This window comes from Pteronotus mesoamericanus, unplaced genomic scaffold (assembly GCF_021234165.1).
Source record: "Pteronotus mesoamericanus isolate MK-2021 breed Mesoamerican mustached bat unplaced genomic scaffold, CSHL_Meso_final contig_20, whole genome shotgun sequence".
Taxonomy (NCBI): domain Eukaryota; kingdom Metazoa; phylum Chordata; class Mammalia; order Chiroptera; family Mormoopidae; genus Pteronotus; species Pteronotus mesoamericanus.
The window spans coordinates 71627273-71699361 of NW_026555085.1; positions in this window are offsets into that span (position 1 = coordinate 71627273).

Here is a 72089-nt window from a genome sequence, read left to right on the forward strand (position 1 = left end):
GTCATGCTAGACTATCCTTGTTTTATGCACCAACATATATCTCAAAATAGATTTCTCTCTTACCTTTACTAGTGCCATGGTTTTCCATTTAGGTCACTACCATAGTATCCTATTTGATCCTGCTATGTTTTCCTTCATATTATTTTATTGGGCTGGCCAAAAAGTTCATTTAGTTTTTTCCATAAAAGATTTTTTTTTTCATTTTCACCAATAATTTTATTGATTTTGAAATTTTGAGTTTGTCAACTCTCTCCTGCTCTTGTCTTCTAGTGGCTAGAGGCCAGGGTGCTGCTAAACATCTTCCAATACGTAAGACAGTCCCACAGCAAAGAATTATTTGGCCAAAATGTCCATAGTACCAAGAAACTTTGCAAACCACTTTTGACACATTTGAGCAATCACAGCACCTTCTCTTTTCACTGCACAAACCTTTTTTTTTTTGCATTTTAGCTGCATTTTTACCTTTTTTGAAATAATAGAGGATAATACACCAAAAAGATTGAGTATTTTCTCCCATCTTCAATATTAAAATGGTTGCACAAAAATTTAATAATTTTGATAAGTTTTTTAAAATGCAAACTGATATGACAGCTGTCACAATACAATCTAACAAAATTGTTTCAAATGAAATTAAAGACAACTAAGCACTACCAGAGCCACCATATAGAAAAAACAAAACGAACTTTGTGGCCAACAAATAGAAGCAATTGTCAACATGATCTTTTAAAAATACAAATTGCAGCATGCTGTTTCCTTGATTAAATGTTTTAATTGACTTAAAAACACTGTATAAACTCCTGTATTATCTGGTCCTGGTCTATATTTCAGACATCATCTTGGCCGCTCTTCTCCTGCTGATTTATTTCCAAGTTCCTTCTTATTTTCAGCCTTCTCTCCTCTTTGCCTAATCTATTTGCTCCCTTTCAGCTTGCCTGAATAACTTCTTTTTCTTCAGGTGTAAGCCCACAAATCACTTCCTCTGAGGGTCATTTCCTGTGCAACACCTCTTCCTGTCCATAGACTTCTCTGGTACAGAACAGTGATAGTGCTCTTCATAGCATTTATTACAATCTCTGGTTAATGTAAACAGTAAAGATTTTTAGTTTTTTGTTTGTATATCTTTCATTGCTGTGTAAGATCTGTAAGGATAGGAATATTATCTTATTCACCTTCTAATTTTTACCTCCTAGAAACATCTAGGACAGCCGCTCATTGAATGTTTATTACATTAAATATGTATTGAGGAAATATATGACACAGTGAGATAACACAAAGTATTATTGTATTTATTTTAAGATTTAGGTTTAGTGAAGTTAGGTCACTTGCCCAAGGATATACAGGGTCCAGCAGAAGTAGCACCTGCTTGAGTGTGGTTGGTAAGATAATAATATGAGTGTAATAAGTTATAGTTTTAATTTGAACATTTCACCTGAAATGTTATATGGTGTGCTTGAGTGTGATATTTTTATGTAACAGAAGTATATGCTTATGATTTTTTAATGAAAGATTTTGTAATAAAAAATTTTGTAATTAAAAAGGGGCATTATTTGTGCCAGACCCTGTATGACAGGGCCATGATTTACCCAGATTTCTGGGAGTCAAAGACTATTTCTGTTGGGTTATGGTGGATGACACAATTTCCAGAATAGTTTGGGGAAATCAGTTAGACTTTGTGGAACCATTCACTATTGATTTGCACAGAAAGGTGTTTAGGGCAAAGATCAGAAAAATTGTTCAATTGGATACATGGCATCATGGAGAAAAATGTAACACCTATTTTTGCTGAGGCATGAAAGATTATGCATGATACTGACAAAAGAGCAGGTCTATTTCAGGCAGAGGATCTCCCAGCAGTGGCAAGCTCTGTAAGAGATAATCAGTGGAGGGATTGATGGCATGGTGGATAGCTAGATAACTGCATTAAAGTAAGTGACAGTTGGCTATGGAACGACGTTGGGTGGATAGAAATAGGGAAGACAAGGCCATTTGGGGCCAGTCAAGTGAACTGAAGAGCACCTGGCAGGTACTCATGGACAGAAAATTAGTTATTATATGCAGGAATCATCCAGAAACTTGTAAATACAAGCAATAAATCAGTTTGAAATCAAGGTTTTTTTGAAGCTCTGAAGAAAGGAATTCTCCCATGATAGCTGATTTAGAAAATTAAATGAATTAAATAATTTTAAATATCAACTGAAACAATGTAAATTAAGAGAATATAATAGAATTGACAATGAAAAATAAAACCATGACCTCATATCTTTTCATAGAGGTATTTTCCCTGTTTTGAGAACTGTGGTTTGCATTAAAAGACAGACAGAACCCCTGATGCCAAGAGATCCTGGTAGATTACAATGAGAACACACAATTATTCATTTCACTCACAGCTATTAAAAGCACAAGTGGTCTTGTAAATCTCAGTATACTGATTCTTACTTTAAATGAATAGCATCTTTATAGCAAGTCTTTTATATCTCACATATATTCTCTTCTCTAAGAGAATATGTCTCACATATTATGCTGTATTTAGAATTTGCTTTTGTGTAGTGAAAACAAAATTGATTGGGAGTCATTGATCCTAGACTTATCCTTAGACCAATCAGTGTTTTAAAATAACTTGCTATCAGATAGACTTTAGCAGTTTCCTAAAATTACAGGTATGAAGTTTTGCAAAATCACAGTGAAACTGACACAAAATTACATATCACTTTATCATTCCAAAATTTCTCTTTCCCTGTTATTTATCTTCATAAAATAGGTCTTTTACTATTTGTGCTGCTTGTGGTGGTTACTTTTATGTGTCAATTTGGCTAGGATGTCTTGCCCAGTTATTTAGTCAAATACTAATCTAGATGTTGCTGTGAAGGTGTTTTGAAGATGTGATTAACATTTACAATCAGTTGACTAAATTTAAGTAAAGATTGTTTTCCAAAATGTGGGTTGGCTTCATCCCATCATTCTAAGAACTTAAGAACAAAAACTGAGGTTCCAAGAGAAGAAGGAATTCTGCCTTAAGACAGTAACATAGAAATCCTGCCCCAAATCATCTCCTTCTGTCACCATTTATCACCCCCCTTTACCCTTAACTACCTCTCCCACTGCCTTTTCTTCTGATAATCACCAAACTATTATCTGTGTTAACGAGGTTTTTTTTCCTTAATCCCTTCACATTTTTCACTCATTCTTCCAATCCCCCGCTCCTCTGACAGCTGTCCATCTATGCTCTATATCTATGAGTCTGTTTTTATTTTGCTTGTTAGTTTAGTTTGTTCATTAGATTACACAGATAAGTGAAGTCTATGGTATTTCTCTTTCTCTCACTGGCTTATTTCCCTTAGCATAATACCCTTTAGGTCCAGCCTTTCTGTTACAAAAGGTAAGATTTGACTTTGGGTGGTGAACACACAATACAATACATAGATGATGTATTATAGAATTGTATACTTGAAACCTATATAATTTTATTAATCATTGTCACCCAATAAATTCAGTAAAAAAATGAAATTCTGCTGAGTTTTCACCCTTTCAGACATGCTAGTCTCTACAATCGTGTGAGCTGATTTCTTAAATTAATTGTGTGTGTGTGTGTGTGTGTGTGTGTGTGTATTTTATTGTCTCTATTTCTCTGTAGAACTCTACTATATCAACTTTGTGTGGTTCACACCATCACCTGTGTCAGCTTGGACTTTTGTTTCAGATTTCTATTAGTATAAATGTTTTCTTTTTTTGTTTTTAATAACTTTCTTGAGAATAACTTGCATTTTTTGACTGTTTGGTGGTAACACTACATTGGATCATTCTCTTTGGGAAAAAGTCTATAGTGAATTTTTGGTAGCTTTCTAGAAGCATAATTGACTACATTGTCTAAGCTTTGCTCAAGAGTTTGTGCTTTTTCTTTCTTCAGACTAGTTGTCTTCAGTGGTCCACATTGAATTATTTTAAAGAACAATAAAGTCCTTTAAGAGTCCTGATACAGATAATAAAACAAATCATGCATCTAATTAGCACTAGATCATAATGGACCACTCTGAAACTTTCACTATTTGAGGTTTACATGATTTTTGCTTATATTGAAACTCATTTACCACTTTATTTAGTTTACACACAGCAAAAATACTTTTGTAAGATTTTCCCAGTGGGCTAGCATTTTACTCTTCAATACTGTGTATTGTTTCATCCTGGTTACTTATGAAATTCTGATCCTTGTGGATCCAGTAATTTGTACTTCATTCTCTGAAAGAGCCACTGTTTTCTTCCACATCGCTGTCTCTTTAAAACTCAGTTCTTTGTCTATGACAAAAACAACCATCTCTAAATTTCTCGTGTGTTTCTATTCCATTTTTATTGGTGTGGTCCATTCAACTTTAATTTTTTTTATTTATTGATTGATTTCTAGAGAGAGAGAAAGGGAGAGAGAGATATTATTTTGTTGTTCCACTTATTTATTCATTCATTGGTTGCTTCTTATATGTACCCTGACCAGAGATTGAACCTACAACCTTGGAATATAAGGATGACATTCTAACCACTGACCTACTGGACAGGGCGCGGTCCATTCAACTTTAAAGCCATCTTTTAAACACTCAACAAATGTTAACTAGTGAGATAACCATGGAGAATACAAAGATAAACAGAAGCACACAAGATCAAAATCTAGTGGCAGAGACAAATGTATTTGAAAAAATAAATAAATTAAAAAAGAAAAAGAAGAGCTCTCAAGGGTTGAGATTTATATATGCATATTATTGTTATATGTAAGTTTATATTATTGATAATATTATATAATGTATATTGGTATGTATTTGTTATTGATAAGTATTGAGCAAAAATCAAAATTAAAATTTTGAAAAGTGTCAAAAAAAGATTTTTGGAACTAAATAAATCATACTGTTTATTTTCAACATTTTATATTCCAAAGTAGTCAGACCTCATTTTTTGCCTTGTTTCTTTTCCTTACCCAATTATGCTTGCTTCAGCATACACTGAATTTGTATTTATTATGAATCCAACCAGCTTTCCTAGTATGAAAGTAAGATTCATTGGTCTGTACTTTCTCAGTATTTTCTGAAATTCTTATAGATAGAAGTATGATTAGTGTTTCAATGAGCTTCCTGCATAACAAATTGATTTAGGAAGCAAATAAACTGACAATTTTTCAAACACATAAAGAAGATACTTTATTTTCCAAACCTGGAAACGTTATTTATTAGTTCAGACAAACATTTGTTGCTAGTGTTAATATTATAAACGTCAAATAGAACACATTATAAGGGGTTTTTAAATATTAAAGAACACTTTTAAAGGAAGAATTAACACTAAAATATTATATTATATAATGTAATATACTACCTTAAGTACAATAATTGCATATATGTATGATTACATATATGTAATACACATATAATTTATTTATAAAATAGAATTCACCAATTCTGGCTGGTGGTTTTTGCCCTAAAATTAAAATAATTTTTTAAGGCAGGAAAATGATCTATCTTGAACAAGGTTTTATATACTAATAAAAAGAAAGTTAGTAACATAAGCATGGGAGAGTAATGGAGAAAATACATTGTACTTTAATGCACATAATTGAAATGTAGTAGGATGATTCTTATAATGAATGTCAAAATTAATAGGTACAGTTCTGCGTGGGAGAGAATAAAAGAAAAGAAGGGTGCCAAAAACATTTACCAGGCTATCAAGAGTTCTTTTGAAATATGCAAAAGGAGAAAACAGTTTGAATAAGCTCTTTAAGAAAAAAAAAGGTAAGCCCTACCAATATATTCTTGAATTGAGTTTCATTATACTTGTATAGGATTTGTGGGCTGTTTTTCCCCAAGAGATATATATATTTTTTTCTTCTTTCCTGCTCTTGGAGCTTTGGAAGAAACTGTGTGGAGTAGTAACAGATCATCTATTATTTTCACCATTTGAGGAGAGGCCTATGCAAAAATAGGATTTTGAGACAATTTTGCTGTCTTGTATAGCTTCCAGTCTGTGCCTACCTTTGGCTATATTAATTAGGGTGGAAGTGACCTGCTCCAGGACTTCATTATTCTTCTCTCAGATGCTCAAATATATCCCTCCAGTAGATTGGTCTCTCCAAATCATTTAACTTGCCTCACTGATCTGACTGTTTGCCTGCCTGAGCTCAGCATTCCTGTATGTCTGAGATATCTTTCACTATTAATTTCATCTTTTAAATTTTTATTTACTCTGTAAACATCCACTACTATATCTTCCCTAGGGAAACTCCCTGTAGTTCCATATACTTCTCCTGTCCCCAGGCCGATTCCTCTCTCTTGTTCTCTGATGTCATAGAATGTATCATCTGGATTACTCCTCAGTTGTTAATCTGGGTCTTAGAAAGCAGCAGGCTAAGGGAGCAGTTGGGGTCCAAGGTCAGAACTGAATATACATAAAATATGGAGGTAAGACTGAAAAAGCAAACAAAAATAACACACACACACACATGCACACACACACACACACACGCACACACACAAGAGGAAAGGCAAGGCAGTTAAATTCAAAGTATATGTAAACAACCAAAGGTCAGCAGGATCTGAAGGGGGATGTCAGTGTGACTGTTAAAAGTCCAAGGAGAGATTGTCAAGGACAACCTCAGCTTTTCATATTGCTTTCTAAAGCTAATTTTAGTGAATTTCAGGATATATATATATGTGTTTTTTGCTTCCACAGAACACTCAGAACCAGTAGCTTACTTAGTAAGTATTCAGTAAATCTTTTTTGAATGAATGACTATATAAATTAAATAATTCTTCCCATATGCTTACAAAAGAATGCTTATCATTCAGGACAACTGAATGCAGGTTCAATTCATTTCTCTTAGGACTCTAAGGCTTCTGATTGGCTCAACTGAGGGGACATTTTTATAGACTCGAATATTAGATCTTCAGGAAAATCAGATTTTCTCATTGAACATTTTCATTACAAGTAAAGAAACTTACATGCTAGTGATGAGGGACACATAAAAATGGACATAACAAACTCCAACTTTACGTACATTCTTAATGGAAAAATCTTTTATTGATATATTAATCTTAACAGGAAAAGATTCTTATTTTTTAATACAAATCAACAAATAGTCATTAATATATAATGTGTATATAAAAAGGGTCTGTGTTAGATGCTGAGATATGAATAAAATAAACAAGAAACTTAGCATCAATAGGTTATATTCTAATTCCTAAACAAGAAAACTGTGGTACTTTATGTTTATTTTCATTGAATTTTTGTTGTGTTATTATTTTTCATCCATATTAGTACCCTCAATAGGGGCAGTGAACTAAATTTTGGATGACTTTACAACTTTACAAGGGAGTCTTTTAACTTATATCACAGTGAACTTGAACGAAGAAAGGATCAGGAGCTTAATTCTGTCCCTGTGAATATCATTCTGTATTTAGACATATGCTTCTCCTATTTTGTTGTTAAACAAAGTGCACCTGAGCTTCTATTTGTTTTATTTAAATGTATGTGTCTCGTGTGTCTGCATATCTTCTGCATGGCTTCATGTACCCAGTACCATGAAAGAAGTAATTTTTACTCCTTGGAATTTTGTTTTATTATCACATGATATTTTTTAAATTATGAAATATTTCAAATATCCAAAATGTTTAAAATGATATAATAATCAGCTGCTAACTTAAAAATTAAAGTACTGAAAATACATTAGAATCTTCCTGTGTTTGCTACAAAAGCCTAATTGACAAAACAACAAAACAAGCACAAAAATTCAATACACTGCTAAAAGCCATTGCAGTAAAATACATCAACAATTACTATGGCCTAACTTGTCCTTGGAACTGGGAATAAAAAAAAAACATTGATATATACCTTTTGGCCTCTTCTAATTTATTTGAATGAGATATACCTATGGAAGGTCTATTAAAAATTCAAAGAAAGGAAATAGGATTTATACCATGTTTAACCAATGATTGGTTCACAATAGTTGTCTGTAGAGCTGTCTGTGTTGAAAGACTTTACCCAATGGCTTTGTCAGTAGGAGTACCAAGAATGACTAACAATGTCTGTCATGGGCACAACAGGAAGGAGAGAAGCTTTGCTACTCTGTAGTGTCTGTCATTGTCTCAGAGCCTAATAAGTGGGTTAGGCACTGAAGTACAAAGTGACAACTCAAAAGACTAGTCAACATGTAAAAGGAGACATTTGAGCTACTCCTTGAAAAAAGAGGATGCCCTAAAACTAATTAAGAGTTGATTTTCAGTGAACAGAGGTGAGAAGATGGCAATACATGTGACATTTTAGGAGTTTTAAGTAGGTTTATTATGCTAGGGCAGGAAATACCATATAGTGAACTGTTTAAAAATAGAAGGTGAAATACTTTTTCATTTGAATTTCTGCTTAGGCCCAGAGGCTGAGAACAAACAATTATATGGTGAGTATCCCCATACTCCAAATTAAGGGGTTAGACCACCTAAGTAAGACTTGTGAATAAAGCATCTGGTATCTGGATTTGAGAACTTCAGCTTTCCTTATATGCAGACCTTAAAAGAGGTTAGGGAGGATGATGGAGTTTAGAGTTAGAGTTGTTGAGGTGTTCACAGTTTTGCCTCTGCCTTTGTAGTGATGAGGATGAGTGAAGAGAGGCTGCTTGCTTTCTTTTCTTCGGCTTACAGGGGTTTCTGTCAACCAGAGAACTTGCTATGAGATGAGGCGTATCAACTGGATGCTATTGTCCAAGCTGCATAGCATTCAGACATGATCCTCTGTCCCTCTCAGAGATACTGTAAGTTGTTTGGGGACCAGACAGGATAGGCATTATAAACACTTGAGAAATATAAAGATAGGGAGTGAAGGCTGGAGTTTCTCTGAGGGTAGAAAAATTTTGATGACTGTATTTGTTTAACCTTTACTCCCACAATTTGATGTGTATAAATGTTGTGTAAATGTTTGCTAAAGACCTAAAATGGCTTGGGTGAGAGATTTGCAGCCTGGCATTGCCTTGGATCTAGGAAGCCCATGAAGATAAGTGACGAAACCTGGGCAGGGAGAGGTGGGCAGTGCCTGACAAATTTCCAGGAGCTAAGGGAAAATAGAAATAGCCATTCTAAAGAGCTACTTTCACCTCATAAACAGAAATGTAGGAATGAAACTCCCAGGGATGATGCTTCTTCAATTCATGGTTAAGAAAACAGGAATTTATTACAGGGTATGTCTCTCTTTTGGATTAATTGTGCATTTTTTAAATATTTCATTTTATCTTCACTATTGACTTATAGCTATTGCTTTTTGTTTTCTTTATATTGTTATAGGTATTGCTTTATAGTTTATAATATGCATTCAAATTATCGCAATGAGTTTCAAATAATATTATGCCACTTACATCTAATGGAAGAATCTTACAACAATCCAGGTCCATTTCTTGCCCCTATCCTTTATTCTACTATCAAATAATTTATTTTTATATGTTATAAACCCCAAAATATATTGTCTTTTTTGCTTTTAAGTCTAAAACTATCTTATTAACTTTTTATTTTAAACTAATTTTAGATTTATAAAAATGTTGCAAAAAAATAAGGAAACTTCTGATCCCTCCCTCAGTTGCACATGTTAACATTTTACATGATATAACATTTTTTCAAGACCAGAAAACTTAATATTGCCAAGATATTATTAACTTAACTACATGTATTTTTAGAATTTTGCCAGTTTTAGAAAACTTTAAAACCAAAAAAAAAACTAATATTTTCTCACATACTGATCATTTTTTTAGCATTATTTATTCCTTTTCATAAATGCAAATTTCTACTTGATCATTTCCTTCTGCCTGCAGAACTTTACCATTTCTTATGGTGCAAATCTGTTGGTGATAAATTCGCTTAGCTTTTGTTCATCGGAAGAATTTTTAGTTTTTTTGTACCTTTATTAATAAAGAATATTTTCATTTTATATTGAATCCTAGGTTGACATATTTTTCTTCTGGTGTTTTAAAGGGGTCATTCTACCACCTTCTGGCTTTTATGATTTTTGTTTGGCATAAAGTATGTGATCTCTCTTTCTTTGTTTATGTTCTTTTTATTTAATATCTTTTTTCTCTGGCTGCTTTAAGAGTTCCTCTTTATCCCTGTTTCTCAGCTATTTGGTTATGATGTGTCTTGTAGTTTTCTTTGTATTCATCCTATTTGGTTTTTAATCTCTTTAATATAAGCATATGTGTGTGGTGCTTGATGGGTACTAGACTTCAGGATTATCACTTCATAAGGTATATTAATGTCTAATCAATGTGTTGCACACTGGAAACTAATATAACATTGTATGTTAACTATAATTGAAAAATAAATGTTAAAACAAGAAAGAGAAAAAATCTAAGAGTATATAGTTTTCATGAAATTTGGAATATTTCAGTCATTAATTCTTCAAGTCCCCCCCCCCCTTTTTTTTTCTTGGCCTCCTCTCCCTCTTATCTTCTGAGACTAAAATATCAATTGACAAAATCTCCCATAGGTCATTGAGGTTCTGTTTCTTTTTTTAGTATTTATTTTCTGCTTTATTTTGGAAATTTTTCTTCACTAGATCTTCAAGTTCACTGATATTTGTCTCTGCAATGTCTAATTGACTATTAATCCCATTCAGTGAGTTTTCATTTCTGATATTACATTTTCATATCTAGAAAATCTATGTGATTACTTATATATCTAATATTTCTCTTTTTATTTTATTCTTGACTTCTTTTAAATTCTAATATATAATTTTATCATCTCTCCTATTTCTGGGTCTGGTTTTATTGACTCCTAGTTATGGATCTCATCTTTCCAAACTTTCTTTCCTTTTTCAAAACTAGCAATTTTCTTAAATGTACCTTGTGAATTTTACATTGTTGATTGCTGAATTTTGTCGTTTCCTTTTAAAGAGTATTGCTCTGACGGGCAATTACATTGTATGCATGTGGGATTTATCCACTAGGTTTATTTTAAATATTTTAGGCCATATTTAGACTGGCACTTGGTTTAGGGATAGTTTAGTTGTGCTGCTAAGGTGTGGGGGCCTTCTGTATCCCTACTTCGTATCTCGGGAATTAACACATTCTCCGTTTTGGCAATTGAGAGCTTGAATGTCTCCCAGCCCTGTGTGAGCTCTGGGAACTGTTCAGGCTACAGCTTCAAGTTATTTCTTTAGTCTTGTTAAATTTCATCCTGTGTATGCACAAATTAATATTCACAGTAGAGTTAAGGGCAAGATTCCTTTTTCTGCACATATATCCCTCTGTTCTAGAAACTTGCTGTACAATTCAAATCTCCTCTATTTCCCTAAATCGAGATCTTTGTTTTATCAACACAGTATGGCTGCTTCCTCTGCTTGTTCAGAAGCTATTGTCAGAGAGACAGCATGCTTATGTTACTCTTTTGTATTAGTCCCAATTTTTAATTCCCTGTGCAAACATCATCTAATGTCTAAAAGTGGGTGTTTTACCTTTTTTGATCACTTTTATATCTGTTTATGGTGGGAAATTTACCCTGTGTCCAGTAACTCTGTGATGGACAGAAGCAGAAGTCCACTGGATGTTTTAACAAAGGGAAGTAACATGATGTGTTTTGTATTTTTAAAAGTGTGATTCCTGTTTATTTATGCAGGAGGATCAGAGTGGATGTAGAGAGATCTTTTATAAGACTCTTAGCATTGTACAAATAATTATTTGGGTTAGCATGTTTTCAGTATATTTTGTATAAAGTGATTGGTTGGTGTTTGGTTGTATTCATGAGATGGGACTAACAGTTTGCTGATGGCTTAGATTTGGAGGGAGGAGTAGGAAAGAAAACAATATAAAATAATCTCTAAGTTCTGAGCAATTGGGAGACTGGGGATGGATGAAGAGAATCAGGTTTAAAAGAAGTAGGAGATTCAAGGTTTTTTTGTTTTTTTGTTTTTTGTCTTGTTTTGTTTTTAATGGATTTGTATTAGTGAGTCTATCAAAAATCCAAATTAGATATGCAAGTTGGAGGTCTTATATAAAGGTGGATACTGAGGTCAACTTTTTTTGGAAAGTAAGAAATTAACACCTCTGGCGGTTTTGTTATATCGACTTTTATTGTGAATTTTCAAGGAGAAGATGATGAGTATGCTGTAGTTTCCAATACATTCATGGGACCTTCTTCCAAAGGAGCATTTTGTGGGATGAATATTCTATGGAATATATTTTGACAATTTTGCTCTGGGCAAAAGGAAACCAGTGAATGTTTTTAGGAGGGTTACATGGTCAAAATATTTGACAAGGGTTATTTTTGTCAGAACTTTGATTTGATGAGAAAGAGGCTTGAGGCCTGTAGAACAGATGCGGGCTTGTTCACATCAGCATTTAGACAATTGGGGATGAGGGTCCAGATAAGGGATGACAGTGGGAGTCAAAATGAATGTGTAGATGCAAGTGAGCTTGAGAAAGACAAACATTCAGATAGCGGTGCTTTATTTTTAATACGTAGGTTATATCATAGTAAATTCAAAGGAAAAATTTAATTGATACTCTTAGGTACCCATTTTAGGAGCACTTGTTATAATGACTAATATTCTATCTATCTATTTACCTATATTTACATTTGATAGGCTAAGAGAAGTAAAGTAATTTATGTTTTACCATATTTTGCCACTTATAATGTGCTTCCATGTTTTGGCCCTAACTTCCAGGAAAAATCTTTCGTTTTAATTTTTTAATTCAATTTTTATTTATTTATTTATATTCAGATACCTGTTTCTTGTATTATAAAGGGATTTTAGCATTTGCTCTTGAACATATTAAGGGACAAGAAATTTTATGTACCAGTAACAAGTTTATGATATTTGCACATCATAGAAGACCAAGAACTCTTCGTCATTGTTAATATCAGAAGTATCATCTTCAATTTCTACATTACTAGTGCCTTTTGAAGAGTCACTTTCCTCATCCCAGTAAATTTCATCATCCTCAGTTCCATCCATAGCATTTTTGATGCTGTATTTTTAAAACAATTTTACAACCATTTCCTTCTTGACATTGTTCAATGATCTTAGGATCCAATCATAATCCTGGGCGACATATGCTTTCTCGGTCCTGCCTGTAGGAGTTAAATCATTACCAGCTGACTGCATCCACGACTCCACTGTTTCTTCATCAGAGCCTTAAAAGGCTTTTTACTGACACACCAAGAGGTTGCAATTGGCTGGTTAGCCCATCAGATATCACAGCAAGATGGGTTTTCAAGTCCATTGCCATTGCTTTTGCACTTTGTGTAACATGGGCTTTGAAGTGATCGAAAACAAGCAAGTCTGATTTTTGTAAGTAATCCTCCATGCCTTCATGACCAGACTTTGTTAAATCAGATTTTTATGTCCTCTTCAATCATCCATCCTTTTTCATGCACATGGACAATAACTCCACTTGGAACCTTTTCTTTCAAAAACATTTTTCTTTTAAAGATGATCATAGGTGGTAGCTTTGTCCTGTCTGCACAACAGGCTAGACAACAGTGAAATGTGTTTTCTCATGACCACTAGTTTTAACAGCCATGGTCTTTGCTCCTTTGACATCCACAGTTGTGTTGGATGGCACATCAAACGTGAGTGGGACCTCATGCGTATGGGTGATTTGGGACAGCGCAAAGTTGTAAGTCTTTGATAACACTGATAGCATAAGGATGAAATTCCAAAGCTTGATTCTCATAGGCTGCTGGAAGTTTGCGGGCAAGTTTTGTTCATGTCCTCATGCTCAAAACTTCTCTCTTCATAAAGTTAAAGCGCCATTTTGTTGTCCTTGAGAAATCAATTTTTTTTTCTCGTGCAATCCTTCTTGTATCTTCTTTGTGGAAACAGAGATCCCATTTGATGCTGCTCTTGAATCCAGGCCTTCACACCTACTCCACCTCTGGCCACTTTGGAGGCTTCCCTCGCATCACCGTCTTTGGTCTCGGAGGCTGAAGAAGCTTTCCTTCCTGTTGCCTCCACAATCTGATGGCACTCTCTGTGGGAAGAGGTCCAAGGTATCTCTCGGCAGCACTGTTGCCATGCTTTTTAGCAAATTTAATAGCTTTTAGCTTAAACCTTGCAGTGTATGAGAAATGTTTTGGCGTTTTCCGAGGAATTTTCCAATAATTTCTCCCACCTAAAGTGTATGAAGAGAACTATTGTGCTTTTCGCCCTGTGGTAATAAAGTTGGCATCATCTATCTTACCTTGTGGGTAATATTATGTTGCTCTTGGTTTCATTTGGTTGAATCATTGGCCGAAACTGCTTTTGTTGCAAGGTCATCATAAGTTCAACAAAACCGATTATCATATTCTAGGGTATTATTTTGCATATGGATATCATTATTGCTTTCTAGAGTTATACTGTTAATGCATAAGAATAAATAAAAGAATTAAAAACATTTATATAGATATGGAATTAGTACTACCCATGTATAATGTGCATTCTTATTTTTCCCTAAAATATTTGGGCAGAAAGTGGGCATTATACATGACAAAATATGGTATCTGAGATCATATGGCTAAAATTGGTATAATATCCAAGTGGTGTTATATTTAATATTTTCTGGGCTACAGACATTAATTAAAGGGATATGAGTAATTAGAAATGTTTACTGTGGGATATACTTATAACATCAAAGTCTAGAATGGGAATTAAATTAAATAATTTAAGTTTTACACTTGTGCATTAAGAAGAAGTTTTGCTGGTAAAAAATATGACAAATAATAGGATATTATATGATATATAAGTAGATGTGATATAATATAAATTGATATAAAATAAATTAGAGACTACAAATATAACTAAAATATGTTTAACCTCCAATGTTTTACTTCTAAAAGTTATGGCTCCTGATATTAGCCAAACATTTGAAAACAAAGTGTTGGAGCAAAAGACACATATAGAATTAAGAACCTGAGCCTCATCTTAGACTGTGAATACCACGTTAGCAAAAGCAAATGCTGATGTTACAAGTGCCGAACACAGCAGATATTTTTCTACATTAATTGAACAAGTAATAACCTTACTGATATGTGCTAGGCATTGTATAAATTACTTTATCTACCTCATTTCATGTACTTCACAGCAATCTTATAAAGCTGGGTACATTGTACCAATTTTTTCCATGAAGAAATTAAGACTCAGAAGTCAACTCATGAAAGACTTACACTGAATTATCTGCAGAGCTTGAATAGAACTTGGGTTTCTGTGACTTTTTTGATGCTCTGCTTCACAAAGACTATAAAGTAGGGGTGTCCAACCTTTTGGCATCTCTGGGTCACACTGGAAGAAGAGTTGTCTTGGGCCACACATTAAATATGCAAACACTAATAAAAACTTATGAGCAAAATAAAAAGTTTGTACATAATTTTTATGATATGTACCACCAAAGATAAGCAAAAAAGTCCTCACGTAATAACCCTAATTATGCAGCAGCCCTTTCTGATAATTTTTTAAAATCATCAAGCAGGTCCCAAGTTTGTGATCATTAATATAGAAAATGTACATGTCTAAGTAATAAAACAATATAAAACTTAATAATAAAATTAAGTAATGCTTTAAGTAAATTCATGATTTTGTGTTGGGACACATTGATAGCTTTCAGAGGCGGCATGCGGCCCATGGGCCGTGGGTGAGACACCCCTGCTATAAAGCAATATTAACATTCCTCTATATTGTTTTGTGATTGTTTTAAAATTAGTTCTTCAATGTCATATAAGTATATCTGTTCTTGCTTATTTCAAGTCATTTATAATTCACTTCCTTCCTGAAGCTTTTTCTGCGTAAAAGGGAGATAAGAGATTGTTCTTCCTTACTGCAACAGTACATACTACATTTCAAGTATGAAGCATAAATGTTCATTCCTGAGCCTTGCATTTTGTAACATCTTGAGCTGTTGCTTAACAATTGATATATTATTCATCTGAATAGTTTCCCTAGTTGAAAAGAAACACTCAAATGGAAATTAGAAGGTTTTCAAAACCACTTAAAGACTTTATAATTATATTCAGTATTAAACAGAAATGGTGAAATGGTGTTATATTATCAGATATATTCCTGTAAATAAAAGCCTTAGAATTGGTGTTTACTTTAATGATGTGATGAAAGAAAGAAATTAAAAATAAATGGAATGTATATGAGAAAATAGATGTTACCTGAACCTATTGTGGTAATCATTACAATAAATGTAAATCAACCAACCATACTGTATTCCTTAAACTTGTACAGTGATGTATGCCAATTATTTCTCAATAAAACTGTGGGGAAAAGAAGTTGAGAAGCAACACACTTGCCTGCATGCTACCTAAATAAATAGAAGTATTTCACAAATATTCCTGTAAATAGAAGTAATATAAGCACGTATGAGTACAAAAATAAAATCTGAACATGGTATTCTTATAATGGAAGAAAGATAGAAAAAAAAACCCAACAAGATGAATTCTGTGTGAAAAGAAATAGCCTCTTATGTCTTGAAAAATAACTAAAAACGATGTTCAGAGGGAATGAAAAACTTGAACATAATATTGTCAAAAAGACCTATGATAACAGAGAAAAACAAATTAGAAATGAGGCTGAAATGTGAGGGTACACAGGAATGTGTTGGTGATTTTAGAGCCGTCTAGGGAAGCATCTCGTTATGTAGCAGGAGGGAGCTGTGCCTCCTCACAGGGCCGAGGCACCCTCGCAGCTGGGATAATAAGTAATACCTCCGTTTGGGGGATCCCATTATGAGAAAATTATCATCAACATGGAAGAAGTGCAGGGAAGAGTAATAATAGCGGTTAGAGAACTGCTAGGATTACTTCTAGGAGAGGTGATTAAAAGAATTAAATAGCTTGGTATGGGGCAACTAAGGGGGGTGAATATTTACAATCCCACAGAGAATGTTAAGTCTGAAGAGAGAGGCATGTCAATTATTTAGCATGTTGATAATGTCTATAATTATAAGCAATTTAGTGATATTAGGAAAAGGAGGATTGAGGACAACAGTCATAAGACCCATCTGAGTACTGAGTGCGCTCAGGAACACAGCCTAGTTTTCCAGTTTGCAGTTGTAGCTTCGATGACTCTTAACATTTCTGAGGATCTCATGTGTTCTTTTTCCCACTTTAGTCCTTTTCCTCCTTATAGCTTTTATTCCTCTCATTTGAACCATAAATTCTGTGTTCCTTTGTGTCAATACGATCTATGGATCATCTGTGGATTCCTGTCCACTTAAATACACTAGCTTTGAAAATTTATGTTTCAGCCTTGAGCTAGCAATCATTTCACAAGCACTGGACGCAACCTTTTCCTCACAAATTTACCTTCCTTTCATCCATGGGGATATCCTACTTCCAGGTGCTATATAATGCATTTCTATAACCAGAATTTCTCAGTGTTCTAATAAAAGGCATAAATAAGGCATGGCTATTGGTAACTCATTTTAAATGTTGTGTCACAGCATTCAGTGTGTCCTAGCCATCAAGTTGTCTTAATGAAAACCTTAAACAGGCTTGCTTTGAGTTATGTATACAGTGAAATGCAATAAAATATATAAGCAGTCCCACAGAAATGTAAATTAGGGGGACAATATTCTTTTATTGTGGAACAGCTGCCTTCTTTTAAAATACTGTGAAGTTCTATCATTTAAACTTTATAAAGAAGCAACTGTACAAAGCAAAAATGGAGAGAAGCTTTAAAAAACAAATGCCATCATCCTCAGTGGTATGCAGAAATAAATCTCAAAAGAAGATGAAAATGAGAGCAATCTAGTCATCAGTGCTCAAGGAAGGATGAAGTGCCTTTGCTGATGCCTCTGTTCATAGCTCTTTCATCCCCTTCGGAGGAATGTTCTCGTAATTAAGAATTGAAATATTCCATGTTCTTTACAAAATCCAATGCCATTTCCAGGATGTCTGAAGGGTGATGTGGGAGAACTTACAACTACAAACACAAAGAAATATATTTTAATTGTTATGCTAGGGAAAATAGTAAATTTACATCTAGAGAAATTCTTTCTTCTTTTCTCTCTCCTTCCTTTCCCTTTCTCTTTTTCTTCCTTCCTCTTTTCTGCTTCAGTTAATACTTATTAGAAGTGAGACATTAAATTATTTTGACAAATTGAAGTGTTGCAGCCCATATGAGTCATAAGAAAAGTAAGGAGTTGTCCTTACTTTTTTGGTTCAGAAGAGGTACCTGAATTACAGATGGTGCAGGTGGCTTCTTCTGTGATTGGAGATGAGGACTGTGTGTTTACAGTTGTAGTCAGAGCTTCCTCTTGCTTTTTGTGGTAAATACCATTGGGATCTACCCTTGTGCTTGGTACAAGTCCTCCAAAAGAGTACTGTGTACCTCTAAGTCCTCTAGAGACTGATTGTAAGATAATATCCAGAGAGATAGCCAGTTGTTCCTGATTTTACAGAAAAATGTATCTTCTCTAACCTGTGCAGATACTTCTTATATCTGCATTTCAGTTCAAAAGACATAAATAGTTTAAACATGTGTCTCGAAGTCCTTGTTCAGTATTGCTTGGTAAGAAAGCCCACCATTGTTTCTTCATCCTGACTTACTGTTTTTAGTTTGCAAATAGGAGAAACTCATTAAAACTCTTGACGTGACTATCTTACTTTGCTAGGGCTGTGATGATGGAGAATTAAAGGAATTAAAGGGATGTGAAATTAAAAGGGGCCCATTTACATTACAGGCTTGCAGTGATTGATGTTGCATACTTCTCTTACTGACTCTCTAAATGAAATGAAAGCCTGGGTCTAAGAACAGCAGTAGTAAAAGAGGAAGTGAAGACCAGTGCCTGAGAACATGCTCTATCCAGGTGCTAACCAGGACTTGGATGTCAAGGGCCATCAGTTTCTAGTCCTTCTCTTTGTGTAAAACCAAGTTTTGTGTATACATTTGTTTATCATACAAATGCATATATCTGTATGTATACACATTGTATGTACACACATTCACACAAATATAGTTTACTTAGAAAATTGACAACTGCAGTAAAAACAAAGTTAGAAAAGTGAATATTTCTACATCACAGTGGTAATTAGAAAATCATTATTAATATGTCTTTTGGTTTTACCCAAGGCTTCTATCCTATATTTTGCATCTTTTTTTCCTAAATTTAAAATGAAAATGAACATTTCATGTGCTTCTAAAAATTCTTTATAAACATCATTTTCAATATATTTTAAGAGGCCGCAGAAGGGATAATATCACAACTTATTTAACCATTTCCCATATTTGGGGTTTTTAATTTCTCTTTTTTTAGCTTTCTTTTTTTCATTTTCTTCCCTTCTTTCCTTCTTTCTTCTCTTTTTTTTCCCTTTTTCTCTTAATAAGAATTCTGTGCCAAAACTTTGAGATATGGCTGGAGGATTACAATTGGTAAGACTAATTGCTCCAGGGAAATATTTATATCCATTAATTTTGGGTGTCGAAGAACCTCATGACAGCAAAAAAATAACCTGAAGGCACAATGACATTCCTTCAAAAGAAAACCTTGAGTCATGTGTGCACACAAGTGTGTGCGTGTGTGCATGTGAGCCTGTGTGTATGTATGCCTATATAAGTGGATGTACCTGTATGTATGTTTTTTTCATGTATGTGTGTATGTGTACAAGTGTGTCTGTGTCTGTGCACTTGTGTGACACATTGGAGGTACGGGATATCAGTCAGATAATAGGCTAGGCTTTGCAGAGAGATGAGCAGGTCTAGCAAACAGAATTTCTAAAATAAATTTGCAATTCAGCAGGCTTGACAACATGGCTTCATGGTTTTGGTGTAATGTGACAGTGTGGGCATTTATTTTTGTCCCCCGCTTTATTGACAAATTGACATATGACATTGTATAAGTTTAAGACATACAATATTGTGATTTGATGCATGTATTTATTGCAAAATGATTATACTGTGGACACCTTGTTTAATCTAGCTGCTTGATATCTGGGTGCTTTGAAGGAGAGGAAAGGAAAAGCAATGGGTTTAAAGTGAAGATGCCTATTGGTAATTGATTGATAACCAAGTAATACCCATGAAAAGGTGCTGTGTAACTCCACATTGAACATAGCCCTGGAGGAGAGCATTGACTTTCTAATTTTAAGAGGCTACTGGGAAGAAACAGCAGTATCCTTGTGAGCATTGGCGATGGGCAGGTGCAGGGACTTCAGCTCAAGGCAGTGGGGGCCAGTGAGGCAGGGAAGCCATGGACCTGAGAAGGTGGCAGCCCTGAATAAGCTGGAGACAAGCATAAGGTTCATTAACAGACTTTCAAAAAGTATTTGAGAAGAGCTAAGAGCCAGGAAGTTTCATGTATTGGGATTCAGGTATTTATGGTAATGGAACCTTACTGATACATTAGGGGAGATTTGGGTCACATGACTAAAACTCCATTAATTAATCTCTATTTGTAAAGGTCTCCCTTTTCAATATTTCTGATTGTTTCCTAAAGATAGATGATCAGGTGAGCAATTTTCAGTTTGAGTTTGCCCCCAAACAAACCCTGATACAAGTAATTGTGTGCAAGGAGTTTAAATGAAATATCCCAGGATGCCCAAGTGAGGAATTGGGGAAAATGAGGTGAGAAAAGAAGAAAAGCCAATAAAGGGTGCTGTAATGAGTGAATTATCCATGCAGGCAACTGGGGCTCAAAATGTGGACCCTCTGGGAGACCAGCACACAGACCAGTGAGTGATTGGTGCACTGCTATCAACCAGTACATATCCTGTTTCTTTTAGGGTTACTCCAAGCACATTATCTCCCCCTTGCCTCCCTGAAATGTCTCCTTGTAGCTGAACACAATGATAAGAAGAGAGATGTGGGTACTTGAGGTGTAAAAATTGTCAGAAGGCTGAAAATTGCATATTGGCCCTGGCAACTCACGTCAGTGGGCCAAGGGTAAGGAACTGGGCCCTGACAGGTCCGCGGCACTGGGCCACCACATCTCTCTCCATTTCAGCATACGAGTCTTGTGATGAGGTGCCACAAATGTAGAGTTGTCATTCTTCTGTTTTCTGCCATCTGGGAATCACAAGTTTGCTGGGCATCTGGGATAAACTGTCGCTAAAGCTTTTCTCAATCTCTGCCACATTCCTCTTAAACAACCAAGGCACGAAGGCTGCTCTGCATTGAAGGTCAACAGTGATGTCCATTTCTCCTGCAGAGAGGACATATTGGAGCAGAAACAGGTTTGAAATATGGGACTCTGCTACCATAGGCAGCCTCACTCTAAGGGAGGTCTAATCGATTTAGAGTTTTGGCTCATGCCTTTGAAAATTCTCTTTATTTCCACCCCAAATTTAAGTTGTCTGATGTCAGTACCTATTTCTTTACATAGCATTTCTTGCATTTTCCAGTTCTCTCTCATTCTACTTGTAATAAATCAGGAAAGAAACAGTTTTATTTTTCCTGTGTTCTATCTTTCTTTATTTCTTCTTAGTTAAGAATTTTGAAAAAAGGATAAAGTAATTTATACTTCCTCACCAAGCAGCCACACTTCAACATGTTAACATCTGGCTGCCAACTTCACCACTTCACTGAGACTGTTCTCATATTGACCAAATTCAGACTGGCAAATATAATCAGTACCTTTTGTTTTTATTCTATTTGAACTTACTGATTACTCTGTTGATATCAAGACTGTTCTATACCATACAATGAACATCTCTGCTTGTACAATGCATAAAGTTCAAGTTAAAAGCTAAGTTCATCATCTTCCAAAACAGCAACTCTTTCTATGCTGTCTCAATTTTGCTCCTTCTGCTGTGTGTTTTACTTTGATGACTAGCATTATCACCTAACTATAGCATCAGGGAGGAAAAGATGGAGTCATTTCAGACAGTTCTTTATCACTTCTTTCCCACATACCATCCATCTTTTTTTACTTCCTAAATAGAATCTGTTTCCAAGACTACACAATAAGTCATAAAAAACAATATTTCTTTGACTGTGAATCTATCTAATATTTGGAAATTTTAGTCTCCCTCAAGATCTTTCTAAACTTTTCCTGGTATTTGCAGTGGGCATCTCATATTTACTTTAAGAACTTGTCATTCCTTTCAGATCTGTATTAGCCTCTTTACCTTATATTTGCAACTGCTTCTGAAATCAGCAGTAAATTATACCACCAGTATCATATCACAGGAGTCCCCAGGGCCACTGCTGCTGCCTTACAAAACTGTTGCTGCTACTTCTGATGTTCATGTGATTTGCATGAAGGCTGTGGAGAGTTAACACTTAATGTACTAAAGTTGCTGGTCCCTGGTGTCCAGGACACTGGTGCCATCACTCCTAGTCACTGCTGCTATAGCTGCTGTAGTCTGGCAGGGCCACTGCATGCCTTCTGATTCTTATACCAGTAGTTTCCTCAATTATTTTGATTCCTAGTGATATTCCCTGATCATTTGTTTGGTTAGACTCTTGGCCAGCTTTGGGAACCTGTCTTCCAACAAGCCCGGACACAGCTGAGTCCCAAGGCAAACAGAATTTAGTCTTAAGGTTGGTCTGCTACATTGTGTTTCCAGTAAAATATTTGAAATTTCTCCAATTGCCTTCCCTAAGATTTCCAACTTGGAATGATAGAAATGAAAATAAAAAGTTAGTCTGGGCCACTCCATCATTACTTTTGGGATGAGACTCTCAGATGCAGGGAGAGGCTGAGGATGCAACACCTTCTCTTGGTACTTAGAAGAAAAGGCAGTAGAAGAAAAGCAATGTCCTGGCAGTACCTCATATACTTCTCACACTTTGGCAGTAGTAGGTTGTTTCTGGACAGCCTTCACTCTCATCACCTACCCCTCTCACATCTGGCAGTGAGACCTCCACTTACCTTTGGAGTCTTCACTCACCTCTGGAGTCTTACTTGGAGGAGCAACATGTGTAAAAGACACTACATGTCTTCCATCCTATGCATATGAGGTGGCCACACTGCCCAGGCTAGGGTGTCAGTCATTCTTTCCCAATCCTTTTATGAACCATTAATGCTGGAGTTTCCTTAGAGATCACGCACAATGTTCTCCAAAACCAGAATGATTGAATTCTTCTTCTCACCTTTTTACTCATCACCCGGTCCAGGGGTGAGGTGATTATAGTCCCTTGTGACTATTTCTGAGGGTCCACCCTTCTGGCTACACTCACTACTCAAGCAGAGCTCAGATGATCTTTCTCTCTGTGGAGAAGCGCTGTCCATTAGTCACTGACAATCCTGCCACCCCCACAGCCAGACCATCACAGCCAGCACTGCTCCTGTGAGCTGTGCCACTGCTTTGCTCACCTGCTCTGCGGCCGACACTGCTGCACTGGTGCCAGAGGGCTGGACACCTGGAACCTGCATGTCCTGTGAAGGCAAGGATGATGTGTTGTTTTCCTGCTTTCCTGTGTGTGTTTTTACAGGTTAGGCCAGAGGACAATTTAAGTAACAGATAATTAGCAGTTGTCCCAGTGAATTGCTGCTTACTACATTGATTGAGCCTGTTAGTCTTGAGCCAAAGTTATACCTTGGCTTTCTGTTCTGTTAGGATGAGCTCTATTTTTAGGACATTCCTCAAGTTTTCATGTAAATAGACCTCTGAGGAGTCTATTTCATTTGTTTTCTTGATATTTTCAGTCATCCCAGGTTTTTCATGTATCACTAGTTTACATATATGTATTTCTTTTTTTTTTTTACTTCTCCAGTATTATTCCTCAGGTATTCTTCCTAGAGCTTGATGATGAAATTCCAGGCTAGCCAAACCTGAGGTCAAATCCCAGCTTTGCTGATTCGTAATTATGTAGGCCTATGCATGTTTTTATCATCCTGTCTTTTTCTAAATTGAATCTCCTTTAAAATAAAAATAAAAACAGTAAATACTTTGTAGAATGATAGTGGGACTGAATTGTGTTAGCTGGTCTCATAATCTTTTGGGGGAGCTTTTCCAGTCTATTCTCCACATTGCCATAAGAGCAATCTTTCTGAAAGTGAACTGTGATTACATCACTCTTCTGCTTAACACCTCCAATTGATCTTCAAAGCTTTCCTCATGATGTTTAGATTCCTTAGCCTGACACACTGACATGCAGACCCATTGTAATCTCGTGCTGTCTCTCCAGTCTTATCTCCTGCCAGTCTTTCCCGTACTTCCACTGCTCTAAGCATAAACAAAGCAAGACAGTCTTTGTGTGTTCTTGATGTTGCACATATTTCTATTCAAGGGCAATTTTTGTCCCTATTTTCCCTCTCTTTAATTTCTACTCATTCTTTGAAGAGCAGGAAAAGCATCACAGCCCATAGGAAACTCTCCAGTTCTCAGAGTTAGACTGAGAGGAGATCACTACCTCCTTAGCCCCTTCTAAACTTGTTCATCATAGCACATGTCAAGTGGTGCTCTAATTACCCCTTTTCTATCTGCTGATTCTTTTAAATTAAAAGCTCTCTGAAAATAAACAGCATGTGTTATCATGCATCCTTAATGCTTATAAGCCATCTAGGAAATAGAAGATACTTGATGCTTGTTGAATAAGTACTTGACAGAGGAAATGAACAAAAAAACCCCCAAAAAATCCCCCCAAAATACAAGGTATGAGTGGGAGGAAAGGCAAAGTGACATGCAAAAGGAGGGTCAAAGATTTCCGCTTCCACACTTGGATTCCACTTTGCATTGTTAGGAAGGTAAAGTGCATCTTTGAAGTGTCAGGGCTTTTTATAAGATCTTAGGAAGTGTGAGGAAGGAAGGTTTTGGGATTCTTAGATATTGTTGGCATAGATTTACATTTGGGTTAAGTTGTAGAAAGTATTTAATGGCCTGAAACTGCCCCTTCTTCAGACTGTGGAAAATAGGTGGGTTACTTACTTGTACACAAGAATCTTTTGAGAACAAGTCTCAAATATCTTATATGTTGATGTTTCAATGACCTTATTTCTTTCTATTAGCTTCTCAGTGTCATACACTCTCTCCTGTTTTTATTCTGTACAACAAAAGGGATGGCTTAATACATATTTACATATGAAATGATAGCTACATTGCATAATATAGTGGTAATGAAGAAAAACATGGCTGAAAACCTGAGCTGAATTTCTATGAAAAGAAGCCTTAAATTCATATTTGTGTGAAGGTTATTTAGGTAATTGAATATTGTTTTTCTTTCTACAAAATTTTCTCATAATGCATAGTTTATTTTTAAAAATGCAAAGTACTAGAGACTACATTATTCAGTAGGTATAAATCTTTATCTCCACTAAGTAAATGTGGCTTTAAAGCCTTTATTAGAAGCAGAATTTCCCATGGCCCTATTTGACCTAATAATCACATTATTTGAAAAGCTTAACAACTCAACCATAATAAAAATATTTTTATATGTCAGTATTATCCAAAAAGGACATAGAAAACTTCATGCCCTTACCATAAATGTAATATAGTATTTCACATTCTCTGCTACTAAAATTCAGTTATTGAGGTTTTAATAAAGCAAATCATCAGTAAATTGAAAAAAATGGTTTAAGGCAAAAAAATTTTTAAAGAATACCATAAGCATTTGAAACCATAAAATTGTAAACATTCAATGCTTATAAGTATGGTTTTACAGGAAGTTAATTTGGCTTCTTACACTTGTTAGAATAGGAGTATTTGGTGCTGACTTAATAACCTTACAAAAGAAATATTTGAAATTACCTCTATTTTTAATTGGAATAATTTGTGCTGGTATTATCACATTAAATTAAAATAAAGCATGATGAATTCAGAAGGCAATATGTAGACAATTGTTAATTTATAGGTGAGTTATTCTCAAGTTCCTTTGTGTATTCATTAAGTAGGACTTTGAGAACATATTGATTAAAGTGGTGGTTGGGTTTCCAGATCAACAAATGGAATTTACTTCCTTAAAAGGAAGCAGAGTACTTAAGAAGCAGAGTACTAAATATTAAGACATCATCTCTTGGGAATGTACATTAAATATTTTGGCTGGGATTTAAGGAACACATCTTATTTTGTTGTAGTGGGCATGAGAATTACCAACTCTCAATCAAAGGATTCTTATAGCTACACTGACCATATGTATTGGATTTTCTGAGCTGGTTCTGATAGCATGTGATGTTGAGGAGCAACCCCTGTATAGTGAGAGCTCCCTAGGGCAGTTACTGTGGCCACCCAATATCCCAGCTTGATTTGCAGAATATAGCAAAGAACAACCAAAACACTATCCCTGCCCTCACAGAACTTTTTGTTTAATGTGGGAGACACTCAATTAACATATAAAACAAAAACTATTACCATTAAAACTAGCATTACAAAGGGAAAGGACAGGAGGGTAAGTAAGCAGATAAGATTTGACAAAGGTAGCAGATGCATAAAATGGAGTAAAAACAGCCTCTTCAACAAATGGTGTTGGGAGAGTTGCATGGCTACATGCAAAAAAAAAAAAAAAGAAAGAAAGAAACTCAACCATCAACTTACACCATACACACAAATAAACTCAAGATGGATAAAAAGCTTAAATATAATTTGTGATATCATAAAATTCCTAGAGGAGAACATAGGCAGGAAAATCTCAAATATTCCATGCCGCATTATTTTCACTGATATGTCCCCTAGAACAAGTGACAAAAAGGAAAGAATAAACAAATTGGACTTCATCAAAATAAGAAGCATCTGCATGACTAAAGAAAACATCAGCAAAATGAGAAGGAAACCAACTACATGGGAAAATATATTTGCAAATGATACCTTGGACAAGGGCTTGATCTCCAATACATAAGGAACTCACACGACTCCACTCCAGGAAGACAAACAATCCAATTAAACAATGGGCAAAGGAGCTGAACAGACACTTCTCCAAGAAGGGCGTACACAGGGCCCAGAGACATATGAAAAGATACTCAGCATCATTAGCCATCAGAGAAATGCTAATTAAAACCACAATGAGATACCACATCATACTGATCAGAATGGCCATCACAAACAAACCAACAAAAAATAAGTGCTGGCGAGGTTGTAGAGAGAAGAGAACCCTACTACATTGTTGGTGGGAATGCAGACTGGTGCAGCGACTGTGGAAAATAGTTTGGAATTTCCTCAAAAATCTAAAAATGGAACTGCTTTTTGACCCAGCGATTACACTGCTGGGATTATAGCCTAAGAATTCCGAAACACCAATTCAAAAGAACCTATGCACCCCAAAGTTCATAGCAGCACAATTTACAATAGCCAAGTGCTGGAAGCAACCTGAGTGTCCATCAGTAAATGAATGGATCAAAATCTATGGTAAATTCACACAATGGAATACTACACAGCAGAAAGAAAGAAGGAGCTCCTACCCTTCATGACAGCATAGATGGAACTGGAAAGCATTACACTAAGTGAAATAAGCCAGACGGTGAAAGACAAATACCACATGATCTCACCTATAAGTGTAACCTAATCAACAGAACAAAGAAGCAAGCAAAATATAACAAGAGACATTGAAATACAGAACAAACCAACAGTAACCAGAAGGGATAACGGGGGAAAGAAGGGGAAGTGTCATCAAGGAACATGTATAAAGGACCCATGGATAAAGCCAAAGGGGGGAAGGATTGAGGGTGGGAGGTGGGGGTGGCAGGAAAATGGTGGTAGGAAAATGATGACAACTGTACTTGAACAACAACAAAAAAAAAGGGAAAAGAAAAGAAAAGAAAGGAAGAAACTGAATATTGTCATGATTTGGAAGGGCCAGGACAGGTGTCCATGAAAAAGTAGAACTCACAAGAATTGTAGGCCAATGCGTGGGGGAAAGTAAAATTGTTGAAGACCTTGGAGTAAAAGGTTAAGTATATAGACAAGTTGAGAGTTGGCTGAGATTACTAGACTACAGCAAACTAACAATGTGACAATGGGTGATGCTAGAAAGGAGATCAAGGGCCACATGGTGCAGGGCCTTCTTAAATGCCTTAATAATGCTCCTGGACTTTATGCTAAGTGCAATGGGAGGTCATTGGAAATATTTAGCAGAGGAGTGTCTTGATTAAATTCATAATCATTGCCAACAATCACCTGGATTAAATAACTGAATTGTCTGGATAAAAGCAGCAGTGGATCTAAAGGTGGTTATTGCCAGTAGGAGGTTACTCGCTGATTCTTCCCTCAGCCCTGAGGTGTGCCTCACAGATTTCTGGCATTAGTGGCTCTTAGCAGCTACTTTGGTTGACAACTCTTCTGGGGTTGACAGCTCTTTTGTACTGTCATGTCCAGTTTCATTTGTGTGTGACCAAAACTTTCTAGCTATCTAGTTTTACCATAAATTTAAATAAGGAGACCAACAATTTCAGTTTCCTTAATAGGAATTTCCAGGGAAACAAACCTTTCAGGTCTAAAGTCAGAACAGTGGTAAAGAAACCAGGATTGTCAATTACTGTATTGGTAAGTCAGAATTTGGAAGCCATCCAGTTTATTTTTGTAAAGCCCTGATGGTAGGAAACTCATTATTTCCCATGATAGTTCATTCTACCACTTTTAATGACTAAAAACCTAGAATTCCTGACCATATGGCAGCATGGTAGGGTACCAGAGGTGGGATTTATAATTACTGTGTCTCTTAAGATTGTATACTCTCTTTCTTACATATCAAAGTTAACATCTACTTCTTTTGCAACTCATTTCAAATAAAAATATTCTTGTCATATGGGCTCATTAAATTACCATTTGGAAAATAGATATTTAAGACACATAATTAGATAATGTGTAAAAATACCACCCTGTAATGAACGACTAACATTACATGAGTGTTAACATCATAGGGAGTCAGAAATCACTTCTAACTTCATGTTATGAGTTACTTGAATCCCTGACCCTTGCTCTTCTCTCATTTATGTGTATTGTACTGTCATCTCTTATTAGTATTTTGAACACGGAAGAATAAGGAAGCTTTCCGTCTTCTGTTTAGCAGGTCAGGCAGTATATTTTAAGTGGAGGAGGTTAGAGTTATAAATATGCTATATTATTGATGAAATTTCTGTGCCCTTTTATGAGAAGTGTGGAAAGCTAGTTGAACAAATAAATAAGGGGAGTATCACATTAATCAATGCAGTCTTGTTGTAATCACGGACTCAAATTTCAGATAGATAATCTAGGGCTTAACAAACAGAATCATGTGAATCCCGCATGTTTATTTTGCTTTAGGAAATATTTCAGTGTCACTAAGTTTTGCGTCTTGCCCAAACAAAATTTCACTCATAATTACTTATCATTTAAGAAAGTTCTGAATTCTTTGGAAGGAAGGCCCTTTGTATTACTTTTTGTTGTTGTTGTTCTGAAGATTCACCTAGTTTCACAGAGATTATCTCATGAAAGAATTGAAATTACTATGGTAAAAAAATTGATAAAGGGAAACACCTCATGTCAGCTTAGGATCTTAGAGAATCTTTCCTTCAGAATGATTGAAAGGAAAATGAAGCTAATGATGCATGAAAACCTCATTGGAGATTAGGTGGCTAATAGTTAATGAAGCTGGAACTATGCCATGGACAGATCTCCTTCCTGTCATCTTAATGCTCTGTTTTCTACTCCACAGATGTCCTTTATGCTGACCAAAAGTCGACATTTGAAATTCTGACTTTGTCTAGACTCGTTATTTCTAAGGGTGGGGCTGGGAGTGAGGATGCAGGTGGTTAAAGTCACCCAAAGAATTTCTTTAAAATAAATTTCAGAGGCCTGGTGCCTTAACCTAAACTCCTATTTAGCAACCCTTTCAACCCACTTACCACCAGGCACATAAAAATTTAATATAGTTTCAGGGTGGGGAAAAAGATGCAGTTTTAAAAGTTTTAAACTTATAAAGTTCTCTAGGCAATTCGATATGATGAACTCCCTGTCCAGTACTGAGAACATTGCTTTAAGCAAATGTATTGTTGTGGACTTGGGGGGAAAAAAAAACAAACAGACTTAAAACCTTGGTTTTAAAAATGATTTTAAACTTAGGAAAAGATATTATTAGTCTGGGATTTTATAATTGTATATTCATACTTTTTTTTTTTACATTATGTCACCTGTGTTTATGTAAAAATGCTGTTAGATTTATAAAGTTAGAAAATCTCTAAATAATCCATGAATGTCACTATTGAAAAATAGATCGCCATGACCTTCTCCAGTTAACATGATCTGCTAAGCAGGAATCTGACTAATCCACTGCTTCACCCTTGACTGCGTGGCTAGGCTATGCAGCCAAGGTTAACAGCAGGTAAGTGCCACCAAGAGAAGAGATCAGTACAGGATTCGAGGTCACTGAGAACAGATAATACACACACAAGTCTCAAGTGGTAGAGCATTTATTTACAGCAGGAGAAAATAAAGAGTGCATGAGAGCCAACCCCTTGCCATGCGTCAGTCCCCCAGGCCAGTGCATCCATTCTGCAGCCATCGAAGGCAATGTAGCTACATACCCCCACTGTGTGCTGCACTAGAAGGATCCCGTCCTTCCACCCCAACCGCTTGACACATAATTAGACTGAAAAGTTGTCTAGAGCAATGTTCTCAACCCTGTACAGGGAGTTTATATAAGAATGGCCTAGGTAACTTTTAAAATTTAAAGTTACACTCTTTGCCCACCCTGAAGTTTGTCAAAATTTTGTTTGCCATTTTCTGTAAAACTGGGGTTTGTCTAAGAACCACTGACTCAAGTGCTTCAACAGAACAAAGGAATACACACTGAGTGTGAAATAAGAGGTGATAATCTCACACAAGGCAATAAATCAACCACAGAGTATAGGTATTTTTTATACCCTGATAAGAAAAAGTTCCAGGCTGAAGATCTACTCTTATGTAGGTTCAAAGTCTGCATGCATTGACCAATGGAGAGGCCAGAGTTCTCTAAACTACCCAGCAATACTGTTACATCTGCCACAAAGCGAGGGGCTTGAGAACCCTTAATCCCATATTTCCTATGCCTTGGACTGGGGTTTCTCAAGGGGACTGCTATAACTTGTTACTAACATTTAATGAAGAATTCTTACTCAAGACTGTACACATATATGACCCTGCTCCAGTAGTACAGGGTCTTCCTCACAGGTTACTGGCTATTTTTGACATTAAGCCTCTGAAAGTACCTGAAGCTTCAGACAGTAGCAGCCTCAAAGCTACTGTAACCATTTCAGAAATTTGAATCCATTTGACCCCACTGTTCACCACTGCCGCCCAAAATTCAGGTGATCTATTTTTCTTTCCTGTGCTTACTCTTTTCTTTCCCATAATGTTGCCTATTCATCTCTTCCTTCCATTATAAATCTCCACAATATTTTCAGGCTAATGAGAGAATTCTTGTACATCCCATTCTTTGCCTCAAATGGAGTGTGGTAATATAGCCCCCATTGGAATCCCATGTTAAGGCTGCTCATGTAGTCGCCCCTAAGCCTACATGCGTGGGTCTCGGAGGTAAGAGCAGCATTCCCCCTCCTCCCCAGTACTTTTCCCTCCTACATTTTATTGCAAGAGTTCCTTCTGTTTTGACACTCAGACCATCAGGGTATCCACCCTATACCTTGCATTGCCACGGCCACTTCCATATATTCACAGTGAATGCTGGCATCTAGCTCAAAGCCCTCCCTCCCTCCACCATAATTCTTGCCATTGACATTCTGAAGTCATAACTTACTAAATCCAATGCGCACTTTTCAGTCTTCATTTACTTAACCTTCTGAATCATGTATCCTCACCAAAAGCCCAGGACCCCCATCTTTTCTGGGTCTCTCCTTTTGGGTGGGGTGGGGTACTAATGATCAATTCTGTTGGACCCATTATGCCACCTCTGATCCATAAGAAGAACAGTCTTTAAAATAAAAGACGTTTAGTATTTTTTATGAGTTAATTCCATTTTATCATTGTGCATATCACATGAGGTGTTCAGGGAGGTTGTTTGTAAACACATATTAAAAGAGGAAAAATGGTACAAAGAGAGTAAGTAGTTTGCCAAGAATTGCACAAGAAGCTGAAGCTTGCACTAAGGTCTTCTTCTGACGCTCCTCCCACTGTGCTCAGATGTGTCAGTGAAAGGATAAAGTTACAGAAAATGCACCCAAATGGATTTCAAATTCTTACTTGTATTTATGAGTGAGTAGCATATGATGGAAGCAATTATTAAAGTATAAATTCTGAGATAGATTTCTTAGGTAACCTTGCATTCAGAATATTTTTTCAGAGCTTATTTAAATGTATTTATTAGGTGGCATGACTTTCCATCTGCAATTTCTATGTGTTTTGATATGAAAGAACCACCCTGTGAAACTTGCAATTAAAAGGAAGCAGAATAATAATTTTTATGTAACCTCTGTGGCAGAAGAATCTTAATGGTGGGTATTAAAATGTTGAAATAAGATACATTTTAATTAGGTAATAATAGCAAGCTTTGTTTATTAACTACTCTGAAGCTTATAATGAGCGAGTTGTGAATATCTAAGGGCTCTGGTAAGAAAATGAGAACATTTAACAATTTTGAAAACTTACTATGGAGAAGTCAGCCTTGCTCATACTTATTTAAAGACAAAGGAGAAACAGAAAACTTTTCTGCTGGCTCCTCATGATATATCTTGAATACACCTTTCTTTGTTCCTTAATATTTCTTTAAAATGTTATTTTCATACCTAAACAGTTAAAGGCCAAGATCCCTGTCTCAAAATGAGCAAAACCAAGATGAACCATCTTTTGCATGTTGGCACTATGCAAGAGAAATGTGCTGTAGCTGTGTCTTCCTTTATTTCACCAGGGACCTGAGACCACAGGTCTATTACTTCTATATCCAAGAGGAAAAACTCAGTCTGCTTAAGCAGAAGGTAACCAGAATCTTACAAGTAGCATCGCTAGTCAGAGCAGGAATGTGATTTCAACCGAGGAAGATCAGGATGTGAAGTTCTTGGCCTTTCAGCCATATCAATCGAAAGTACTATCAGTTCCTCATGATTACCTTGTATTGCCACATTACTAGTGAAATTAGTTTTTCAAATGCAACTTCCATTGGTATGTCCTCAGGGTGTAATCCAATCTCCCTAAGAAAGTTAATCTACCAAAATTCCGAAAGGCAAATTGATAGCTGTGTATTCTCTTACCATGTACACTGTTGAAATAAACCTTTGTGTAAAGATTTTCTCTCCTGGACTGTTGCCGATAGGTATAGCAATGAAAGCAAAATTCTTGTATTTTGAACCTCTTCTTTTAGCTGATCTCTAAGAAAACTAGATTTTGTGAAATTCATTTACTAATGTTCCCGAGTTTAAGCCTTTTCTTTGCTGGTGTAACACAAAGTAGTTTCATTAGAAATAAAAAAGTTTAACTTAGCAGAATAGTTGCATGATTACAAGACATATATAATAAAATGATATTTGTAATATACATGATTTGACCATTTTATACAAACTGGACTTGACCTTTCTATAATATTTACCTTGTCAAAATACATATAGACTCTTATCTTTCACATTTCATACTATGTCATTTGCTTTAATGAAGTTTTAATTGATAATATTTGCAGTGTTCTACTAATTATTTATCATCAGATAATCATTGAAAGACAGATTACTCATGGAATATTTCTGTGGAAATAGTTGCCAAGATCATAAAGGAAAGATGGTTAGCTAAATTACCCATAAGCACGCTTAATATTGTTAGCTGACATCCATGGGGCTAGTCTAAACTGAATTCTAATTTTGCCTCAAGCAGCGGTAACAGTGTTATTGGCTGTTTACTTGCTAGTAAAAATTTGCGCTTGTTTAAAATTATTGGTTTAGATTATGTTGAAAGCTATCATTCATTTATTTAATTATTTTCATGTTGCTATTCAGAGTCTATTTTTACTGAATCAGGATTTAAAAAGCTGGGACAGAATGAGACTTTTAATTCTATAAGCAAACTACTGTTAATGATATACCATTAGATTATTAACACCGAAGGAGGCCTTACTTTCAAAGACAGAGCAATCAAACACTGCATCAGCAATCACTGCCCCAGGTATTATCCATTGATGTTACCATCAGTCCATTCTCATCACTCTAGGTTGCTCACTTCCTTCCTCAATTTGGGTCTAGACTATAATTCAACCTGGGTCAAGCTTAGTTCTGTTAGTTTTTATACAAAGTCATATAAACCATATAGAAGTATACTTCATTTAAATGGAAGTTGTAGGTTTCTAGGACTGATACCTGTTGTTTTGACCAACCATGGCCAAGAATATCCTAAGACTCTGCAATGTTCATTGAAGTATTATTATCTTTCAATACTATGATTTTTAAAAATTCACATGGGCCAACTTGAAAAAGTTAAGCATGAATTTCAAAGTTTTTGCAAGCCTAAAATATACACTTAGTAATAGTGATAATTAAATAAGTAAAAGGGTAGTAATAGTTTCCATGATAAGCTGGCTGACATTTGAATTTTGTAGAAAGTTGAATTACTGTAATTCCCTTTATTTACCCTATTTAAAATAACTAAATATTTTTGCAGTTTTAAAAAATTAGACCATGTTCATATGCCATAAAATGGCATGAACATCATATTCTTCACTAGTGATATTGTTTTATTATTGGACACTGGGAATGAGTATAATTGGAATGTTGAATTCAACATGAGCAATGCCAAGTCAGAAAGTTTTGGTTTTGGTAGAATTTTTTAAGGTGTGAATCTTAAATATTAAAAGCCCTGTTGATCAGATGAATTTATGGTGTTAGATCTTGCTCACTTACCTTGGTGAAACCACTGGTGGACCCTACTACTCAAAACTGAGTGATGCACATATCAATACTGAGTTTCTCCTATGGTTAATATAGAGGGTTAATAGCCTTTTCCCTCGTGTTTGTTTTCAAAAGTCTTTACTTACATAAACATTGTACTAATAGTACAATGACAATTCCAACTGTCATTGTTATACAAATTGTTAACTTTTTGCCATATTGGCTTTATAGCTCTCTCTAAACATTTCTATTTTTCCTTTTAAATACTAATCTCTCTTTTCCTTCCTTCCCTCCTTTCTTTTGCCCATATTTCCTTCCTCCCTTCCTTTCTCACTTTTTTTGTTTTGTCTTGTTTTTAAAACCACTTAAAAATCAGTCTCAGAAGTCAGATAACTCATTAATTAACATACTTGAACACCTTTTTCAACCTAGAGCAGACATTCCCCTAAATAACATTTCAACCATCACCTTAAAGAAATTTAGGGATATTTTCTAATTCCAATAATATTTTATGTATTTCTCCTTTCTCATATATTATATTTATCCACATGTTTTTGTTTTCTTAAGTCTAGAACAATTCATTGTATTTATGCCTTTTACACACTGACATTTTTAAAAAATCCTAGGACAGTTGTTTTGTACAATATCACTCCATTTATATTTTTATTGATTGTTTTTATAGCTGTCCTTAAAATGTAAGAAAGTTACATAACCTTTTCTATGACCTATGATATAATTTCTACAATCTTTACAAAGTATTTAAGGTATATTTCCTTGAAGATAGATTATTTTATTAAGAATTATAAGAATTAGCTGTGCCAACTCTCTGATGTTGTTCTTGAGTTTGAGAAAATTTTCAGATTTAATTTTTTTTCCAAAAACATTTAATCCACTCTTTCTATTATTACTTTTGGATCAAAGATGGTCTTATGTATTGATAACATGTGGTTCCCTTTGTCACAGAACTTGGATGTAGAAATTTGAAAGTCAAGACTCTGGTCCTTTCTTGTTTAAAAATAAAAAGTGAATTGATTCACAATCAAATGATACTTTATTATATAACTCTAATAGTGTGTGTAGACATTTGTTAAATGACAGATTGATTAGACATAAATAACAATTAAAACACTTCTAACTTTCTAGTAGCTTACAGTAAGCTGGGAAAGAACACATGCACATATACATGGAGCACTCAAATGTAGGAATGCAAGTGCTTAGGTGTGTGAACAAAGTGCTAAGAAAATATTGGACAGAAAATTTCTCATGCTGCCTGGAGAGGAATTGGCTGGGGGCTGAAGCATCATGACAAACTCTACATTTGAGACTACACTCGAGGTTTGGCAGCACTACAGTGTCGGGTAAAATGTTTAAGTTTTGAGTTACCCAGGTTTGGCTTTGAATTCAACTATGTGATCTTTGGTTAAGCACAAATAACTTTCTGACCCACTGTTTATTTTCTATCAACCGGGGATAATACCTATTCTGTAGTGTTATGAGGAATGATTAAGATAATGTACATGTATAACCCAAAGTAAGTGTTTAATAAATGGTAGCTCTCATTAGAGTTGCTACTTAAATATGAGTGGTAGTTCTATTCACAGAGAAACAGAAAATGACATAAAAGTGTGGCACGTATATACTGTGTTAAAGGGCATTTTCTGTGTAGTCAGCAGGTCTGTCATGAGATTAGAGCTGCAAGATTTGGGCTCAGATATTGTGGAACTGTTTGCTAACCAAAAAAGACAGAGTGTAATCTTTTAAACTGTCACAGATTCTTGGAAAGAAAGAGTGTCAGAATAAGATCTGTGTTTAAGTAAAGTCAATCTGGGGGCATCTATGTGATATATTCACTGGCTCTTAACCTAAGAGATCATAGATGACTTGGATGCTATACATACACATATAAAACATAGGGTAAGATTAACAGCTGAAGGAGACAGCCACAAACAATAGATTCCTGGAAGTCTCAAACAGACTGCCTAAGGTCAGACAGGGTTGACATTTGACATCATCAGAGGCAGATCCAGAGAGTAAAAGCAGCAATCTCCTACTACAGAAGTTCACACCACAAAGTCAGGTAATCAAGATAGATCAATTTAAGAATCAAAAGCAAAAGAAAGAGTCTCACAAATAATGAGAAGACAAAGAAATACACCCCACTCAAAGGGAAAGGTGAAATCCCTGGAAAAAGAACTAAATGAAATAGAGGCAACTAAACTATAAGATATGGAGTTCCAAACAACAGTTTTAAGGAAGCTCAATGAGCTCAGTGAGCTCAGAGAGAATTACAAAAAACGATAGGGAAACTATGAGGAACTTACTGCAAACTGTATCAGCATGAAAAAGGACATAGAAACTATCAATATGAGACAAGAGGAAATGAAGAATACAATTTTTGAATTGAAGAACACAACAGAAGGAATCAAAAGCAGGCTTGATGAAACTGAGGACCGAATCAGGGAGCTGGAGGATAAGGTAGAAAAAAGCTCCCAGAAAGAGCAAGAAAATGAAAAAAGACTCAAAAAGAATGAAGAGGCATTTAGGGAAATGTAGGACAACCTGAAACGTAATAATATCCGTATAATAGGGATACCAGAAGGAGAAGAGGATGAGGAAGGGATAGAGAACCTGTTTGAAAAAGTAATGATGGAAAACTTCCCTAATTGGAGGAGCGAAAAAGTCACACCATTCCAGGAAGCATAAAGGGTCCCATTCAAGAGGAACCCAATGAGGCCCACTCCAAGACACATCCTCATTAAAATGGTAAATATCAAAGACAAATAGAGAATTCTACAGCAAGCAAGGGAGAAAGAGGTAGTAACATATAAGGGAGCCCTGATATGGCTAGCACCTGACTTCTCAACAGAAACACTGCAAGCCAGAAGGGAGTGACAAGAAACATTCCACGTCATGAAAAGCAAAGGTCTGCAACCAAGACTGCTCTACCCAGCAAGGCTCTAAATTAAAATGGAAGGTGAAATAAAGAGTTTCCCAGACAAAAGATGGCTAAAAGAATACAACTCCACCAAACCAAAATATGCTAAAGGAACTCCTTTAAGATGAAGAAAAAGAGTCTGTGAATACGCAGTTCCTTTCAGAGTTGCCAATACTTGATATTACCAATATTTTTAATACTCATTAATCTGATTGTGACAATGATGTGTTATTTTAATTGCTCCTTTATTATTTGTTGAAACTAAACCTGTTTTTGTTTATTTCTTGCCTATTTCTATTATTTTTAAAAAGTTTTAAATGACTTTTTGGTATTCTTTATCCATTTCTTTTTTTTAAATTTATTTTTTCAAATACATTTGTCTCTGCCTACCCCCCACCACTTTCCCTTACCCCCTCCTTCCTTCCCTCCCTCAGCTCTTCCCCTTTGGTTTTGCCCATGAGTCCTTGCTATATGTTCCTTGACTTTCCCCTTCCCTTCCTTTTCCCCCCGCCTCCCCTCCTGCCTTCCCTCTTGTCTCTGTTGATTTCTTTTCCTTTCAGTGTTGCTGATCTTATTTTCCTTGCATCTTTGTATTGTTGGTTAGGTTCCATTTATAGGTGAGATCATATGGTATTTGTCTTTTGCCCCCTGGCTTATTTTGCTTAACATAATGCTCTCCAGTTCCATCCATGCTGTCGCGAAGTTCAGTAGTTCGTTTTTTCTTTCTGCTGTATAGTATTCCATTGTGTATATGTACCATTACTTTTTGATCCAATCATTTACTGATGGGCATTTAGGTTGCTTCCAACACCTGGCTATTGTAAATTGTGCTGCTATGAACATTAGGGTGCATAGGTTCTTTTGAATTGGCGTTTTGGGATTCTTAGGGTATAGTCCCAGCAGGGGAATCACTGGATGAAAAGGCAGTTCCATTTTCAGCTTTTTGAGGAAATTGCACACTGCTTTCCACAGTGGCTGCACCAGTCTGCATTCCCACTAACAGTGGACTAGGGTTTCCTTTTCTCCACAGCCTCGCCAGCACCTGTTGTTTATTGATATATTTCTGATGGCCATTCTGACCGGTGTGAGGTGGTACCTCATGGTGGTTTTGATTTGCATTTCTCTGATGGCTAGTGATGCTGGGCATCCTTTCAAATGTCTCTGGGCCCTCTGTATCTCCTCCTTGGAAAAGCGTCCGTCCAGGTCCTTTGCCCATTTTTTGATTGGATCATTTGTCTTCTTGGAGTGGAGTCCAGTGAGTTCTTTATATATCTTGGAGATCAAACCTCTATGTGATGTATCATTAGCGAATATATTTTCCCATACGGTTGGCTCCCTTTTCATTTTGCTGTTTTCTTTTGCCGTGCAGAAGCTTCTTATTTTGATGAGGTCCCACTTGTTTATTCTTTCCTTTATGTCCCTTGCTTTAGGAGACATATCAGTGAAAAAATTGCTGTGTGGGATATCTGAGAGTTTCCTGCCAATGTTCTCCTCTAGGGCTTTTATGGTGTTGTGACTTATATTTAAGTCTTTTATCCCTCTTGAGTTTATTTTTGTGTATGCTGTCAGCTGATGATACAATTTCAATTTTTTGCATGTAGCCATCCAGCTCTCCAAACACCATCTGTTGAAGAGGCTATTATTGTTCCATTTTATGCTTCTGCCCCCTTTGCCAAATATTAGATGCCCATATAGACCTGGGCTTATTTCTGGGCTTTCTATTCTGTCCCACTGGTCTATGGGTCTGTTCTTGTGCCAGTACCAGATTGTTTTGAGTATAGTGGCTTTGTAGTATAGTTTGATGTCCAGTATTTTGATCCTTCCTACTTTGTTTTTCTTTCTCAAAATTGCTGCGGCTATTCAGGGTCGTTTATGGTTCCATATAAATTTTGGAAATGTCTGTTCTATTTCTGTGAAATACGTCATTGGTATCTTAATAGGGATTGCGTTGAATCTATAAATTGTTTTGGGTAGTATGGACATTTTGATGATATTAATTCTTCCAATCCATGAGCACGGCATATGCTTCCATTTATTTGTCTTCCTTAATTTCTTTCTTCAGTGTTGTATAGTTTTCTGCTTACAGGTCTTTTACCTCTTTGGTTAAATTTATTCCTAGGTGCTTTATTTTTCTTCTTGCTATATCAAATGGTATTTTTTTCCTGATTTTTTCTTCATCTATTTCATTGCTGGTGTACAAAAACGCCTTTGATTTCTGAATATTGACTTTGTATCCTGCTCTTTTTCTGGATTCAGTTGTTAGGTTGAGGAGTTTTTTGGTAGAGTCTACAGGGTTTTCTATGTACACTATCATGTCATCTGCAAACAATGATAGCTTTACTTTCTCCTTTCCTATTTGGATGCCTTTTATCTCTTTCTCTTGTCTGACCTCTGTGGCTAGGACTTCCAATACGATGTTGAAAAGAAGCGGTGAGAGCGGACATCCTTGTCGTGTTCCCGATCTTAGTGGGAAAGCTTTCAGTTTTTGCCTGTTGAGTATGATGTTGGCTGTAGGTTTTTCATATATGGCCTTTATTACGTTGAGGAATGCCCCATTGATTCCCATTTTGCTGAGTGTTTTGATCATAAATGGGTGCTGTACCTTATCGAATGCTTTTTCTGTGTCTATCAAGATGATCATGTGGTTTTTGTCTTTTCTTTTATTTATGTGATGTATCACGTTTATTGACTTGTGTATATTGAACCATCCCTGCATCCCTGGGATGAATCCCACTTGATCGTGGTGGATAATCTTTTGAATGTATTGCTGGATGCGGTTTGCCAATATTTTGTTGAGGATTTTAGCATCTCTTTTCATCAGCGAAATTGGCCTGTAGTTTTCTTTCTTTGTAAGGTCTTTATCTGCTTTTGGGATCAGGGTGATGCTGGCCTCATAGAAAGAGTCTGGGAGTCTTCCTTCCTCTTGGATTTTTTGGAATAGTCTGAGAAGGACAGGGGTTAGCTCTTCCTTAAATGTTTTGTAAAGTTCTCCTGTGAAACCATCTGGCCCTGGGCCTTTTGTGTGCTGGGGGTTTCTTGATTACTGCTTCAATTTCCCCAGCTGTTATGGGTCTGTTCAAGCTTTCTGTTTCTTTCTCCTTCAGTGTTGGAAGATTATACTTTTCTAAAAATTTGTCTATTTCATCAAGATTTTCAAATTTCTTGGCTTATAATTGTTCATAGTAGTTTCTGACAATCCTTTGTATTTCTGTGGTATCAGTTGTTATTTCTCCACTTTTGTTTCTGATATTATTAATTTTTATCCATTTCTTGATTAAAAGTTTGTAGAACTTTTTTCCCTAAAAAGAAAAATAACCCCCCATATTAACCATGTTTTAGATGTGTTCCAAATACTTTTCTATTCTATTCCTTGTCCTTTAACTTTTTTTATGTGTACATTACTATATAATTAAATGTTTAATATAGTTACATTGTCAATATTTACTTTATAGCTTCTTGGTTTGAATATTTTCTTCAGGTCATGAAAAATATTAGTTTTATTTTCTTCTAAAACTCCTTAGATTCTACATATTGATTTTTAACTCACCTGAATATTAATTGTACATTGTGTGAAATAGGGCTCTATATTTGTTTTATTTCAAGTAATAGTGGTCATTGCACCTTATCTGTTGAATAAGCCTGTTTTTACCCATTGATTTGAAATATCAACTTAATCATATATTGTTAGACAGATATATGTGTGTGTCTCTAGAATGCTCATTATATTTCATTGATCTACTTGATTATTTCTTTGCTGATGTCATATTGGTTTAATTGCCGAAACTTTATAATGGTTTTAATTTTTAAAAATATTTTATAATTAACTTTGACATTTAAAAAAATAAATAAAATCAATCTGCCTTTAAGAAAGAAAGAAAGCGAGAGAGAAATGGAACTCCTACCTTTTGCAATAACATGGATGGAACTGGAGAATATTAAGCTAAGTGAAATAAGCCAGTTGATGAAAGACAAATACCATATGATCTCACCTATAAGTGGGCTCTATTCAACAAAATAAACTAATGAAAAAAATAAACCACATTCACGGAAACATGGAGCAGACTGAAAGTGACCAGAGGGGATGGGGAAGGAGGACAATGGTGGAAAGAAGGGGAAGGGACTAGACAAAGAACATGTATGAATGACCCATTGACATGGGCAACAGAATGGGAATTAACTGTGGGAGTGGGGGATGGGGGTGGGATTGATGGAAGGGGGTAAAGGGGTAAAAATTGAGACAACCGTAATAGAATAAACGATTTATAAATTTAAAAAATAAAAATTAAAAAAATAAAATATAGGGATTTATAGGCTTTTGAAAGTCATCCAATCACTACCCTTGTTCAGAAGGATATGATTCACCAGGCTGTGGAAGAAAATATTAGAACTTCTTTTTACTTCTACTTCATCTGTTAAATTTTCCTGTATGTTTAATAATGTATATTATGCATTAGCAAAATAAAACAAGCATATAGCTCATAAATAAATAAATAAATAAATAAATAAATAAATAAATAAAATGTATTGTGAGTGTTCACACAAAATGCTTTTTACTAGGGTGAATAATCCAACATCTTTGAGACCTTTATTCCAGAGGATCTAGTTCAGAGTTTAAAGATTTCTGAATTGAAAGTATGAAAGCTGGTTAGTCTTAAATTTCATTTGTCTTGATAAGTTTAAGTGAGTATTTGACCTAGGTTACTAACACTGGAGTTGAGAAAGGGCCTGCATTTACAAGAATAAAATATAAATTAATCATCAAAATCTTGAAAACCATGATATTACTTTGGATATTTTTGCTTATCAAGGACTTGAAGGAGAGTAGCCAGAGATCTGGAGATGGCTGAAAATATATCTGACAACTGTCTTGGGAAATCCTAGAGAATGGGGATTTATTTTAAAGACTAACTTAAGTTCTTTGATACCAAGTTACCTAACTGGATTATGAAATTGAGTTGGCAAATAAGAAGCAGAAGGAAGACAATAATGTGCATTTGGTTTTCAGTTTAGATGTGGCTTGCAAAGAAGAGTTGATTAGAGTGGAATTTTCTAATTCATTGCATGAATTGAGTGGTGATAACTCAGTTAAAGTGATTAAAGTATCAATTAACTGCACAACTTTATGGAGAACAAAGTTGCATGCATTATTGATATAGAATCAATAGATTAAGGCTAATTTTGAGGAATGCTTTTCATGCTGTGTCTGAATAAATGAAAGTTTGATTAGTCACAAAGTGCTAAAATGAACAAGGAAAAAAGTCATAAAAACTCAAGTACAAACAAAGGGTACATATTTGTTTGTTCTGTGAAATGGCAGTTGCATGTTATTCTCAATCTTATCAACATAGGGTTTTTAAAAAATTTTGCCCTATTCCTCTGTCAAAACATGGAGGGTTTGTTTGTCTTCAAAATGGAAGGAGCACGGGTATTTTAAAATCATGCTTTTAAAAAAAGTCTTCTTTATACAAATGTAATTAGAACGAAGCAAGACTTGGGAAGTTATACCGTATGTAACAGAGCAATGTTTTCTAGAAAATTCTGATCTATTCATTTATTCATTCATTTAATCTTTTATTTAGTTAATCTTTCAATTAGTCATTCATTCATAATTCACTATGGACCAAAGATGTGGTAGTTCTGTAAATAATGTGAACAAGAGAGAAAGTGATCCTGACATTATTGAACTTAAATCCTAGTAGGAGAGATGGACAATGAATAAGTAAATACAAGAATAAGATTAATTACAGGGTGTACTAACAAATGCTCTGAGATTTATAAACAATGATATAATTCAGAGTACCTGAAAAGAGGTGTGGTGTGCATGGCTACTTTGTACAAAATGGACAGAGAAGGTTTCCGAAAATAGGTGACATCTGAGCTTTGAAAGTTGATAAGGAATCATATATCTATCCCCAAGCTTCTGTTCTTCAAGGAAACTGAAAACAAATTCTTATTCTACCATGATTCCCTTCTGTGTCCCTAACAACAATAAATAAAAGGCAAAATAATCCTTCCTCAATCAATCCATGATGAATCTCCTCAACATATAATTCTGCTTCCTCTAAAATCTCTAATTATTCTTTTCTGTGTATTGCCAGATGGATTTTCTATCTGTCACTAGATCCTTTCCAGTATAGATCAACTGCTACTTTCCTGTCTTTGTTACCACAGTTCAACCCGGCTTTGCAAGGGTCCGTAGCTGGGTGGCTCAGTAAAAAGTTAAAGGGCTCTCTTCAGATGTCAGGGTGATGGAAAAGGTGTGATATTGATTTTAATAAAGTTTTGACTGTAGTAATTTATGCTTTATTAAAAAATCTATAATATATAGTTTGATATCCAATGCCCTTTTCCACCCAAATCTCAATCCTTTGTCTTCTACTCCTTCTACTGAGTTGAGCGTCATGTCTTTCTTATTTTCTTGCTTTTGCTCTTGTTATGTCTGATTCAAGTTGATGGGGCTCATCAAAGTGTTTTCTATCAATCATAAAGGACGATTGGTGTTTTCATTGATTACTTTTCTTCTTAAAATAATCTGACAACAAAGACTTGACTTTACCACAGATGAAATAAATAGAAGGTGTTGCTATGTCTCAAAGTTCTTAGCTGACATAAATCTGTTAGAGTATCTGTCTGCACATCAGGATTCTGATACATTCTAGGAGAATAGTGCTTAGTGACTAGAAAGAATTTGTAATTGACCAACTATTACAACATAAGGTAAATTTGGGGACTTAACATATAAAAATTGCCCCCAGACTATTTCTGAGGGTCTCTTGATAGAAAGCAAAGATGTGTTTTAATCTATGCCCATGAAGACCTATATGAGGTCTATCCAGAAGGTATCCAGCCATGTAATATGAAAAATAGAGACATTTATTGGAGAAGATACAAAATACAAGAAACATTGTACATAGGACAATGACATCTCAGTCCCCATCAAAGTAGGCACCGTGGGACCTCACATAGTTCTCCCAGTTGCCATCAGCTTCCCCTTCTTGTTTTCCTGAATCTCATCAATGGTCTGAAATCTCTTCCCTTTCAAAGGTGATTTTAGTTTTGGGAAAAGCCCGAAGTAACAGGGTGCCAAATCTGGGCTGTAGGGGGCTGAGTTACCTGGGTAATTTGATGTTTTCCCAAAAACTCTGCACGATTTGTGATACATCAGTGGCTGTGTTGTCGTGATGAAGTTGTCAATCACCAGTTGCTCATAGCTGCAGCCTTCTGAATCATCTGAATAGTTTCTGTGGAAGCATGTTCAAGCTTAATGTAGAATTTAATGAATATTCATTGCTCTACTGCCTCAGTCATTTTGAATGCAACGGCCACACAGTACACATGCGTGTACTGTCAATGGCGTCTACTACTTCCACGGACTAGTACAGTGAAGTCATCATTACTCACTCATGTGCATTCCAAGACACCCTCCTTGGCTGCCAGATCACACTGATGTTCTGCAAGCCATTCTTATTATATTAACAAAGACTGGATTTTTTCCTGGACAGACCTTATATATGTAAGGCTTCATTCTTTGTTTATGCTTCCTTTCCTACATTAGTTTTTTTGGACACTCCATGACTATCCTGAACCTGTAGCCTGAAATCCACTATTTGGCTCTATCTCTGAGTACTTCCTCTTTCTCATCTTTAATGAATTCATTAACATTGTTAATGCAGGTGACTTCCTGGGAGTCTTGGAAAAGTCTCTGTTCAGCAGCATTCGGCTTTACGTTACTTTTGCATGCACTTGACCAGCCATTCTCCAAGTTGTGCTCCAGCAGAGCAGTGTGATCTGCTTTCAAAGTCCCTTGCATCTCATCTCTATACAGAAAACTCCTTATCCTCTGACATATTTTTATAAATTGATGTCACCAACTCCCTGTCTTGCTCTGCATTCTCTTTAGGGCAAGTAGGTAGTCAGGTATGGAAATGGAAGTCTGCAGCTTAAAACCTTCAAACTATTTTAAATGCAAGACTTATAATATTCCACTTAATCTCTTTTGATTTCCAGTTTCTGAGACCTGACATTACTGTAGTATTTCAGTAGCACGTTCTCTTTTCCAGCCCTGGAATGTAATTTCTGAAAATTTCTCTACTTCCTTGAGGGGAGGATTTTTCATTCCTCTGAGGTCTCTGAGCGCCAGTGAATCAGGCCTTAGCCTGTGAGGCCCAGAAAAGGCCCTAAAACTACTTAATTGTACCTGCCACAGACCTCTTCTATGAAAGACTCAGATGTTTCAATAAATTGTGTCTGTAGATGTGGCTTAACCACTAATTTTTAGCCTGTAACCTCAGGAGGGAGTTTCTTAGATTTTTACACTCTGGAAATCTCACATAGTTCTAAGGCTCTCTATTGCTTTTGATATATCAAGTGACAATTCCGGCATTCTCCCAGTTTGAGTTATTTTTACAATTTGCCTCTAACCGTAACACAGATGCAATCCAATCATGGCCGTGCCTGCTCTGGTTTCTCCCCCCAAATCAGCAAACGGCTCTCCTAATGGAAGTGCAGTCTTGGCTCACCGGAGGTGCAGTTGGGCAATCACCTATGTCTAAAATTCCATGAGTCCCTCCATGAAATGTTACTTGAATAAAATTAAGTCTTCTTTTTATCTCTGTTATAGGAACAATCATAGCATGCTGCAGCATTAAAAATAGTTGAAGAGGAATGCTGTATTTTAGGCGGTGTTCAGAGGGTATCAGGAGGGCATTATACTGCACGTTATGCAGCTGCTCAAATCTCAAGTTCTTTCTTTGTCTTCCCTCTAATTCCTTCCAAATAAAAATCCCAAACTCACTGGTCCTTTCCCTCACATCTCCCATTAGCTCAGCTTGTCCGATAATGTTTCTGCCCTCTTACCTTCTTCAGCTACCACTAAAAAATTCTTCTCTATATTTGCATGCACTTTTTTACTCCAATTCATTTAATCATTATCTGAATTCCTTTATTGCCTCTTTAAACTTATTATATCTCACCCAGCACCCTGATAATCCCCTGGCTGAAGTGTACACAAAGGATCGAAGAAAAGTAGAACCTTAGGATGAAGGTGAACGGCTGTGTCTTCTTACAATTTGGTCGTTTTTGTCTTTATTACATTGACACACATTTCCTAACTCCAAAACCACTTGTAAACATGCAAAAAAAAAGATATCAATATAGACTCAAATCACTGATGAAAACTCTCGCCATTCAGCCTTTAATAGTGTTTCTAATTTCCTTCTTAACATATGTAAAGAGGGTCAAATTAAGCATTCTTGACATTTAAATGCTGAAAACAAAACAAGAAGTCAATTTACACTTCACTGAGAATAAGCAAAAAAGAAAAAAGAAACCCCACAGATGCAGCTTGCCCTCCCCTCAACTCCTGCATTAGGCTCTTATTGGTAACATGCTTCTCAAGGAAAAAAGACATCCAGAAAGACAATGAGAGAGAGCTGAAAAACTGAAAAGGAGAATAGGGAAGAGAAAAACCAGCCTACATTTTGAAGAATAAAGAAGGACAAGTCATGAATTAGTAAGAAAAAAAGTGTATAAGAGAGTTGGACTAGAGAAATAAGCGAAAACAGAATGCATTTAGAAGATACTGTTTAATTTTTAAAATATGTCATAGGCTGATAGAGTAATGTTTCCTTTTGAACATGTGAAGTTTGTGCAGTAAAGTTTTCTCACGTTGGGCTATATGTCTATAACAATTCCTGACTACATTCCTTATACCTTTTCTAATAAATTTTTTCCATATTTTGTCAACTGCAATATATTTTCATCTAGAAGAAAACATATTTAAATTGCACATTTTTTCCTCATTAGCGTTAAACCTGTCTGAAGCAAAATGAAATTATTTTGTTTATTTTCATTAAAGATCAGGCTGGCCCTTTACAAACAATAGCAATGTCATCTCTGCTGAATCTGATTGTTGCAACCAACACAGAGAAATGTCAAAAAGGAAGTGCAAACAAGCATAAAACCTGCAATTGCGCAAAATAAGCTCAATTAATAATTTTTAATGCCTTTTGAATGAAGGGAATTAAAAGCACATTTAAAAGCTGCTCTTTATAGTCATATTCTGTTCCTACCCAACATCTTTGCTCAAGAACATCCTTAGACCTTATGTACTTAAGCAAACAGATACAATTTCCTTTCTGTCTCTAATATCTTTGTTCTTTAGTATCTCCATTGTTATGCTCTCTGGTTCTATATAGTATCCCCCAACCACTTTAAGGCCACACCCATGCTATAATAAGTATCATTTGTCATCCATTTGATCAATACAACCCCATGAGCTATTTCCCTTAACTTTCATATATTGTTTTTTACTTTTTTCCCCTCGTCTTCACTCAGTGTTTGAATCATTAGACAACATTTTTATTAATTCTACCATTTCCCCAAAAAAGGTTTTATGTGAAAACCTTTTTTAAAAATAATGATTCTACTGTTTTTTAAATCAATGTTTGCACTTTATCCCATGATTAAATAACTTCTTAAGTGCTGATAAAATATCAGAGAACTTCAGTTAGAACTAACTTACGATTTTAAATAGTAGCTGTCACGATGGAGAAGAACAAGATTATTTTGGAAAGTTTTAATAATAAATACAGTGGGACCCAGGGGCTGTTGAAGGCAAAATTGCAAAAAAATAAAGTTTATCATTTCTCTCCTCTTCTACCATTTCCTGCCTCCAGAGCCCTCATGCCACAGGATTCTTGTTTCCTGAAGTCATCATACATGCCTGGTCTGTGTCACTTGCTTACAGATCACCCCTCTGTCTCCTTTCATGAAAGTCTAGTCCCTTGAGTTTAAATGGCCTAGGTAATGTGTTAGGAAGTAACAATCTAGTTTAATAACTTTACATTAGCATGTCAATGATGGATAATGCTAGAAATATTTTCATTAAAAAAAGAGAAAGAACCAGAACCAATATCACTCTCTAATTATGTTCAGATAGGCTTAACTATAACTATTCAGAAAAATATTTGTTATTAGTAGATAGAAAGGAATTCTTATTTTTCCTGAGTCATACTACTTACCACCTGTCTACTGATAAGGAAAAATATAGGGACTGAAATCCCATAAAAAAACAACAGCAAAATGTTGAATGCTACTGGTTGTTGTCGTACGACAGAGTTTCCACATCAATAAAGATATTGCCATTTGGGTAAATGAAAGAAAAGGAGGTAAGAATAGAAACAGGATAAATATGTAATATACATGTATACTGAGCACCAGACAAATATATCTAATGACTGCTGTATTCTCAGATGCCAGTCTGGCAGACCATCACTCACTGCTCTCCCCACGCTTTCTCCTTCAATAGCTTGGCATTATTTTTCTTGTGAGCGAAGTGATGTGGTGGCAGACTATAGGAGTTTTGCTGTTGCTTACTTTCTCCTTCACTCCTTCTTTCCCTACTTTCCCTACCCTATCTTTTTAAGGATGAATATAGAAAATGAGGGGATGGCTAAATAAAAAGAAACAGGTTTTGGTTATGAAGTTTGAATTAGTTTGAAAGAGGGTCATCAAAGTTCCGCTGACTGGGATGGGGTGTATGTCATCAAGGATGTGCGTGCCATTCTAGTTTAACTGAGTTTGTTTGGTATTCATGGAAACTTTTTCTTTTTTAATTATGTCTCTCCCTTGTTCATTTATTTGTAGTTTTTCACATTATTGAGGTATAGGTATTGAATCTTGCTGTGCCCTTAGGGAAGGAAGAAGGCATGCTGTCTCTATGTTCAGCTTTCTCTCCTGGATAGGCTCCTGCGCATCCTGACTCTGTTCTAAAAGCCAGGCCATTACCATTGGCAAAGTTTTCTGGACCCTTACACCTACCCAATTTCTCTAAGTTCTCCTGCTGAAAGAGAGGAAATACTCAGTAATATGTCACGGTTGGGATGTTTATTAGAAAACACAGCCCTGGCTGGTGTGGCTCTGTGGACTGAGCGCCAGCCTGTGAACCGAAGGGTCGCTGGTGTGATTCCCCGTCAGGGCACAGGCCTGGGGTGCAGGCCAGGTCCCCAGCAGGGGGTGCACGAGAGGCAACCCCACATTGATGTTTCTCTCCCTCTCTAAAAATAAATAAATAAAATCTTTAAAAAGAAAGAAAAAAGAAAACACAATTCCTCTAACAAGTGAATTTTCTATGAAGTACAATGAACCATGGTTTTGGTAAAGATACAGTAAATAAGTAGTTAGCCAGCTGCTAGAATAATTCTTGTCCTCTTGTTGAAATTAAGACAATTAGGTGATCTATATACATTTTCTAATTAAATATCTGCTCTGATTATGCTGCTTTAAAACATTCCTTTAGAAATAATAGTATGCTTGGTCATAAAGACTGATATTTTACTCTACAAAACTTATTAGAAGAGTAAAATTTGCCTCTTTTTTGTAATATGTAAATGAGTCAGAGTTGAGTTTAATTGATCATTTATTTCCACTTAAATATCAACATAACTCTTAATTATGCAATTTTCCCTGTTTTCCACTGTGTTTATTGGGTACTTCAGCTGTATCTGATATTTTAAAAATTTGCATCATGTAACTATAACCAAGAAATTTAAAATAAAATGCTTTCACCTATGGTGCTATAAAAAGCTTTACCCTCCTTTTTTGCCTTATAGAGTAACCTCTCTTATTGCTTTTAAGCATTAACACAGTTGAAATTCAGCTACAGAACTATACATACTGCCTGATCTAGACTTTTAGCCCACAGGGGACTTCATTAGTAGTTGTCTTCTTCAGTTCAAAGATGGCACTGAGAGTTTTAAGACTCTCTCGTTTACTAATTAGCTTACCTCCAAGGACAATGTTTTAACATAGCTCAAACCTTTTTAACTTTTATTGATATGGTCATTTGCACATAACTGTTTTTAATTTGGTGTATCCAAATCCCTAGCCACATCCAAGGACAAGTACTTTAGAACATATTAGAAATCCTGTTTAATGATTTTCTTAGTTATATTTGTGTATCTTTATTTATGAGTAAATAATTAGTTTTGTTACACTTTTCATCCAACCAAGCATATTATCTTTTCTGCTATTCCCTTAAGCCTTCAGATTCCCATAACCACATAAAAGTAAGTTCACGATGAATTGGTAAATTCTGAAGTTAATTCCACCTAGTGGGATACTAATCACAATAAAAACCTTTGACACAAATCTGCATTCATCAGATGGTATTCCAGGGATTACAGTGCTCACTTGTAGGTAAACATGTGATTAGTTTTATAAACTCAACTTCCCTATTGCGTTTTCTGTAAACAATAACTATAAATTATTTCAAAGTAGTGTTTTTTTTGGTAAATTAATTGCCACAGTTTTTCCTTGAGTCAAGAAGAAGCAGTTGATGCTTATTTGCTGACATTAAATTTACACTTTGCTCTCACACACAGTATAGTTCAGAGCCGTCTGCCACTTGAGTGGCCGCTGTCACTACCCGTGACCTACTCGCAGTGCGTCAGAGGTGCAATAGCCTCATAACCACTGCTGTTTCTCTATAACCCATCCTCACCACTTCTAGTGCTGGGGCAAACTTTTTATGAGTTAAAAGTTTGGTCATGACCTTTTTTTTCTTAAAACCCTTCAGTAGTTTCCCTTTGTATTTAGGACAAAAGAGCCTAAATCATTGGCATATCCCAAAGCCCTGCATAACCTGGGCTGCACCCATTTCTGCAGCCTCACCTCTCTTACTCCATCGCTGATGAAGCTCTTGCCTCACTGCCTACCTTTCAGTCCCTTGAAAACATCAAGATCTTTCCCACATTGCAGGCCTTTCTACTTTAGGCAGACCTTCTCTGCCTGAAGTGAATATCCACCTGGTAAATCCTAATATTTTTGCAAAACTTAGATTAAATGTTTCCTTCTCCAATCTAAATTATATCTTCCCTTCTTCTCTATCAAAGAACTTTACTTTCTTGTCACATACTTTATCATAATATTTACTTGTACATTTATTTGTGTAACTTAGTTTAAAGTTTTTCTTCCACATAAGAAGGCAAACTCTATGAGGCTAGAGGCCATTGTCTCTTTTCTTGACCTCTGTATGTCAATACTGAGAACACTGAATGTCACGTATTAACTTATAAATACTTGTTTGTTGCTTGAATAAATTAATAAAATCTGGTGTTGGATTTTTCAAGTTGTCTTCTGATTTTTTTGGCACTTTTTAACAATCTACTATTTAATGGAAATGTTGCCAGAAAAAAATGGGCACTTTCAGTGTCCCAAGATAAGAATTTCAAGGGCACACACATGGGAGAATTTTAAGTGTAGTGGCAGGATTTATTGGTGTGAAAAGAAACAACATGCCTATGGGGATGCAGAGAGCAGGAAGGCTCTAATAGCAATTGCCCCATAGTCCTTGCTAATCCTCCATATATTTTCTTGGTTTCAGACACAAGCAGGCTGTCTTTCAAACTATCCAACCTGGTTTACCCTGGGCTGCGCTAGGCTATCCCACTCTCCAATTCCTTTCTTAGATCTATTGGGGTTTTATGCCTTTATCCTATCAGATCTTTTATAGATTTTCCCAGGACAGACTCCTCCCCTTTTATGGCTGCCATTTTGGTTTCTACTGTGCAAGTCTCAGAGTTCTGCTTCCTCATCTGGCTCCTACTATGCATGTGTTTAGTGTAAAGGCCTCCGTCTTTGCCGTCTTGGTTTCTGTTGTGAATGTGCCTAGCAAAGAAATGTCCTCCTTACTGTTTTATCCTTCCTCCATCCACACCCGTAATCCAGGCTAACTGACCAGTTGTTCCCCAGGGAGGCTGGAAAGTTGGTTTTTCCTGCCTGCCCAGGGATTACCTTCCCTTAGTGGAGGATGCGGCTGTCCCCTGGCGGGTCAGTGAAGCTATAGCTTCCCAGTTAATTCGGCTTAGCTAGATTAGCTTCCTCCTGTTTTGTTAATACTGAACTAGCTACCTAAGCTAACAGGTGAATTAACTTTCTTATATAAACTAAACCTCTTGGTTATTTTATTTTATACATTTTTATTTATTGTTATTTTTTATTTTTAACTGAGCATCCATAGAGGGAAAGATTGATAGTGGGCATTTATGTGGACAACATCATATGGTTGGCAGATACTGCATTTAACTAGTATATCTGGTAGGCAATATTTTTTGTCATATGCTATGTATATAACATAATGCATATGTGATACAAAAGAACCCAATTCTCAGCTACAAAGGACATTCAGACCATCTGGTTAACTTTTTGTTGTTTTAGATAATTTCAGACCATCTAGGTGAGGCAGTTCTTTGAAGTCCTTACCTGAAGAGAAGAATTATTGCTTCCTTCTACAAATATTTTTCTGAATTTTCTCATAAAATATTTTTATACCTAATCTAAATATTTGTACTTAGTAGAGCTAGAATGGAGCTAATCACAACCCTCTGAATTTATCTCCTCTGAATTATGATTATAAAGTCATAGGGCTAATTTCCTTCCAGGGCTCCTGAAGTGACTCTGAAAATATTTCCCCAAAGTAGAATTCTAAAATGGTGTCCAAATGATACAAGTTGCTTTAAATTGCTTTGAAAGAAGAAAAGTCGTCATTTAAACATGTATATTCATGTGCTTCTTAGAAAACCCTGGTTTCAAATTCTTTTCCCATGGAATTCCTATACAGTCATTTGCAACCTAATGACTGGGACACACATAGGCCCTATGGTCTAGCCTATTGTTCCCAGGCTACAAACATGGATAGCATGTTACTGTGCTGAATATTATAGGTAATTGTAATACAATGTTAAGTATTTGAGTGTCTAAACTTCTTAAACAGAGAAAATGTACAGTGAAAATAAGTATAAAAAATAAAAGTGGTACAAAATGGCTATGGTATCACTATGCAATAGAGATTTTTCAGCTCCATTATGATGTTATGAGACCACCATTATAGATGCAGTTTGTCATTGACCAAAGGTAATGTTAGATGGTACTATACACTTAGTGAGATAAAATGGGCTAGAAAAAAAAGAAATTCTTGGTAACAAAATTAATCAGTCTTTCAGATTTGTTACATCCTATGGTGTTGATCAAATTTATTTCAGTGAAATATATCATGAAGGTATTATTGGTTATACTTTCTTATTTTAAGATATTGACTATATGATGTTGCTAGGCAGCTTCCTTTTTCATGTAGATTAGTTTGATTCTACCGATCCTATTCCAAGAGAATCACCTACTGCATTTGGTACCCATTTACTTGCCTTATGGATTACATTTGTGGGTGATAGTCTATTAAATTACTCTGCAGATTGGATTCAGGCCAGTGGTTAAAATATTTCTATTAGACTCCAACAGCATACGTGTATTTCTTACAAATTCACATCACTCTCTTATCTTTCACAGTGTTTCATTCTGTCTAAGGAGGTTGAATTGTGTGCACACTCAATTTCACAGGTGAACACCAGCTGGCAGTTTTTCTGGGCTGAGTATTCGGGAACAGAGAGCAGTGTGCCCAGAAACAGTGCAAATGCTTGGTCATCAAGGGCACTCTAACAAAAAAGCCTACATCTTACTTATAAGTTTTCAAAAAAGAAATTTCATCCTACTTTAATTTAATTATTGAAGACCCTGAAGTGTTCATTTTTAGAATTCAATGTTAAGATATTTTTGTGTGTTCACTTAATCTGTGCCCTACAATGACCTCTTAAAAAAGCAAGTATATCTTCTTCTCTCTTATTTAGACTAAATATATTTCCCTCTGCTCCATAATAGAGGTCATGTTATTGTTCTGAGAATCAAAACATAGCTATAGGTTCAGGGAATAGTTTTATTTAGAAACTACATATCCAACTCTCATCATGTTTCTTTTTATTTTTTAATTGCCTAAAAACCATGCTCTTTTCTGTTATGGGAGATGTTTGATAATAACAGTAAGATGACCACTTTCTTCTGTTATTTCATTGGCAAACAATGTTTGACCTTGAGACTTCTCATGTCCTGATACTGAACCAGCTCTTTTTAATTTGATCAGTGACTCTCAGGGTATTATAGGAATGTGATCACCAACTTTGACCAAAGATTTGGGGTTAGTTCTATAAATCATTAAATTGTTATTATTAAAATAGACCTCAAGGAGGCCATGAAGGTAGTGGGAACCTGATACTAACAGTGAATGATGTATCACAGATGGTTCCTTCTTCATTTGGCTGGTGCTGGCCTCCTTTGGCGTGTTGATTTTTGCTTAGAAGGTAATTTTTTACTATCTTAGAATAACCTTGCAATTTTTCAAGGAAGGAGAGTAACAGTAGTTTCTTACATCTGTATCCCTTTATTATTTCGATTCAGTGGTTATCTGTTTTGAACATATACTATGGTTAAGTGTTTTGGCACCAAAGTTAAGAAGGACACTTAGGATTGAAGGATGTAGTAATATGAGAACAAGTATTTTGATTCTCTAGTGTATGTGCAACTATCTTCTGGAAACTTTGACCATCCCTAATCCTTACAATAGCCTGGAAAAGTAAATATTCTCTCTGCTGAGACTCAAGTGACTTGCTGAGAGTTTTAAGGATTTTAAATAAGTGTCAGAGGCAGGATTCTAACCCAGATGTGCGAGTCTCCACCATCCTTCACTTTTGACTACCCTACACTGCCTAGTGAGGAATAGCATACCTATTATGCTCTGAGATCAGAGATTAAGTCTGGAGAGAGCCAGAAAAGTTTGTAAAGAAAGTAACATTTTATGTGGGCTTGAAGTATTGTTAAACATTTGGACACTAGAAAGGGTTAAAAAAAGATTGATAAAAGAACATGATGATCAAAGATTTGGAAGCAAGAAGGCCTGTGGTGTGTTTCTGAAATGGCAAACTTCTTGATTTACACAAAGTAACGTGGTGAGGCCTCAGCTCAGGGAAAGCCTTGAATGTCATGACAGAAGTTGCAACATTGCTCTGTAGGCGATGCTGCCAAGTAAGGGAAGAATCATGAAGATGGGTTGGTTTTGTGTGGGATGCATCTTTCAACCCATTAGCCTTGATTCTTCTCTTTCCTGGGCTCACAGGTTTGGAAATCAAGGAGAAAAACCACATAAATACTCTTTGTAGTTCAACTTCATTAATAAATTGCCTGAAGGCAGATGTCTTCAGGTGAATGAAAAATGAACACATTGATCTTAATTTATCAGATACAGCATTTTTGGGGCAGCAGTACATTTTAAGCATTTTTAACAATAATTCAAGAGACTTATTTTATAGCTTTGAGTTAGTGAAAATTCTATAATTTTCTTTCAGAGAAAGTCTGGAATGTGTTTTCTACTATTTCCTGGGGGTGAGGGGATTCAGTATGACTTCTCAGACATTATTTTTTAAAGTAAATTTTATTTAACTTACTTTCTAGGTCTATTATAAAATAGCTTTCCCCCCTAGTTTTAACACCTAAAAATATTTGTAAATTTTGCTTTATTCTACCCAGAATCAAACCTAATTTATATCCATCCTAAATCAAATCTAATTTATGTCAGATTATTAACTTTGGCAGTTGCCAGTATTCACTAATCTTTTTAAAAATGTATTCGTCTATCAATCTAATTTAGGCAATGCCTCTTTGACAAAATCAACTCTCATTCAGCTTTTAGCATAGAAATAAAGTTGGCTATGAAATGAGTACACAAAATTACAACTAGTAGATTATATACATGGTATGTTCAGAAAGTATCAGCCATGTACTATGAAAAAAATAGAGACATTTAGTGAAGAAGGTGCAAGACACAAGAAACTTTGTATATAGGGCAATGACACCTGGACTCCTTCAAAGCAGATACCTTGGGACCTCACATATTCTCCTAATTGCCATCAGCTGCCCTGTCATATTTTCCTAAATCTCATCAATGGTCTGAAATCTCTTCCCTTTCAAAGGTGATTTTAGTTTTGGGAAGAGCTGGAAGTCACAGCGCACCAAATCAGGGGGCTGAGTCACTTGCATGATTTGATGTTTCACCAAAAAACACTGCATGAGATGTGATGTATGAGTTGCTACATTGTTATGATGAAGCTGCCAATCACCAGTTGCCCATAGCTGCGGCTGTGTTTATCATATTGCATTTCTCAAATGACAAAGAACATTGTAGTAGTACTCCTTGTTCATTGTATGGCCTGGAGGGGTGTACTCATGATGCACAACACCTTCTCAATCAAAAACACAGTTAGCATGGTCTTGATCTTGCTGCAACTTTGCTGTGCCTTTTTAGGTGTGGAGAACCAGGTGAGTTCCTTTGGTACAACTGGGCCTTTGTTTCTGGATCATACTGTAGACCCACTATTCATCTCTGGTTATGACCTTCTTGAGGAAATCTTGTTCATTGGTAGTCGTTTGAATTGAGTCATTAGCAACTGCAACACCATGTTCCTTCTGCTCTGGTGGCAGAAGCCCTGGAATGAACTTTGCCATGACACACTTCATGCCAAGATCCTGCATCAAAATCTTTGACACAGTAGCTTTCAGAATCTCCAGATCAGCTTCTAGTTCTTGAACTGTCAGTCACTGATCTTTGTTGATTGCAGCCTATACATGTTCAGCATTCTCAGGTGTTCTGCTTTTGGCAGGCCTTCCAGAATGTGGATCACTTTCAACAGATTCTCGACCATCTTTGAAGCATTTGTGCCACACTTTTATTTGTGCTGCACTCATTACATCACCCCTGAAAGCCTTCTGAATCATCCAAATAATTTCCACAGAGGAATGTTGAAACTTAATGCAAAATTTGCTGCAGATTCATTGCACTACTCTCAGTCATTTTGAATGTGAGGGCCACACAGTACACATGCTCACTCAATGGCATCTACCACCCCCACTGACTAGTGTAGTAAAGTTATCATTGTTCACATATGCACATTCCGATCCATTCTCCTTGGCTTCCAGGTTACATTGATGTTGCACAAACCATTCTTGTTATATTAATAATGGTTGGACTTTTTCCAGACAGAACTTATAAAATCTTAATAAATACTATATGCTACTATTATTGTTCTTATCATCATTATTGTTACCACATATTGTCAAAAAGAGATAATATGCACCTACGAGGTCTGTCCAGAAGGTATTCAGCCATATACTATGAAAAGAGACATTTATTGAAGAAGATACAAGATGCAAGAAATATTGTACATAAGACAATGATGCCTCAGTCCCTTTCAAAGTAGACACCATAGGATCTCACACAGTTCAATTAGCTGTCCCATCATATTTTCCTGAATCTCATCAATGGTCTGAAATCTCTTCCCTTTGAAAGGTGATTTTAGTTTTGGGAAGAGTTAGAAGTCACAGGACACCAAATCTGGACTGTAGCGGGGCTGAGTCACCTGGGTTATTTGATGTTTCATCAAAAATCTCTGCAGGAGGTGTGATGCAAAAGCAGACACATTGTTATAATGAAGTTGCCAATTACCAGGTGTCTATATCTGCAATACTTTCAGTGGAGGAATGTTCAATTGTAATGCAAAATTTGATGCAGATTCTTTGCTCTACTTTCTTCAGTAATTTTGAATGCAATGACTACACAGTACACATGTTCATTCAATGACTTCTACTACCTTCACTGATTAGTACAGTGAAGTTGTCATTGTTTACACATGCACATTCCAGTCCACTCTCCTTGGCTGCCAAGTTACATGTCTTGGAAGCTGTTCTCATTATATTAACGATGGATGACCTTTATTTGCAGAGACCTCATATTTTATGCTATCATTCTAAGCATTTTACATGTACTATCTTAACTAAGTTACACTAACTATATAACTACTATCAATATCATAATATAAACAGAAGTGCAAATTTAGGCACAGATCAATTAAGTACCCTCCAAAGATAACCCAGCACGTGATCTGAAGGTAAATCATCTGCCTTTGAAGGAGAAGGATGTGCTTGAATATTTCTACAGAAATGACCAATCCTCAAAGAGCAAAATTCATTTTGAAGAATAGTTTTCCTATCTCTTTCAAGAGAACCATTTACCATTACCTTGGAAGGACTGATTTGCTTTTAATAGCAATAGTCTTGTAAGTCCTTAGTATTTATATTAGAATAATTTATGGATGTTATGCCAAGGAGCTAAAACCAGGAGATCTCAAGTTTATATTTTTCATAAAAAATGTTGACTGAGGCATTGTTCCTCTCTCACCTTGAGTTGCATTCATCCTCAGTGTCTTTTGTTCCCTAAGAACTCACCATAGAGTTTTCTCTTTTAGAGCATCAAAGCATAGTACTACCCCTCAGGTTTGATTAATGTAATGTAATGTAGATGAAAAAAAACTGCACTGAGATTTCTGTGACCTGATTTCTAATCTGGGCTCTGCTGTAATAGTCATGTGCAAGTACTTTGCTTACCTGGGCCTTAGTTTAGTCATCTGTAAAATGAAGACGTTGATTAGAGATCGCTACAGCCTATCTCCGGCTCTACGATGCAATAATTCCATGATCCCTCTTCTTAAACAAAATAAAAGCCAGTGAAAGTTTAAAAGAGGTTTGTCTTCCATAACTTTCTACTCATTTAAGTGAGATTTGAATTTCAATGAAAGTATCAGTTCAATTAACATTTTATTTAGAGTGCTTTAGCTCTGTCAGTTCTTTGAGGGAGTAAACTGGAGTAAGACTTTAACTGATAGATTTGTCTATTAAATGATTTTTATATGAAATCCTCTTTCTATAGTAGATTAACAGGCATTCACTAAATATCATCAATTTATTCTTTTATTTATTAATTAGATAAGGCATGACCATATGTACTAAATTAGAACAAGATGAATCAGGCATCTTATAAATGAATAATAGCTGCCTGTTATTGGGTACCACTGCCATGCCTGTTATTTTGCTGCAAAGCAAGACTGATTCTTAGCAGCATCTTGCACATTTGGCCTTAGAGAACAAATGAGTAAACTGAGATTATAGAGTTTGTAAATGTCAAGTTGAAAGTAGAACCCTTGTCTATCTTTAAATCTTGTGCTCTGCTTGCTACAACATACCAGCTCTCCTAAATACCTGAAGGTCACTTTCCCCTGTTCTATTGTCGGGACCCTAAGAAGTCATTGAAAAATTCAGCGTAATTACTATATTGTACATTTATAGTTTTTTATGATATAATTTAAAAGCAAGCTTACCAAAACAGCTAAGTAAAGGTTATGGAGTTGTATTTTAGGTTGAAGGAGAGATCAATCAAGGACAGTCTGTCATTCATTTCTAGACAGCTGGCTTCATGAATTCCTCCCACTCACCTTGGTGTGAGTCCATCTGTGTCTGTTGAGATGACAGTTTTAAATCTCCCACTTTCCAGGTCAACTGTTATATCACAATCAAAAGGAAGTTGTCCGGCTCCATAATGTGATTTAGCAGAAAACAGCATGCAATATTCTGTGAGCCACATATGGTTTGAGGGCTGTAGGATGAATATCACTGTGAGATTCTGGATCCAATGATACTGAAAAAAAAATCTGTTTTTCTCAATTCTGTGTGTTTCCAAAGATTAGAACAAGAATGTTTGGTTTCTAAGATGGCTATATAAAAGTGATTGCCTGATGTTCTCCAATTCAACCGAATCATGAAACAGAAATGGAAAAGCTCATAAATAAAACAATTTCATAAATTGCACCTATGAAGAAATTGGTACCTAAAGGAAAGGACTCAATTCCCATTACTTAAATTAGCTCTTAATGTAGCTCTAATACACATCTTTTCCAGTGATATCATTGAGTAGTCTGAATACACATCAGAAACAAAGCACTCCCTTCTTATTATTCCGATTACATAATTCCCATAACAATAATAAAATTAAATGCACTAACCATTTTTTTCTTATTGGAAAACATTGCTTAAATAAGGGAAATACTGTTGTAGCTTAGTTTTAGAATAGAAGTGATCATTTTGTTTAGAATTGTCATAAATCTATGCTAGCTGCATACAATATTCTGAACTTTAGTCAAAAGGGAATACTTAAGCCATCTAACTGATACTCCAGGCTCTTACAGGGTGGGAACTACTTGTTTGAAAGACCCAGGGGAAGACAGCAGAGTTTCAATTGAGCAATGAGAACACCATTCTCCTCTTAGGAGGTGAGAAACATTCAGAGAAGGGCTAAAAGCTGGGGCTGCCCAGCTACGTTCTTACATAGTCTTGGAAAAAGGTCTCATTTTCTCTGCTGATATTCTGACTTGCTGTTTAAGAAGTAGTATTGAACTATGAATCCTAATTAAACCAGTAAGCTATCAATACAAATGTATGTAATACATAGTTTTCTGGTAAAGTTATTACAAAAACAGAACAAAACACCAAAAAAAAAATCAACCCAAAAAACAAAACCAACTCTGAAAACAGAAATTATCACCAGCTAGAAACACATTCAAGAAAATCTATAAACAGTTATCAAAGTTTTCCCCTTAGTACTTTCAGGAGCAATTTTCTAAAATTCCCACACTTTCTCACATTATTGGCCTAAGAAAACAAAAATGCATATCATTCTGTTCACTCAGAGATTAATTACATAAAATTGAGCAGATTGCTAGTCAGAATATGATGCATTTCTTTCAGGCCTATTGCTTTATTTACTTCAGATCCTTTATATTTGAGAAGATTTCTATTCTGTAAAGTAGACTTAAGGAATTAAGATGACTGAGGCTGGATAATCAGACTAAGGATAGATTTAAGGACATTATCTTTTCTCCTACCCTAAATCTGGATTAGTGGGCAAAGCCAGTACATCCTCATTACGTAATTAGAATACCTACTCAGATCCCCCTGTCGGCTCCCTGTATTCTAATTTCAAGCTTACATCTTTTAAAAGCCTCTTAGCCATTTTAAGCTTATATATTCAAAAGAAAACCCCAAATATTATTTCACAGGAAAAAAATAGAGCTATCCAGTGAGAGGATCCTAAGCTCCCCAGCTCCCCACATGCTGACGTCACTTTTCATTTGGTCCCAGGAACGAGATGTACTTCTGACCAGATCCTATTCTCCCCTCTCCTCTTGGAAGCTGCCCCCTTTCTGTCTGGGACCTTTCTCTGCTCTAGTTCCATCTTTTCTCTCTATATTGTCTTTCCTCTTTGCCATGTTCAGATAATTCACATGGACTAGTCACATGTTCCAAAGCCACATGTAGAGATGAAACATAAGAAAAGTAAAAAGGAAAGCTCCTTTCTTTAATTCTAGATCCCTTCTAGCTAAGCCTTTTTCTCTTTTCTTTTTCCAAACCAAGTTTAGTGTATTGTCTGAACTCACTGTTTCCATTTTTCTATGCTTATTACTTCATTAACGTATAATGCAGCAAGTGTACAGTTTGAAAGGTTTTGACTAACATATACACCCAAGTAACCACCACAGTTTTCAAGGCATAGAACATTTCCATCAGCCCTGAAAGTTCCTTCAAGCCCTTTCTCAAAAGTCTCGGCCCTGCCTGTCTCTGCAGTCATCAGTCTGCTTCCTTTAACTGTAGACCTTACATTTCTGTTCTTTTTTCTTCAATTTTTAAAACACAGTACAAAAACTCTTTTGCTTTCTGAAAAACCATTTGAAATTAACTTGCCAACCCTGTTGCCCTATCAAATATGAATACTTTAATGTGTTTCCCTTCCAGCAAAAACATTTTCTAATAAGATCACAGTGCAACCATCAGAATTAGGAAATTAAAATTGCAGCCTCACTAACATCTAATTTTCTGGATCCATTCCAATTTTACCCATAAATGTTCATTATGGCAAAAGGATCCAGTTCAGAATCACACTTTGAATTTAGTTATGTGTCTCCTTTAATTTGGAACTCTTCCTCAGTCTTTCCTTGTCTTTCTATATTTTGGCACCTTTCCAAAGGACAGGATAATTATTTTATAATATGCTTCTCTATTTGTTCTGACATTTCCTCATGAGGAGATTCAAGTTAGGAGCATTACAGGAGATTCTATGTTCTTCCAATTGCATCCCATCAGAGGCTTAAGATATTAATATGTCCTGTTACTGATGATGTTTACCTTGATCACTATATTAAGGTGCTAACTTCTTTTCCATTATAAATTATTCTTGTTCCCTTTGTAATTAATTAATATTTTGTGAGGAGGTAATTGGAGTCCATGTAAATATACCATTCTTCATCAAGATTTCGAATTACATATTTCTTGTCTATATCTGAATGAACTCAGGTTTTCTATTTAGTTAATGGATTAAAATATTTTACTACACTTACTTATTTTAATGCTTATATTGGCAAAGACTTGTCCAGTGACAGCTCCTTCAGGCTGGCTTTGTCTTTTTTGACATGTCTTCATTATTTTTTAATACTTTCTGCTATAACAGAAGACCCAGACTTGCCTTTTACTGCCCCAGGTCTGGAATCAAACATATCTCCAAGGAGCCTGATTCTTTTTAGAGGAAAATATAATTTAGTAAGCAAGATCTGGTTTTGCTCATGGCTATTAGTGTGTTTTTACTTCCAGTTTCCCTCAGAGGGCAGAACTAGGGTGTATATGCACGTGTACACACACACACACACACACACACACACACACACAGTGTCATTTGTATCAATTTGTTATTTCTCTGTATTGCAAACCAGGACTTCACACTGGAACTTCCAAGCCAATCTGACAACACAAGATTTAGTCTAGTTTTCTTTTTTCCATATTTGTAATTCCTTTCTCTAATACTGAGATAATAGGTTTCCATTATTCTTAACTGTTTTGCTTATTTGATGAATTCTCCTGTTTGTAATCAATCTCATTCCTGGATCATCCTTCTTCCCACATGGAAATCCTCCTAATGCCACTTGCACTCAACCTGTGTCCTCTGCCTCTGCCATGCCCTCCTCACCCCACGGGTGCGCTGACGTCCCGCTCATGACACCCCCTCCCCCTGCATAGCCCTTCTTCTTACCCCGCTTGAGCTCTGTTATTCTGGAGTGGATGCAGTCACCACCCCCTGCAGGAAGCCCTCTGTGCTACGCTTGTGCTGTGACACCTGGGCCAGGCCCCTCTCTGCTGGGAGGAGTACTGCTTTACCTTGCCAGGGCACCAAAAGTGCATGATGGGCCATCTTCTCCAGCCCTCCACATGGATGTCCTTTTTCCTCCAGCTGAGCGTTGATGCTCTGCACCTCTCTGTTCCCCACACCCTGCCCTGTGGCTGCCTTTCTGTCACTTTCCTTATTCCACCAGGGCCCTGGCACACAGTGCCAGGCCACTGCAGTCCTCACCAGAGCTGTAGACTGATGCTTACCTTGCTTGACCCTAACAGAAGTTTTTAGATTAATTTGTTAAGAAAAGAAAGAGAAACATTATGAACTTAACTGTGCCTACACCGCACTCATAGGTTGAAGCTCTAACCTCCAGTTTGTCAGGATGTGGAGAGTGGGCTTTTATGGAAATAATTAAGGTTAAATCAGGTCCTAGGGTTAAATGACACCTGGTCCTTGGACTTTTAGCGTCTTGAACTGTGAGAAATAGACTTCCGTCGTTTAAACCACCCAGACTATGCTAATTAATTTGGGCAGCACTGGTACAGTAATGCAGGAAAAGAAAAGGAAGACAGTAGGAGAAAAAAAAAGCTTTCTCCATTTTTTACTTCATGTTGTAAGCTATTTCAGTCTTCATGATGGTACTAGAAGTGGTTCTCTTAAGGTTATTGAGAATTTTCAAATCTAAATGGAGAATTTTAATGGATATCACTATAACACTTAACTTTGTCAACTGCTCTTTTTCTTTTCAAAATTATTAATTTGTTTCCCTCCTTTTTCTTCTAAAAAAAGTTAAAAAAATTTTTTTAGCTCTATTGAGACATAATTAGCATATAATGTATAAGTTTAAGATGTAATAATGTGTTGATGTGATATACACACGTATTGCAAAATGATTGTCATCATAGGATAGCTAACACCCAAACGCATAGGCCATGAGAAAGGAGAAAACCCTGCCCTTTGGAGCAACAAGGTGGACCTTGAGGGCATTATGCCAGTTGAAATAAGTCAGAGAAAGAAAAATACTCTATGATCTCATATATGGAAGATAAGAATGCTCCCTCCTTAAATTCAGGGTTGTAGTTGATCACAGGGAGTTTGTCACGTCAGCATCAAACACACCAGTCCTTCAGGGAGCACATCCCCTTCACTACCTTTGTCCCCTGTAAAACCAACACTTACCCTTTTAGCGTGGCAGAGCAAGGAGATTCATTTAAATGTATCAAACCATTCTGGTTAGTAGGCGTTAAGAGTAGCATTGAAGATATTAAAAAATTAAAAAAGGGAGGTCCTGGGTCTCATAAGAAAGCTTCGTCACTCAGAACCCTTTTATTCCTATAATAAAACCCCACAAATCCACAGAATCTTTTTTCTTTTCTTTTCTTTTCTTTTCTTTCTTTTCTTTTCTTTTTTTTTTTTTTTTTTTTTGAATTAAGGGATTTTCTCATCAACTAGGGCCATATCTTTGGCTTCAGAAATTCCTCTTCATGGACTCTGATCGTGCCTGTGGTGTGAATGCACACAGTGGAAATGCTCTCTCATCTGTGGTGCTCTTTGTAGTGAGTGCTGCAGGGAAGCCAGGGAGTAACCATTGCTAACAGAGGTAGACTCTTAATTACCCAAGGAACTTAAACAAGTGAGATTTAGCAGCAGCTCCCTTGAAAACTGTCTAATTAGAAGTACTGATCTGTCTGCTGGCAAGTTAGGGGGCCCCATGCACTTCTGCTAGGCTACATTTTTAAAGACACAGGGGTCTCAGGCTAAATCTTGTCAGGAGAAGGCTTTTATCTCTCTCAGAACAAAGGAGTATCCTAAAGAACATCACCCAGAGAAGTTCATTCGACCAGGCAGTGGGCTTTTTCATGTGGGTGTTTCAAAGTTCCTTAAACGTAAGAGGGCAATAAAAAAGTTTCTCTCTCTCTCTCTAGGTATAAATATATAGATTTATATATCTATATATATATCTAGATATTTCTATATCTATATATCTAGATATTTCTATATCTAGATATAGATTTATATAGATTTAAATATATCTATATTTAAAAAATATTTATATAGATTTATATCTATATATATTTATAAAATATTTATAAAATATTTATACAGATTTATAGCTAAAAATATTTATATAGATTTATATATCTATATATCTCTATATAGATATATATATCTGTATCTAGAGAGAGAGTATATATATGTATCCATGTATATCTATATCTAGAGAGAGTATATATATAGAGATTATATATAGAGTAGATATAGAGAGAGAGAGAATATATAGATATATATTTATTTATTTATTTAGAGAGAGAGAGAGAGGGTATATATATCCTCTCTCCATATAGAGAAAGATACACACCCCCCCATATATAGTTCAATTATATATGAACTATATATATAGCTCAATTATATATGAACTATATATATAGTTCCCCTGCTTCCCCTCTTTAGTTCAATTAATGGCACCAACATTTAACCAGTTGCCCAAATTTAAGAACACTTTCTCTTTATTTCTTCCATGTTCAGTCTGTAATTATGTCTTAGTGATTTTATCTCCATAATCTATCTTCTATCAGTAAACTGCCCTCTGCCCTCACTGTTAATAGCCTTATTTAAGAGCCCCATCCATTCTTAATTGGTTTGCTGAAGTGTTTTAACTGTTTTCTCTCTTCTGAGAGCTCATGATCTATTTGGAAAAAAGCCATTATTAGCATAGTTGATGGTTATCAATATATGTATACTGTGGGAGGTGGAGAATTACCCTTGTTAACTCCATAACCCAACATGTTCCACCATTCTCAGCGATATCATAACATAACATCTGGACATTCCAGAATTTAAAAAAAAAAGGAATGTATGAAATGCAGCTCTTACGGTTAATCTTATGCGGCAATATGGCTGGCCATGGGATTCTCAGGTTAAACATTATTTCTGGGTTTGTCTGTGAAGGTGTTTTCAGATGAGATTAACATTTGAAATAGTGGACTTGATAATGTAGATGGCCCTCTAAAATTTGGGCTGGCATCATCCAATGCATTGAGGGCCTGAATAGAACAAAAGGTAGAGGAAGGAGTTATTTGTACCTATTTGTTTCTTGTTTTCCTGCTTCAGTTTGGTAGCTAATCTTACTTTCCCCCAACCCTTGGACTGGGGCTACCCTTCAGTCCTTCAGACGACCTGAATTACATCACAGGCTTTCCTGGGTCTCTAGCTTGCAGAGAACAGGTTGTGGGACTTCTCAGATTTCATGATTGTGTGAGCCAATTTCTCATAATAAATCTCCCTCTCTCTCTACCCCCTATCCCTGTGTATATGCGTGTGTGTAATTTATTACTGGTTCTGTTTCTCTGGGAAATCCTAATTAATACAGTGCTAGAACTATGTCACTATACATGAGTTCAGTTACTTAGATTACTGTTTTGTCTTGTCACATGTAAACACTAATTTTTTTTTATTATTATAGAATTAAAATACAAAAATGCCATTTTTTGGACAGTACTACTACTACTAAATTCAGGTACTTATTCCTCTACCCCATGGCAACTCTCTTCCCTACCTCCCCAGCATAATGGTGGCTTATCTGAATTGCATGTAGATTAATTGAAATAATTGTATATACTTTAAAGGATGCTTGATAGAGCAAGACCCTGTGCATGTTGGTGCCTCTGGCACTGGCTCTGAGTCTTTACATCTTGGCCAGGGACTTTTAGCAGGTCTCTGACTGCTAACTCACTGGAGGAATAATAGTACAGATGTGGAATCTGGAGGGGACTAAGGCATACATCGCAAATGAATATAGTCATGAGTTCTGAGGGAGACAGGCCTGATCAAGCAAAAATAGCATTATGTAGATTAAATGAGGTTATACATATATGAAGAGAGATCCTACTTCAGTGCTTGACTCAGTAGAAAGCAAAACAGTATTTACAAGGATTGATGAGAGGATATTAGAAGTGTAATGGGGGTGGGTCACTGCCTTGAATATCGGATGCTGTAAAAGGTTGGCGGGGTGCTGGCTTAAATAACTGTCATTGCACAACCATGTAACCATGTACCCTTTGTGTTTAGCAGTGTATAATTCATCTTCTATTCTTTTTCAATGTTTTTGCATATATAAATTGTTCATTAAGTATATTGAAATATATAAATTCTGACTAGTGGTTTGAGTATACTTTCTTAATTACTTTAGAAGCCCATGAGCCACTGTCTTTTTACTACTTATTCTTATGGCAATTTTTTGTCATTGTGGAGAATTATGAATGAAGGAATTTCTAGTCTCACATGAGAGAGGTGCCCTTTTACCATGACCATGTTCATGTTGGATGTATGGCTTGAAGTCACTTCACCGCAGCAGGTGTTTATTGTCACCTGGAGTCAGATTCAGGATTTAATTAAGTTTCCAAGGCACCTGTAGCATTGTTGTTCCTGGCAGCTAAAAACATGTATAGTCTTGCTTCTTTTCCAGTATATTTTGGCACGTGTTGAAGAGCAGCATGTGAGGAGGAGTTTGGACCTCTCTTTTGGTTGAGGTGATAGGGAGGCATTGTCAAGATCCTGCAGCTAATTCATATACACCCGTCACTTTATGACACTTAAACCCTAAGGCAAGGAAACGACCAACTTCCCCACAGATTTCTCACCGTCTGAGCAGATGGGTGTGATCTTATGCAGCCAACAGTGCACATATGTTCTCAATGTTGAAAGGAAGATGTGGAGCCAAAAGTGACTGCAAAAGCCTGTATCTTCATACCTTTCTGCTCAGGTGGTGGCAGTAAATATGGCCCTCTGTAGGACTAATTAAATAAAATGAAAAGCGCAGTTGAACATTAAGGGATGAAATGAAGAACAGTGTGAAAGAAAGGCCGATGGTGATTTGATCTCAGTGGGAAATGGTGAAGAAAATTCCCGACAAAATTTTCATTAGGACATCATCAAATTGGTCAGCATGTGTTTCCAACTATGAGTTAGTTACTACAGAAAGTGCAAACCATAAAAAAAAATGTAACCAATCTTCAGCTCTATGGGTGCAGACATTAAACACAATATGTGTTAAATGTCAGATTTTTTGCTTGCATGTTATACACAATACTTATATTACTTAAGGGACCTTCTGTAATTGAAGGTTTTCACTCCAGCATGTTTCAACTAGTCATTTCTTCCTTTATCTTTCAGGAACTGCATTTACTTATCAAAACATAGCACAAACTAGAACATAATTCGAATTAGAATCTATCTCTCTTTTAGAACTTATGATCTCTCATGGCACAATTTCATATATAGGGTCTGGCAGAAGTAACACCATTGAGTGTGGTTGGTAGGGTATGTGACTATCTCACACAAGATGGACAGCAATTTGAACATTTCACCTGAAATATCATGTGGTGTGCTTGAGTGTGATATTGTAATGTTACAGAATTACATACTTATGGTTTTGTAATAAGAGATTTAGTATAGATTACCAGCTCATAAAATAGGGGTGTTATTTTTGCTGGACTCTGTATTATAATAATACCATTGAATATCTGTGCAGGTAGAATACATCACTACAGTTTCTACAATTGTAATGTTTCTGTACATTAATTGTCTAAGAGTGATACAATTTTCTATTAGGACAAAAAATAAAACAATTGTTTAAAATTATAATATTCCTACAAGTGGCACAATGCAGAGATTCTTATATCAGTTTCATTTTAAAAATTGGAAGCACAGAGTTCCAGCCAAGATGGAGGCATAGGTAGATAAGCTTTGCTTCCTCACACAACCACAAGAAGGATAAGAACCAATTTAAAAACAAAAAACAACCAGAACTGCCAGAAAATCTAACTGTATGGAAGTCCAACAATTAAGGAGTTAGAGAAGAAACATTCACTCCTACTGGTAAGAGGGGCAGAGACAGGCAGCCAGGGCAGAGGGGACACACCGCAAGGTGATAGCTGGTGGACCAGCGTGGGTGAAGTAGTGGCTGGCAGACGGGCTTTCCCACATTTGCATGTGGATAAGCTGGGAGGAACAACTGGGGAGTGAGACAGACCACACAATCCAGGGTTCTAATACAAGGAAATAAAGCTTCAAAACCTCTGGTTTTAAAAACCTGTGAGAGTTGCAGTGGTAGGAGAAACTCCCAACCTCACAGGAGATCCTGTTGGGAAGAACCACAGGACCCTAGAACATATACAAGCCCACCCACCTGGAAATCAGAACCTGAAATGGTACAATCTGTTTATGGGAAGCAAGGGGAATGACAGAAAGTGGGATGAAAGCCAAGCAACCTAGCAAGCAGCATTGTTTCCTCTCTGACCCCTCCCCCAGAAACAGCCCCACAATGCAGCTACGTGGGTTGCCCTGCCCTGACAAATACCTAAGGCTCCACCCCTTACAATGTAACAGATGTGCCAAGACAAAGAAATATGGCTCAAAGGAAAGGACAGATCAAAACTCCAGAAAAAGAACTAAGTGAGGAGGAGATAGACAACGTTTTAGTTGCAGAGTTCAAAACACTGGTAATCAGGATGCTCACAGAAATGATTGAGTTTGATTGCAAAATGAAGGCTATACAAAGTGAAATAAAGGAAAATATACAGGGAACCAACAGTGAAGGAAAGGAAACTGGGACTTAAATCAACTATTTGGAACAGAAGGAAGAAATAAACATCCAACCAGAACAGAATGAAGAAAAAAGAATTTTAAAAAATGAAGAGAGTCTGAGGAACTTCTGGGACAACTTTAAACATTCCACATCCAAATCATAAGCGTGCCAGAAGGAGAAGAGGAAGAGCAAGAAATTGAAAACTGATTTGAACAAATGAAGGAAAACTTTCTCAATCTGGCAAACGAACTAGACATGCAAGTGTAAGACACCCAGGGAGTCCCAAAGAAGTTGGATCCAAGAAGAAACACACCAAGACACATCATAATTAAGTTACTCAAGATTAAAGATAAGGAGATAATCTTAAAAGCAGTAAGAGGAAAGGAGGAAGTTACCTACAAAGCAGTTCTCATAAGACTATCAGCTGATTTCTCAAAAGAAACTCTATAGGCAAGACAGGGCTGGAAAGAAGTATTCAAAATCATGAAAGGCAAAGCCCTACATCCAAGATTACTCTCTCCAGCAAAGCTATCATTTAGAATGGAAGGGTAGATAAAGTGCTTCCCAGACAATGTAAAGTTAAAGGAGTTCATCATCACCAAGCCCTTAATATATGAAATATTAAAGAAACTTATCTAAGAAAAAGATCAGAATCTATGAACAGTAAAATGACAACAAACTCATAACTGTCAACAACTGAACCTAAAAAAACAAAAACAAAAACTAAGCAAACAATTAGAACAGGAACAGAATCACAGCAATGGAAATCACATAGAGAGTTATCAGTGGGGAGGGGTGGGGGAGAATGGGAAAAAAGGTACAGGGACTAAGAAGCATAATTGGTAGGCACAAAATAGACAGAGGTAGGTTAAGAATAAGAATAGTATAGGAAATGGAGAAGCCAAAGAACTTATATGTATGACCCGTGGACATGAGCTAAGGGTGGGAGGAATGTGGGAGGATAGGGAGGTGTGCAGGGCAGAGGGGGAAAAAGGAGAAAAATTGGGACAACAGTAATAGTATAATCAATAAAATATACTTAAAAATAAAAATTGAAAGCGCAGTCATTACAAAGTCTGTTGCCTATTATTTCGCTGGTATGTCATATAATTGTACAGTTTAAATAAGTTTTCATTTTCTAAATACATAATACCTCCAATTATGTTGATGCTATGTTCCAATTACTCTTAAAACAATAGACACTCATGTTTCTCCTATTATATTGAGAAGAGATTTAATGATAGATCCTAATCTTTCAAAAAATAAGTCTACTCTATGAAAAATAAAACTCAGGGCTAGTTAAAATGAGATGAATATAAATACACATAGAGTGTGCATACAGTTAGGCGAGTCATCACAGCTGTACCTAAGACTGAACCATGGCCATTACCGCGACCTTGCTTTTCCATGGTGCAGAGGTGCTACTGAGAGTCTGGGACTCATTCAGTTCAGGACAAATATTTACTTGGGACTTTCATATTATGGGAGAACAAAGTTCTGCTGTCTGTTTAGCAGAGAGCATCTCAGATGACCTATACACAGCTTATGGAAGTATAAGGTAGAACATCTTAAGGTGCATTTTTGTTCATTTGTTAGAGCAAAGTTGGGAGAATGTGAAAAGATACCATATCAGGAGTCAGAGAACGAAACTCTGCATTTTTCTCTAGTACTTACTGGACAAATGCTACTCACTTAGCTTCTTATTTTCCATTCCTAATCTTTAAAATGAGAGACAGAAATACCAGCTTTGTGGAGTGAGAAATTGTTGAATTAGTTTGAAAGCTCTTTGTAAATTCTAATATGTGGCCTTATAGTCATGCATATTGTTATAGACTGAACATTTGTGTCTTCCAAAAATTCATATGTTGAAATCCTAATGCCCAGTATGATGGTATTAGGAGGTGGGGCTTTTGGAAAGTAATCATTTTGTGAGAACAGAGTCATCAAGAGTAGGGCATTACTGCCCTGGCCGGTGTGGCTCAGTTAGCTAGAGCATCAACCCGTACAAAAAATTGGTGGC